Source organism: Trichogramma pretiosum, unplaced genomic scaffold (assembly GCF_000599845.2).
Source record: "Trichogramma pretiosum strain Unisexual culture from Peru unplaced genomic scaffold, Tpre_2.0 scaffold29, whole genome shotgun sequence".
NCBI classification, from domain to species: Eukaryota; Metazoa; Arthropoda; class Insecta; order Hymenoptera; family Trichogrammatidae; genus Trichogramma; species Trichogramma pretiosum.
In genome coordinates, this window is record NW_019641669.1 from 1458161 (window position 1) to 1516737 (window position 58577).

Genomic DNA, 58577 nt, shown 5'->3' on the forward strand with positions numbered 1-58577 from the left:
CTAACTTTGACGTCGACGACACTGACTAATGGCTTACTTAATCGCTGAGCTTTATCGAAGAGTTGCCCACTGCGTTGACTTTCTCTCTCACGAGTATACGTTTAGCCATCATAACGTATATAGCTCCGCAAGCTCTAACGAGCTTTTTTCAATGTTAGTTTGGGGTAGATATAACAAATAAAGGCTGGTAGTCGACTTTTGAATTTTCAAAAAAAATTTTTTTCTTTTTATTTGAAAATTGGTTCGGATGAAAAATGTGTCACTCCTGCACTCGAGATATTTTACGTTACGGCCTCAGCACAGCTATATAGCAACGCGTATATGAAAACTGTTGAAAAATTCAAGACGAAGATGATGATCTCGTATATAACGGCGGTGCTACGCGCGGAAAATATATAGTCGATAATATTCGCGATCCAAAATGCAGTTATTACAATAGCATGATGCGCCTGAGAGAACTCCTCCTCCCTGCTTGGGTGCCTGCCTGCCTGCCTCCCTCCCTTGCTGCTGCTGCGTGCATGCACCCTACATATTACACGGGCTTTCAACTTTGTTTTAAAAGTTTATTTCAAGTTTAAGCTTGGCATGCCTTACATACATACGTACAGGCGTGTATATACTGCAAGGCTACACACATATATACAGTATACACACATAGCAACAGTGCCTTCGAGCACGCCCTAACAGAAATTCAGAACAAAAAAGTTTAAATTAGTTCGTATAACGCTGTACGACGTTATTATATACGTATAGGTACCAACGTAGCACACGCGCGAGCGCATCTCGACGCGAAACGAGTACATCGCGCGCGAGCGGCAAGCAAAACGCCGCCGCTTCTGCTCCTTCTTTGTATCGCGTGGGGCATATTATAATAAGTGCATGCGTAAACTCGGTTACGACGGCATGCGAAACTTTTGTGTGTAGAGGTGTGTGCTCGCACGGGCATATAACAGTAATTTGAATAGAGAGAGAGAGAGAGAGAGAGAGAGAGCGCGAGAAGAAAAGCTTCGAGTGCCAAGCATGTGTGCGCGAGCAAAAGTGCAGAAATGACATTGGACCAGTTTTTTCCTTCTTTTTTCTTTTTCGACGATATAAATGTCGCAATCGCATATACGCGGAAAATCCAGCATTAATATCGTCGCACTAACACACCGGCACATATAATACATATTTCATTATAATATACACGCGATTCAGTCTCTAAAAAAAAGCTCGTCGTTGTTATCGTTATAAACACTCGGTTAAATTTCTTAAATATTTATACATTTTTTTTACAATTAAATCTCGGGGATAAATTTTTTATTTCAATTGACTTTGGTCGCCTCGTAGCCCAAGCAGTTGCCCCAGAATCGGTCCATCGTGTGATAGAGATGCCTGAGCAGGTGGCTGAGCGCGTGCGCCTCGTCCGGATAGCTGACCTGCTCGAACATGATGTCGTTCTCCTCGAGGCTGCGCGCCAGCGCCATCGACTGCTGATAGTGCACGTTGTCGTCGCCCGTGCCGTGCACCAGCAGGAACTTCTTGTTGCGCATTCGCTCGACGCGCTTCATCACCGAGCTATCCTCGTAGCCCTGCAGATTGTCCTCTTTCGTCGGTAGACCCATGAATCTCTCCGTGTAGATCGAATCTGCGAATTGCACAGTCCGTTATATTGTATACACATTCGATACCGAAAAATTGGAATTTCAATATCCGAGCTTAGCTAGATGGAAAAAGGTTCGTATATATGTACCGTAATAAATCCAATTGGTGACCGGCGCCACGGCAATTCCGCATTTGAAGACGTTGCCGGTGTCCTTTGTGAGTATGCTGGCGGTCGAGAAGCCGCCGTAGCTCCAACCCCAGATGGCCGTTCTCTTGCTGTCGATCCAGTCGAACTTTTGCTGCAACTTCCTGTAGAACGAGATTAAATTAGCTGTGCGGTTCAGCTTGACGTTCGGCGAACGAAAAAATGAGCGAAAAAAAGACGAAAGGCAGAGAGATTCTGTATCGATCATCCGACGTACCGTGTGACATTAATTTGATCCTCGAGCTCGGCGGAGCCAAGGCGACGGTAAACCGCGTAGAGCATCTCTGTGCCCTTGTTCGAGCTGCCTCTGCCGTCTATCCAGGCGTAAATGACGCGTCGACTGGTGGTCATGTACGTCTCGAAGCCGACGGAGAAGATATCATTGATCCTTTGGCTGTTGGGACCGGCGTACCTGTGAGAAAATGACCCAATATTGCTTCAACATGTTTCGGCAGAATAAAAATAGAAAATTATCGTATTTATGGAGAGATACCGACACATTGACCAACATGGGATACTTGTTGCTGGCGTCAAAATCAGGTGGTAGCAGCAGTCTGACTTTAGCGTTGAAACCGGCCGACTCGACGTACAAGTCCTTGACCCTGGGCGCGAGACGCTTGGAGATCATGTCGCGCACCAGCCGATTGGCCGACCACGTGTGCAGCTCCTTACGCTCGTAATCGAAGATTCTCGTGGTAGCCGGATCCGGACCCAAGCACGACAGAGCGTAGTGCGAAAAGTCCGTGGAAAAGGACACGGACACGTAGGTGCAATTGTTGCCCTCGGGAGTCTCGATGGTGCAGGATATGCAGAGCGGTGCCGGATCGGAGTCGCGTGGCTTCGACAGACTAACCTCGTACAGGTGCTTCTGCGACGGTTCGTTCGGGGGACTGGCCGTGAAGTAGACGACTCGCTTGAGATCGTTGACGCCGTGCACGGCCTGGACCCACATGTTACCGGGCGTCAGGTCCTCCTCACCATCCCAGACGCCGTCGAGCAGGCGGTAGCGCAGCAAGTGGCCGAACGAGCCAAGCCTGTCGCTCTCCGCGCCGGGCCGCGTGGCGAGCACGAGCAGATGGTCCTTGTCGAGGATCGGCGCCTGCTGAGCGAACAGCACCCAGCCGTGGGGCACCTTCTCGGCGTCCAGCGGTGACCACTGGCCGTTCAGCGAGTAAATGCCCAGATTCGAGACGTTCTGGACGCGATTGGTCCATCGCGCGATCAGCCGATTGTTGTCCAGCCATCTCACCGCGTTCAGGATTGCCTCCCTGTGCACAATGAAATAACTCGTAAAAATTTCGATTGAAAGATCGGAAAATTGATCAAATTCACCGTATACTGTGAAAACTTACGATCCGACAACTTTTACGGGCGTTGGCAGCGGCTTCAGCGTAGAGCCATGATCCGACAGATCGATCAGATTCAAAGTCACGTCAGGATTAGTGGCGCCTGCCTGTAATAATTGAATAATACAGTGCAAATTACATAATTAAAAATTATGTAATTCAAATTATCCCATAATTCGAAGTAAGAATATATTCGAAGTAATTAATATAGATTGTTATGAATATTTTCTAAAATGTAAGTAATTCTCTTCTTTATTAAACGGTACTTGAGTATAGCGGTTATAACCGCTAGATGGCGCGTGGCCGAATTCTCTAAAATCACAAGAGAAGAAGCAAAGCTCTAGTATACGTAAAGTCAATTCGTGATGAAAATTCATTCTCTAGTGCTATTCAATCTATCCATATTTATTATGAGAGAAAGAATAAAAAAGAAGCAAGCAGCAACTGTTTTATCTCTGTGCAAGTATAAGTACTATTATAACTGTAGACTTGGCATCGGTATGTATAGAAAAAAAAATTGCAGTAGCGCCTAGCGCGCGAGCAAACTTTTATGCTTCGTTAAAATTGCTGTAGAAAAGTATACTCGGGCGTCCACTCGCGGAAGATCGTTATGACGCTCGTCGTCGAGTTAAAAAGCTCTAAAAGAGCATTTAAAAGATATTGAGGGTACCGTTTTAAATTTCTTTTTTTTACTAATGCATGTAAGGATCACTTTAAATAAGAGGGGAGTGAAAGAAGTAAAAGAAAAACTTATAAAAATCAAGTAGAGCTCGACAATATCGTTAACGCTTTCTGATGCTTATTTTACCTTGGGATAGCGAAACTTATCCTCGGTGGGGTATTGATTTTTCAAATCGCCGGGATTGCCGTATCGCAAGATCACGGCTTCAGGCACTTGCGTATCGTTAAAGGTGGCGAAAGCGAGATACTCGCCGTTTGGCGCGAACCACAGTGTCTTGTCGCTGCCGAAAACTTCCTCTGTTGAAAAAAAAAAGAAATGTCAATCGATTTTGATCGATGATCATTTGTAATTTTATAATTACGTTAATGTGAAAAAACACTTTATTGCAATCCGCAGTACCTTCGTAAACCCAGTCGGGCACGCCATTGTAAATCTCCTGTAATTGACCGTCAAAAGTGACTCGGCGTGTTTCCCACTTGCTTATTCGTTGATAGTAGATATCGTTCTTGAGCACGTAGGCGAGCGAGCTGCCCACTGGCGCCCAAATGGCCGTCGACAGGAGCTGCCCATTGGCCAGTGGCTTCTTCGTTCTGCATTTAATCGATCGCGATTCACGATTACCAATCTCGTATCTTGTAATATATGTAAAACGAAGCGTATTATAAGGAAATCTGTGTAACTCACTTGTTATGAAGGTCGTAGACGTGGTAGATGCTTAAAGACGAATGCCTGTAAACCTACCGAAAGCAAATCGTTGATCAATTATTGAATATTGCAAGTTTTTTACATAAAATAAATGATTTTGCATGAAACACTTACACTTTCACTAATGTTGCGAATCAGCACATAATTTTTGTCAGGCGATAAAATGAACCTGAAATTTCCTACAGCGTCCTGCGAGGAAAAACGAAAATAAATCGGTTGAAAGCGGTATTTTTACAATAAATCGTTATAATAATTTTTATTCTAATTGATTCATCGCGTCGATGAAACGAGTAACCTGTGCGATTTTCGCAGTTTCCGAGATTGTTGTCCGAAGAAAATGTTTCTTTTTTCAGTAGAAACAAAATTAAATTAACGAGCTCTGTTAACAAGAAAATTTGAAGCTTTGGTACGAATTTTTATACTTTTTTGATAGTATAGCTCGAATTGAACTATCCAATCATTTAAAAAAATTTTTTTACCGACCAACATATACATTATGCGAAACATAATATTCAAACTTCATTTATGTATGGGCTAGACCACTTTTTACAGCTTCTGCTAATTTTGTAATTTGGTATGATGTATAAACTCATAGTAAAAATCGAATTCCCAAAATTTGAGTCTCTACCTCTCTGATTTTAGGGATATTTACTTATTAATATAATTGCCAAGAGTAAATAGTTAGTTTGAAAATTCATCTTTTGGCTCAACACGTTTGACGCGATAAGTCCCATATACACGTCGTATATTGTAGTATACCGAGCGAGGTAACGATATTCGGCCACGGACAAACTTTGGCGCACAAATCATCGAAACGAGCGCAGACAATGTTTCCGCCCTTACTCCCATTTTCTTCTCTTTTTTATACCTTCTCTCTCGTTCGCGAATGGAGAGATGAAGAGAGAAAGAGATGGAAAAAGGCCTGCGCGTACGCGTTTTGGCAGCAAAACTATCTTCGTGCCAAAGCGTAGATTTTTGCGAAATTGCGATTGCTCCATTTTTTTCCTGCGCGCGAGTTGTTTGGCTGCTGCTGCAGCGACTGCATAGCAATCGCAGCTGACATTACACATAGAAAACGAGCTCTCGTAGCCTCATGTGCGAAAGTGAAACGAGTTAGTTTTTTTTTGTAACTCATGCCTTTCGCGAATTTACGATCGTTTAAGTGCTTATACTGCAAAAATACGCAAATAACTCACGAAAATCTTGTCGGACGCGATCTCCTCCGTTGTCTTGCTCGCCACATCGTACTTGAGCAGTCTCTCGTCGACCCGATAGAATATCTCCGTCTCGGATATCCACGTGCCGTTGAAGCCCTCGCCACTGAAGGAAGTGGCGATCACTTCGTCGAGCGCGTACGGTCTTTTGCTGGGTTTCGGGGTTGTGCCATGATCGGTCGATCGACCGTACACTAGCGACAATGTCACTATTAGGCACAATAGGATGATCTGCAAATACATCATACGATTATTGCATACGAGTCAGATTAGTCGATTTATAGTGTACATTATATATGCGGACCAAGAGATCGTTTCTGACCGATCGTCCGCGCGCGCGTTGGCCTATCTTTTTTTTATTTTGCGCTCTCGAATTATATAAATATCATATATTATTTACGGTTTGAATGTACCACACTGATTGAAGCGAGAATCACTTGAAGCCTGTTTTTTTTTAACCACGGCCAATTTATTCGTAGGGTCATCTCGACGGGTATTATACGATTGATCCAAACACCGCAATTTTATCAATACGATTGTATTTTCAATTAAATATTCATAGTGAAATTGAACGTGACAATTAAACAAGATCTTTTTTATTTTCCGTTCACGTGCGAGAATGCAGTGATCGTTGCTAAAATAAATCCGAACTGTCACATATACGTATCTTATCTTTCGCTCTCAAACGAGCCTTATCAATTGGCAATATAAAGCCCGCGATGATAAACGTATTAATGAGAATTAGGTAACTTTTATTTATAATTATAAACATGTATTCATCGTAATTGCAAATAACATTTGATTGAGCCATAGTCCTTGTGCCTAATAAAAAAATTGCAATCACACTTTCTGCTCGATGCGTCGAATGAATGGTAAAAATTAAAAATCAAAAATAATAAAAAAAAATATTTCGAATAACGCAATCGATTAAAAGTTAATCGCCAATTTCAGAGCGACGTAATTATACGAGGCACTTGGAAAATTATTACGATGCACTCTGCGCGAGTCACGCAAAAGTACAGCTTTTTTATTGTACACATTTGGGTAATCAATCACATTGCGGCGCTCGGATTGCCTTAACGTTATTTTTTATTTGCGAGCATGAAAATACAATTTTCTTTTATCCGATCTAAAAGCACGTCGAATGGAAAAATATATTGAAAAAAAATGCGTAACGCAAGTAAATAAATATATACCTCTCGGGCAAGCATAGCTGCGTTGCGTGCGATGGTCTCGTCGCGGTGAATCTCGACGGGCAACTATGTGTACGCGCGCGGCTAGTCTATATCTAAAACAGGAGGAGAGACGGTTCGACTGCACTCGAAACGGCTCTCTGCACCGACTGGTTATTCCTTGCGTGTTTTTTTCTTTTCTTTCTTCTTTTTTTTCTTTTTCTGTTTTTTTTACCGATTTGTCGCGGGCACTCGGCTATATATACCCGAAAGATCGAATGGTCGAGCCGCGTGTATATACATACAGAAGTCGTCTTTCATGTATACATTACACACTGCGAAGTCATTACGAGGCAGTAGTCCGTATAAGTGTATTTAGCATCATCGGCGCTCGTGACCACTTTTTTATAACGTCTTATATACGCGCGGGCGATTGTCTATAACGTTTACGTAAGTACGGCGACGACGACCGATTCGAAACCCCCCTACCTCTCGTTCGCTTGCCCATATACGTCAAATAATCTGCTTTCCTTATTTTCTCTCGTCATTGACATCCCCCGAATGAAAATATTTTTCACGCTAATCACCCACCAAAATGTCTATTATCGATATAAACCAAGCCTTTGACACATGTCATTTTTACGATAACGAGCTATCTTCTCCACGGGTAGGATGGTCTTATACCGACTCTTTAGCAGTTTTGTTTTCAAAATCATGCCCGTCTGTATACAGATATGAGATCTTGTTATGAATTTCGGCGCTATCGTCGAGACAATGACTCTTTGCGATGAATTAATTCGCGCTGTAACGTCGAACGAACTCGAAGAAATGCGTGGTCGATAGCATCTCTCTCGAGCCGATTCGAGGAGCGCATTTAACTTTCTGTACGTGCGCTGCGCCAATAAACAACTGAGACTGTCGACCGGAGTGAAAGACCGTCCGCGTATATGGTGTACTAATACAGATAGAGAAGTCGCTACAGCGCAAATTTATGCACGAGCTGTGATTGTTACAAAACAATTACTGCGTGCACTCCGATCAACGGCCCATAAGCTCCCTGACTCGAATACAGTAGCTGTATATAGTGTATGCGCGTAATCGTGCGTGCAAATCGTTGCGTGCAGCTGCAACTCGACTCCCTCGCCAGCGCGCCGAGCTCATTTTTCAATCTTTATCAGCGCGCGGCTACATGAGAGCAGAGATAATAAATAAAGTGCGTATGCTAATCCGACTCACAATATTATATTTTATGAGTGCAAAGTCATTATTATTATATAAGTCGAGTTTGCTATACTTTGACCGGTTAAATCTGCCATACGAGTTTGCCAATTCAGACGCATCGTCGGTATTGTTTTGTTATTCTCGCAAGAAAGAGAAACATATCGGGCTGTTTGATTAAAATCGTGCTACAATCAAAGACGATTGTAACGAGATAATATAATATGTACAAAATATTACTCATTGCGAGCAGTTTGCTAACATTTCGAAATCGGCCCATCTTCGTTGCCTTATATGCACGCTCGCGACATCTACTGCTTCGAGTTCTAGTCATCTTTATTCAAGAATAAGAAGAAAGTGAGGCAGTTTTCTTCTTTATCGCTAACATAGTACGGTATATGTGTGGAGCTCTGGCAAAACACGCAATATTCTACAGTGATAACGTACGGACTCGCAACGTGACTTTGACAGTTCGGGCACGTGTAAACTTATAAGCGTAACTCTCATCAAACCGGCAGTATATATCCACACCGCATTCGATGACTAAAATTATCAAAAGTATTATGCATTAAATCCGATGAAAAAAATTATCAAAAAGGAACAATTATAAGCGAAGGATTTATTTTTCTCTTGAGAAAAAAAGACTCCGTTGGTGACTACTAGCGGTGATGGTTGAACTATCAAAGGAAGTATAGAGTCACTTCGATTTCCAACGACTACAAGCCATTATTATTTTTCTGATTATGAATGAGTTTCAATTATTGAATGTAAATTTTGATTTCTCAACACTCATCGTCAGCTTTCCGGAAATTCTATTAAAAATTCTTGACGTTTATATAAAAATTAGATCACAAACTACAACCACTGTTCAGCGTCAAAGTAAATTTCATACGAACGAACGCCTACTCTATAAAGGTTATCGTGCAAAATTACATACAATGTCGTTATGGTAATATTCGTGATTATGATCTTTACATTCATTCACAAATCTATTTTTTACTCTCGGCTCGAATTCACAGGTCTTGTAACGAGAATAGAGACATAGAAACGATTCAAATTATCATTATCATTGTACTTGGTAAACGCATTCATGCAGTGAAGACGCGTTGTAACTCAGTTGCAAGCTCGCAAGTTCATCAACATGGAGAGAGACAAAGTATGGCTTGTACGTGTGTGTATGTGCGTTGCGAAAAGCAAAGATATAAGCTTTCTCTCTCTATATCTTTCTGTACAGAACCGCGTGAAACTTCTATAAATAACGATACTCGGCACTCGCACGATATATATGACGCTGCGAGTATATAATTTCATGCGTCCGCGCTGTAGCGAACATTTTGATTAAGTACCTTTTCTGTTCACTCAACCACGTCGAGCTTAATCCTCCCTCAATCCCTCTCCTACTCCCTTTCACTCAAAAAAGAGAGAGAGAGACGGAGACTCCATTATGATTCGTATACAAGGGAAATTTTGAATGAATGCAAATTTATGTAAGCTCTCTTTCTCTCTCACTCTGTATGCTGAGTATGTGGCACGTACGTGTGCAACATATACATATATATACCGATGCTTGCACGTAGCTCGAGAAAGAAAACATTATCAACTCGGCTTGAACTTTATTCCGAATGCTTTCTCCTCTCTCGAGCTTGCGTCCCGCGAATCAAATGAAATTTTCAATTTGCGTGTACGCACCGGTACAGGTACACGGAGAAAAGCAATTTGGAGGCTTTTCAAGATTAATTTTTACATTATACTTGCAAGCGTGTATGAGAGTCGTGTATTTCCGCAATGAATTGAGCGTGTTGACTCTCTCAAACTTTGTCATTTATGAAATTGTTTAAATTCGTTAGAATGGTAAAGATAAAGTGAAAAAATACGTTAAAGGGCTATTTCCTGAACAGCGAAAAAAAAACACAAAAATTAAAAAAAAGAGAAAAATATAAAGAACTTGTAGGCCATGTATGCACTCGATGTGCATAAACGTGCGAGCTTGCGGATCGAACGTGTCGCGTGCCGGTTTCATCGAGCACTCACGCGTCCTGGCAAGCGCATACGTACGTTACCATGGGCACCGAACAAGCTGCGCCGCTGGCACGCGAGCCATCAACGACGACGACGACTACGTCGACGAAGCTCTACCGCCTCTGCCCTCCTGCGAGGTACTCCTTCTTCGAGGCGAGTGTGTGCGGCGGCTTATACACTACGTATCGTGCGCGTCTTGCGGATCGACCCTCACGCGCGTACGTATCACATCGTATTATACATAGTGCACCGAGCGCGTCGCTATCAAGCTCGCTAAACAATTATAAACTCCGGAGTCGAGTATTATAGTGCTTGCATACATATAGGCGCTAATTGAGTCTTGACTGCGCTCTCTGCAATTTTGTGCGCCAGTTATAATAGAACGCCTGTTGCCACCGCGCGAGGATGCGTCAATCAACGACCGATCGTACTCGATGAAGCACACGAGTTTATACGCATAGTGCGATGAAACAAAATTGCATCAGCGCGTTGTTATAAATGCGTGGCGTGAAAATAGAGAAGAATGTCGAGACGTTTGTACAGAAGTTCCGAGCTGTCGCGGCCACTGACGGCCGTCAGCTCAGCCCGTCAGAAGTGTCCGTCGCAAAAGACCGTGTGCTGGACTGACCAGGTGGAAGAGGCGATGAGATCGAAGAAGCTTCACGATTACGAGAGGTTTCGGAACGAGCCGGAGAACAACAAACTGTGCGATCGTCGCTCCTTGGCTCGGATTTCGTACTCGGGCCTACCCTACTACGGACCGGCTACTTACGGCAGCTCCTTTGACTTCTCGCCTTGTGGGTATAGCAGCATTATTGTACAGAAAAATATAAATATTTTGAATCACACTGCACGATTTATTGCTCGCTTTTCACACAACACAAGGAGCTTTTTTAATGAAAAACACTATAAAGTATGACATTGTTTCTAAATTAATGTTAACTTTAACTGTGCATTCGTATCACAGTAATCGTTCCTTTTGGCGACTCTTTTTTTCACATGAGGTCATTATCGTCATCATAATTGGTACATGTATCTATCTCATTATTCGCAATGCTTTTACACCAAGCGCACTCTAATTGGGTGAATTATATCAATTGATTAATCATATGCTTTAACAATTAGATGGCATGCGTCATTATTATACATTATATAAAAATGATTTTAATAATTACTTGAATATTTTCCCAAAAAATTTGGCAAAAGGGGGTAGACGAATCATTCCAAGACTTCGCAGCTATTATCGTGTTTGATTTTTTTTCTTGGTTTTTTTACTTGATTTTTTGTTTTGAATCTATATCTAAAATTCGCCACGAACGTTATGTTCTGTGAGCGAATCAGGTTCTCTGTACGCGGACAAAGTCCATTTGTAAGAAGATCACAGCCCTCGGTGGGGTAATCACAGGTTTAGCCTGATGTGTAGACGTCGTTCAATGACGAAATCGTTTCGATATTCGTCAATGTTCGTATCCGTCTTGATGTTAATTTTTCACACGACACGCGTTGTTAATAGCACACGAACACTGGTTAGTTTACACGATGTTAATTGATATAGAAAAATAAACACGCTTTTTTCTTCGTATAAACATATGAAAATATATATTTTGGATGGAATGTTTAGTTATAATAGCCCCGAAATGATGCAACGGTCCGCTACCCCGAAGTGTTGATGGAACGATTGTTTATATATACGAATCGAAGGACATTTTCCGGCGCTTGCGGGAAGTCAGCGTTCCGCTTATTTCTGGGAATGTAACGTGACTTTACTCTTTACGAATCGATCTGTGCATGGCACAAAACATTCTGCATCACCTATATTGAATATCATATACCCAGATAATCCATAAAAAATATAAGGACGTCTAAAAGTTGATTTTGACTAATCTCAAATTGAAAAGCCATCTAGACGCGTAATTGTATACTTTCGATAATTTCGATCACCATTTGTAAACGTATTTGTCAGACATACATTATCCATAATTGACCTAAACATTTTATTCTTTATTCTTGAGCGTAATCAAGTAAGATAAAAGATGGAAGATGAGCTAGAAGTCGAAACCTGCGTCTAAGCACGTTGCACGCATGAAGCTTCGACTAAATGCAGTTGAGTGATGTACGTTGTAGCTCTCGCGTGCCCTACAGAGTCTCGCTTGCCGCTCTGATTTTTTTTTTCATACAAAACACTATAAAATGACATAGATTCTAAATTAACGCCAACTCGACGAGCCGCGCGTTTGTAAGACGATATTCGTCCCCGAAAGCTCTCGAATGCAGACAGAACGCACACCTCTTTGTAATTGATAACAGCAGCTGAAAAGCGAGCCCACGCTCGCGGCGAAGCATCCGCGTATAGCAGCAAGCAGCGCGCTACCTGAATTATGGCAGAGCTGTCACTGCATGTACATCATCGCGCCAACATAGATTACGCCGGCTGTTCGTTGCACGCCCGTGTTATACAGCGAAAATATATTCCTATTTATACGCATATAGGATGAGTTACGGTAGCGATGCACTCTTATATATATGCATGCGCAAAAATCTGCAAAAATATAATATCATTTGTATACGCGTATATGACGCGTTTGACGTGCGGTTCTTTTCGTCTTGGTCCACGTGCCACCTCCCGCGTATTATATATTATAATAGTTTTGAGGCTCGCGTACGACGTGACTGTGGCACATATCATACTAGGCGGATCAAGTTGTCGAGAGAGGTGTAGAAGAAGAGATAGAACTATAAAGAGTCCAGCCGTTAACACTCGGATGCGTGCTTATAATTTTTGCTCGACTTTAGCGACGCGACTTACCTATATAATATGATATATCTATATCTAGCTTACAACAGCTGCGGCTGTGTAAGTTTATGTGTGTATGTGTGTGTATTTCAACGCGGCCGCCTTTACCGGCTGGGTACGATATATGCTGTGCGTGCAAAACTGAGACCTCGCAATATTATACCAGTTCAGTCTGTCCGTCTCCGATCTCGCATCTCGACACTCGGGAATCGTCTCGAGATCGTCGCTTATAAAAATGTGTCGTTCAAGTGTCTAGTGATTTTATTTTCATTAGTGAAATTATTGAAAAATTTTGTGTGTGAATAAATGAAAGGAAATTGTTTCACTAGGAATTGTGAAAATTGTATTGTAATTTGAATTTTTTAATGACCATTTTTTCGTCGCCGGAAGCTTTGCGAAAAAAATTCCTATTAAATAGATATCCCAAAAAACGTGTGCTCAAGTCGTATATTATTAAACTCAATAAGCGGAAACGAACGATTGGGCGAGAATCAAATTCAACGAATGAATTTATAATCTAGCGTATTTTCTTGTCACGACGGTTCAAACGCAGAAGAAGAACTCAAAAATCGAAATCGAATTTTAAGCTTTCCTGCACGTTATATTCATTTATACAAAGAAGAAGAAATATTGGCATCGACCCAAGGATATTCCTTACAGGATATATAATACCTATCGGCAGGTGTACTTGGGCACATGCAGCGTTTAAAGGTTTTCTCTCGACATGCTCTCGGTACGCCGTGCACATCTATCTTCGCCGATTATCAGATCGTTACAGTTTTAATGTAGCTTTCCAACAGTGCGTGTGCGTGTGTGTGTTTGTGCGCGCTTCACGTGTACATCGTATAGGAAAATTAATAGCGCGAAACAATAAGCAACGAGCCTTATTAACAAAGGCAACGAAGGAGCCAGAGAAAAGGATTAAAATCCAGCATGGTGTTCTTCAAGCAAAAAAAAGGAGATCGTCGCCTGTTGGCCAAAAGCAACGAAGTCCGTAAGGCCCAAATCAACAAGATCGCGCAATACGATAATGGTACATAGTCTTTATTAACATAGAAATATTCTGTAATCGTGCGGTCAATATACTCAGGAAACTGCGGGACGGCGGAGCTTAATAAAGTCGAAAAAATAAAATAAAAAAATAAAAAATGATCGCGATGAACTCTCGACCCGATGGAACTTTCAAGACGGGTGTAAGGAAGATGAGTCAAATGCTGATTCGGGCAAATTCGAAATATATCTCGCTCAGAATTCGAAGAAAACGAGCAAGTATAATATCATTAGAGATGCTGTCGCGCATTAAAAATCGAGAAGCGAAAACTTTGTAATATCGTGTGCAACGAGCAGACGAACTAAACCGCTCTAAACGTTAGTGCCCTGGTTAGTACCAATAGTCCGCTTCTAATCTCGACAAACGTCATTGTGAAAAAAGGGAAAGCCCGAGCATTTCGCGCCTCGGTGTAGTGGACAAAGATGGAGCAGACAAAAGGTCGCTTTCTCTCTCTCTCTCTCGCGCCTCTTTAAGAGACAAAACTTTTAGCTCGATTAGCAGGGCAAACTGTGCTAATGTCGCTAACGACGTGTATCTATTGCAAGAGCCTCGACGTAAAACACGCGCGTATATTTATGTTACGGGCAACCACAGACACATTAAGTGTTTATGTATTGCGCGCGGGGGAAGCTTACATACCCCGAGTAACTTTTCAAAAGTAGCGATGATAGTAATAACGTTGTTTATTCGACGGCTTACGGTGCGTCGATGATGAGTATCCCCAGAGCAGCTAGATCTGTAATATCAGTTTTGAATCGCGAAGAGCAGAGGCGATGATCGTAAAAGTGTGTATTAACGAGGGAAAAATATATGTGGGTGTACGCGCGCGCTCTATGTGTGCCGATCGGCTTTCGAGTACACAAAAAGCAAAAGATACTATTTTTGATATCGAGAAGCCTTTACAATTCTCGCCTCATCTCGACTTTGGACTATATAGCATTAATCTTGATACCCGAGCTTGCCTAGCGCGTATATAATATCCAATACTCGGACGTGGGAAAAATAATAAAATATCCCGAACGAGTAAGCTCTCATATTTGGGCTGTCAGTCAGAAAAGATTGTGTTTAAAAATTTTGATATATAATTAGGCGAGATACTGCGAATAAATGGTTCCCTCTCTCTTTTCTACATCCCGCGCATTAGGAGCTTTATAAAGCGTGACACTTGTTTGTAAAAAGAAAAAACACTTGGACGATGTTTTTTTTTCAAACTCGCGAGCCAAACAAACTTTGGCCTATGCCGTATCTCGCCGCGGAGCGCGATGAAAAACAGATTTCCTCGAATTTCGTTAAAATACACATGTGTACTACGTGTGAGCTTGCGCGCGTGCGGTTCACCACTAGGTATATGATAATAATGGCTTTACAACAGCACGTGTATATAGCCATGATCTACAATTCGCGATAGGATTAATAGTTTTACGGTACATCGTTGCGTTGCCTGCGATCGCGACCTATTTAAAACCGCGTAAAATCTGATATGTAATTTTTGATCCCTCCACCCAAGGCATAAGGGCGTACTACCTCCATGACAAGGGTAAAGAATTTACAGAATACCACCTGTAGCTACTCCGGTAATCGATGAACTGTCGATTTAGCTTGTAATATAGTGCCAGCTCATGATCGGCAGCGGCAAACGAAGCACGCTCCGATCATTACAACGTATTATCCACGATTATTTTCATACCATGCGTTGGCATTGAATTCAGTACACTGTAATGATAATAATTTATAACGCGCGTTACGCTTTTGTTTTTCAGCGGCTTACATACAGAGCAGGGACGCGCTGGCTAATGTCAACGTGAGTCAGGACAGCGATGCGCCGACAGCTAGCCCGGAGCCACCGCGTCACGGCGTCGACTTGATCTATCTCGACGCCTACTTGGGAGATGCGTGGCTCAAGTCAACCGTACGTCAGGTAAATTGTACACGCCAACGATTTTGATTTTGTGGGCATGTGCGGGGTGCGTGCATTGTACGCACGAGTGGATAGATTATCACGCCCGATGCATGCATTTATATAGCTGCGTAGCGGTGCGCTAAATTGCCGTAATGAATATGGAAATTCTACACGCGCGTGGGGGATTCACGTTTTAAATAAAAACTTCTGATGTATTTTAGTTGGAATTGTTTCGATGGGGGTTTTCATATTTTCAAATCATTCTACTTGCGGTCACGTTGATGGAAGGTAATGTGACCTACAGAAAACTATTTTATAAACTAGAGAGTATTGATTCAGTCAAGTTTCTATTGTTGTTTTGATTATAAAAGAATTAATTTTATTAGTATTTTTTAACATTTTTTATACATATTTTGAGTAATTCTTGATTGCTCGGCATTGTAAAGTAATGACTATAAAATTTTTTTCGTACAAGCTCTTCATCGACAGTCGACAAATTTACTCGCGAATTATTTTTTTCTTGTTCATCTGTGATACTTTAATAAAAATTAGACCGCAAACCAAGTTCCACTTTATCATTCCACGACAAAGTACATTTTTGAACAAACGCTTATTCATCGCGATCCACGCGCATAAACATACGATATATACTCGAGAATACACTCGCGTCTTTCACGAGTATAAAGTGCAACGCAAAGTAAGAAAAACTTCAAAAGCCAGCTTGTCATCGTCGTTGTTGTTGCGCATGCATATAGCTATACATTATTAATAGCTCAAGAGGGTACCCACATTCCACATGCAAACTGTGTACGATCTGTGTTTTCGCGATTCAAAATCGTCCTCATACTTGCGTATGCGTGTTATAACGAAATACTTTTTACATTACGCTATATATGCATGCATGCATGCGTGCGACGCTACGAGAAAGACATCGCTGAATGTCGGGTGGAGAATATTCCAGGCGCGCGGGAATACGTATGTACGGAATGTTTGAAATAATTAAAATCCGCCCATACTCTCGCTTATGTCAACTCTTGTTTATTTATAACGACGTCGTTTTTGACGTCGTTACTCATTATTAAAATATTAGACGGAATTAGACGCGACTTTAGGGATTTTGGAGAAAAAGTATCACATTTCGATGTATGATTAACGGGCTCTTCAATTTTTTCTGACCATGTTTTAGTTACGTTCCAAGCCGTATAAAAACATTGTAACAATAACAAACTTCAGTCCCGTCAATCAAGCTTGACATTATTCAACTTCGCACAGATTAATTATTATTTGAACGTCCATCGACGATGCGGCCAAAACACACACATAGGTCTTATACTCCAGTTCAAATGGAATATTTCGTCGCTTTGAGAAATAGAAAAAAACAAAAGAAAACTCGACCAAATTGACGCGGACGCGCAAAGAAAATAGTTTTCTGGCGGACATACCGATTATGCCTCCGGTTCGCGCGCTCAGTGAATCTATCTAGCACGCGAAAAATGCAGGAAAAAGATAATAATAGTCGGGGGTGGTATATATGCGTGCCTTAAGCGCAAGACGATTATAGAACAATTCAACGGTCAGTGTAGCGTGGCTCGTCCATCACTTAAAATGACGTAAATATCGCGCGCGAAATGTGTACGCTCGCACACTTGCGCGAAGCTTGCGATCTGTATACGTACGCCTGCACAAGCGTACTGTTTCGTGCTTGTTCGCCTATATACCTATACTAAGCGCGTCGCGATTAATCATCGTGCTCGATCGTCTTGTACAAAACGGTGCTTCGCGACTGTCGACGAAAGAAAAAAGAAGAGAGATGAAATTTGTTCCTTCGTCGCACTTAATATACACAACAGCCGAAGAGCGCGAACTCAAGCGAGGTGCGTAGGCGTGAAGAAGTTTTAATTTAGAATTTCTCGATCGAATCGAGCGGCGCAAGCTCTCGCTTGCTTTCTCTTTCTCGCTTGCTCTACCGGCTCTTCAACCCCCGCGCGCCGACGTCACACAGTTGATCCGACGCTATCGACGTGACCGTATGGACTATCTTGTTACATACCGTAGAGACGCTTATTATTTTAATACTATCGGTGACAGAAAAAAAGTAAATAAATAAAAACAATTTTCGCGCGACCAACATTTCTACGTTGTCGACATCATCATCATCATCATCATCATCATCATCATGACGGAGGTGATGGAGGTGATCAAGGGCATCGAAAAGCCGAGCTCCGACGACGAGGTATTGTAAAGTGTTTGTACAGTGTTGAGTGTTACATGCCAGATGAATAATAGACAGACGTACGGACGGGCAACTGGGACAGACGAGTGTTTAAGCCCGCTCGCGAGGCCGGCCAATATGCGATTCGCGCAAGCACGGGCATGTCCGGCGAACACAGCTGCTACTGCTGCTCGCGTTTGGCGCTCTGATCTCGATGACAGGTGACACATAAACGCCCTAGTTTTTTCCAATGTGCACATACACACCAAATATCACAAGCATTCGTTTGTTTTTTCTTTTCTCTCCGCTCTCTTAATATTACAACAGAGATACAACGCGTATTAGAATACGAGAACCTCAATTTTTCTTCGTTTCTAATTTTAGACCCTTCTTTTCTTGTGTTTCGTTATACCTTTTCTTTTTTCTTGACGAAGAGCGCACGTGTCGATGCGAAGGTTTGCTCGTTTTTCGTAGGATTATAATGATTGAAAACCGACTAATGCGCGACTTATTATTAATTAGATTATTAATTCGAGTTGCAGCGCGCTTGTTTAGCGAGCTTTTCTCGTTTTTTTCCGAGTGGGTTGCGACTGATAATCTGGCTATCCGGTATTTCGTTAAAATTTTTTAAATAGACTCGGCAGACACTATAGATTCTTCGCCGGCTATAGCTTCGTCTATAATTAAAATTTGTCCATCGAGAGACACGAGAGCGATCGGTTATTCAAGTTTTATGAATCGATTTTTAGAAATAGACACTCTGTAATTTGTAGCAGTTTATCGAAAAATTTTATGTTATAATTTGCCTAACTGATATAGAAAAGAACTTACACTAGCTCGATGCAACCGTGCCTTTTTGCGATTCTCTCTCCCTATCATTCCGATCCCATTATCATGGTCATAAACAACGAGTACATGCATCTATCTCGTTATTGAATTCGCAATACTTTTGCATAGCTTTGCTACAAGTGCACTCGAGTACGTAAATTACGTCAATTGATTAATCGCAAGCTTTCACAATTACATGTATATGAGCAATTCCGGAATTTAGTTTCGAATTTTTCGACTAAAAACGGAACAATTTTTTTTCGTTGGACGCATACTTTGAACATTGAGTATTGTTCTTGAAGGTCCTAGGAAGCTAAAAAAATGCGTGAACAATCGAAATTTTAATAGGTAATTTTTTTATAAGCATTTGTGTTCCGAGGAAAAATAATTAGTGCAGGCAAAACGCGCGCTCCATTATCCACCGATCAAAACTTTTCTAATTCGCTGGTAAAACTACTAGTGACCTTGAAAAAATAATCGAAACATGTATTTTGAAAGATTTTTACATGCTCTTTCCGACGGTGACCTTAGATTTTTCGAAAAATGCATTATATGGCCAAAAAAACGGCTCAAAAGTCAAGCGTATTTATACAAAAAAAACACTTTTTTGAGCTATAAGCATATATAGTAGGGTGATCCACTTTTTCAAAAATTTTTTGTATCTCGGGGGATCCATCGAAATCAGAAAATTTGAGGTTTAAAATGAATTTTCCCATAAACTAGAACTCAAAAAAATGATTTTAGATGGTGTCGATGGATTTTTGAAGTTTTAAAACGAGCTCCAAAAAAGAAGCAAAATCGGGCTATCATTCGATTTATTTCAAACTCTGTTTAGAGGGTAAAAATGATCTTGACAATACATTTTCTTATTTGTTTTTGTCAGCAGAATTGAATGCTGTAGTCAGTTTTGACCTAGGAGCACAATTTCATTCAAAAAAATACACATTTTCGATCGTTCTTTTTCGCAAATTCCGCAAAGTTCATTTTCGAGCGAGTTGCAAATGAACAGAAAAAATCTAGAAAATTTTTCGACACCACCAAAATTTAGGATTTTTCATGACAAATCAAATGGTATAAATTAGTATACACTTTGATATTATTTTAATGCAGAAAAATATAACTTTATCCCAAAAAACGACATTACGAAAAATTGAAAAATCGAAAAGTGTATTAGTTTCTTTCAGGAAATGGCTAAGTAGAATCAACTATGGAAAAAATTGCATGGAACTATCTGATAGGTTTTTTTTCTCACCTTTACAACGCCGGTTTCAGAAGTTAAAAATTCGCAAGATTCGCTGAGATACAGCTATTTTTGTACGATGCATTTTTTAGGCTTTGAATTCAATAATTCTGAGCTAGCTCTATTCATTAAAAAACCAGCGAAGCAGAATGTAAGCTAAGCTTACAAAAATAGCTGTATCTCAGCGAATCTTGCGAATTTTTAACTTCTGAAACCGGCGTTGTAAAGGTGAAAAAAAAACCTATCAGATAGTTCCATGCAATTTTTTCCATAGTTGATTCTACTTAGCCATTTCCTGAAAGAAACTAATACACTTTTCGATTTTTCAATTTTTCGTAATGTCGTTTTTTGGGATAAAGTTATATTTTTCTGCATTAAAATAATATCAAAGTGTATACTAATTTACACCATTTGTTTTTTCATGACAAATAAATCCTAAGTTTTGGTGGTGTCGAAAAATTTTCTAGATTTTTTCTGTTCATTTGCAACTCGCTCGAAAATGAACTTTGCGGAATTTGCGAAAAAGAACGATCGAAAAAGTGTATTTTTTTGAATGAAATTGTGCTCCTAGGTCAAAACTGACTACAGCATGCAATTCTGCTGACAAAAACAAATAAGAAAATGTATTGTCAAGATCATTTTTACCCTCTAAACAGAGTTTGAAATAAATCGAATGATAGCCCGATTTTGCTTCTTTTTTGGAGCTCGTTTTAAAACTTCAAAAATCCATCGACACCATCTAAAATCATTTTTTTGAGTTCTAGTTTATGGGAAAATTCATTTTAAACCTCAAATTTTCTGATTCTGATGGATCCCCCGAGATACAAAAAATTTTTGAAAAAGTGGATCACCCTACTATATATGCTTATAGCTCAAAAAAGTGTTTTTTTTGTATAAATACGCTTGACTTTTGAGCCGTTTTTTTGGCCATATAATGCGTTTTTCGAAAAATCTAAGGTCACCGTCGGAAAGAGCATGTAAAAATCTTTCAAAATACATGTGTCGATTATTTTTTCAAGGTCACTAGTAGTTTTACCAGCGAATTAGAAAAGTTTTGATCGGTGGATAATGGAGCGCGCGTTTTGCCTGCACTAATTATTTTTCCTCGGAACACAAATGCTTATAAAAAAATTACCTATTAAAATTTCGATTGTTCACGCATTTTTTTAGCTTCCTAGGACCTTCAAGAACAATACCCAATGTTCAAAGTATGCGTCCAACGAAAAAAAAGTGTTCCGTTTTTAGTCGAAAAATTCGAAACTAAATTCCGGAATTGCTCATATACGTCAATATTATATTCTTTAGTCTTTCGACCCTTGCCCATTGTATACTGCCGCATTTTTTTAAATTTTACAAAGATCATTTTTATCATTCATTTAAAATATTTTTAAAAATTTCACTTGCAAAAGCAGGATAGGCAGATCGTCCGAACCCTTCAGAGCTATTTTGTTTCCTTCACAACATGATTACTTAGTTTGGATTTACCATTTATTTTTTTTCCCGTCGAGAACTCTCACTTAAGGTCAGAGAACGCGGAACTAATTAAAGCTTTATCGTACAAAGTACTTTCTCACAAGTATAATCACAGTCACACCTATTGGTGTGACGACGAGTATCATGCTCTTGATGTTAGTTTTTGCACACAAACTCGCACATGATTATACCTATACTATGAACCGCTAAGTTTTTCAATGGAATGAATCGTTACAATAGCCCTGAATTGAAGGAACGACCCGCTATCCCGAAATGTTGATGGAACGATTGTTTATATAAACGAATGGAGATGAATTTTCCGGCGCTTGCGGGAAGTCAATGATCAACTTTTTTCTCAAAATGTTACCAGCCATTACTTTTTATAAATTGATCTGTAGATGGCACAAAACATTCTGCATCGCCTACATTGAATATCATATACCCAGATAATTCATAAAAAATATGAGAACGATTAGAAGTTGATTTTGACTAATCTCAAATTGAAAATCCATCTAGACGCGTAATTGTGTACTTTCGATAATTTCGATTACTATTTGTAAACGTATTTGTTCGATATACATTATTCATAATTGATCTAAACATTTTATTCGTTATTCTTGAGCGTAATCAAGCGAATACAAGATGGAAGAGGGATCAGAAGTTGAAATTCGCGTCAAAGCACGTTGCACGCATGAAGCTTCCACTAAATGCGGTTGAGTGTTGCGCGTCGTTGCCCTCCCTTCCCTCTAACAAAGAGAGAGAGAGAGAGAGAGAGAGAGAGAGAGAGAGAGAGAGGCTGTCGCTCTGCGTGTCCCTAGCAGAAACCGCACTTTGAACTCGGACGCAACCACCCCCTTTCCCTCGTTCTTCTCTGTGTGTGCATATTAATTCGGGTGCATCAACCGGTACAGCATTCACCTACATGTATTACATACATACATATACATATAGGTGGTGTGGCTCGGAATTTCGAATCGAAGTTGGACTGTATATACCACAAACCGAATGCCGCTGCAGTCGCCTAAAATCGCAGTGCACCGATTGCGCCCACGCTCCGTAGGATTTTTCACGTCGAGATCGAAATCACCGATGAATTAGTTCAAACACAGGGAGAGAGGATAACGAAGAGAAGAAAATTAGTGGCAGTTAGAAAACGATCCGAGGGTACACGCCTGCAAAGACTCAAAGTGCTGCAAATGGACAGCGATCACAATGACAATTATGCATTATATAGAACGTATACGAAAGCGACGCTAAGTCGCTGACCAAACTAATCACCAGTGCTTGTTTTAGGCACAAGAGTAGTTATATACGTTATATAAAGGATGCACCCACGTATAGAGCCGAATTCAGATTCGTGCATGGGCCGCTGCATTGAGTGGCCCTTTCGACCGGCTTGTGCCAAAGTACAAAAGCCGAATAAGTAAATTAGACTGGGTATATCTAATTTCGTGGGGGATCGATCGCAGGATTCTACTGTACATAATGCTGGGCATAGATAGATCGATGGCTCTTGAACATCACCGAGACTTGGTAAACAATGCTCGAATTTATGTGGTATAAATGCTTGCTGTCGGTACTACAAGCTCGCGCGAGAGAAAAGAAAACACGGCATTTTATCAATGAAGAAAGCGTAAAATATCGAGCCACGTGAATTTTTCAGAATTTATAGCTGCAACGCGTTGACCTCATCATCATCAATTACATCACACTTTCGCTTTGTTGTTTTTATTATTGCTTCGTACGGCACTTATGCAAGCTACACACTGCATCTGTACGATACTTTAGCTCCGCGTTCCGAAAGCATTAGCTGCTACACTGAGAGCCGCTGCGCTCATCTCTTTGGAAATTGTATTTTTACGCTTCCAAGTATACACGGAAGAGAGCCTCGAGTCCGCGTGTGCCGTTTATATGCACTTTGTTACTTTAAAATATATAAGAAGTACGGAAAATCATTGCACGTAAATCTTTTTATACTTTCTGCTTGTTTATAGCCGTGTGTTGTCTTTATTAATTTTCAACTTTGATCTCTTTTCGACTGCCGAGAGTGCGTGCGCGTGAGTCATTTTAAGAAGTTCAAAATCAAGCAAAACTTTCGACGTGGCCGGTCGAAATTTTATCAGAATGTATGTACAAGCTCGCATCTCACGCGCTCAATCATCTCTTGCAGTGGCGTAAATGAGAGTGTACAAGTTGGCACGTAGACTCCGTTATTTACAAAGTTTTATACCATAAATTGCAGTAAGCAAACGTTAAATCATTGTCGCGAGGCTGGTGGGTGGGGGGTGGCCTATGCGGATTCAAGTAATTAAGGTCGGGGGTCAACTCGATCTATAACAATTTCATTTCCGATTCTGAAGTCGCGTTTTGGGAACTTGGGAGCCGAGCTGCTGCTGCACGATGTAATACGACGCAAAAGTTCCCAGCAGTAGCAGTAACAATAACCCAAGCCGGTATTTCGTACGTATAAAGCTTATTAGAAAGCGCGCTCATGTACTTGTGAGTTAAATCGTTGAAATCCCTTTGCTCGATGTGCACGACTCGACTCGAGAAACAGACCGAGGGGATGTATGCATATACGGCAATTATATATGCGACTGCGGCAAATTCTGAAATTTCGAATCGCACCGATTTCAGTTCGCAACGACGTAACAACGATCGCACGGCACACGACACGCAGCGTTGCATGTTAAGCAGCCGAGCTTTAATGCAATGCATTATATCAAAGTTTCCCGCGTCTCTACATAGTACGCGAGAACAATACATGTATATTGTGCCGTATCACTATATGGTACTCAGCCTTTATTATATAGGTATATATAACGCAGAGAACGCAGTGCCGTGACTCGAGCGCGAAGTCACCCCGTGGCACACAATGAGCGGCGACTTTGCCGGCCCTGTTGCGCACCGTCATGCCGCGAACCGCGTCTACTATACTACTGTACTATATACACTCTTGTAACGCAAAGGTGTATGAGTGTGCGCGCGAATCGTGACTCTTTCTCTCCGTCTCTCTCGCACACTCCTTGATCGCGCAAAAAAGGTGGAGGAGGCGGTGAGGTGAAAAGGAGGGCCCCCACCTGTTCGTGCTGTATCAGCGCGCGTACGTGTGCTGTGCGCGCCTGTGTGTGGGTCTCTGTCTCGACGGTGGCATGCACAGCGGCGTCGTCGTCGTCGTCCAAAGGCCCGTTCGCCTGAAAAGACTATAGGCGCGGTTAGTCTGTACGATAGGCCGAGACAGAGAGTCGACGACGACGACGCGCGATCCTGCGGCCAGCCATAAGCCTACGCGACTTTTGGTAAAAGAGTCAAATAAAAATAATCCGGTTGATACGGCAAACAATTTTTCGGTGCGAGCACGCGTGTATGTACCGTATAAAATAACGTAGCGTGCGTGAGACACGGTGTACCGTCCACGCTACTACGCATACCGATCGATAATAGCGCTATATACGTTATAAAGCAGGCCTCTGTGAGTGTGTATATGACATCCGATTGTACGTGCATATAGTAGTAGTGGGTTGTGTAGCCACGCGAGTCAGCGAGTCCTGCGTTATATCCCAACGACTCCTTTATAACCGCGATACGCAGGTGAGACTTGTGCGAAAATTTAGAGCGAGGTGCGACAACCATTTGTTTTTTTTCCCTCGTAAGATTTTCGATCGATTCGGGCCTAAACTGTGCCGTCTGTTATAATTGTGATTCTGTGAGTGCATCGGCGGCTCTCGTGGTGTGTTGGTATACAGAGCGAGAGTGAGCGCGGAGATGCGGGTGCGGTCAGCAGCAGCGTTTCGCGCGCATATACCTAAAATATGCGTGCTACACATGTGTGTGGATGCATAATACGCATGACGCACACACATGTGTATGCTCACATATTATATACAGTTGCGCAGCAGCCTATCCTCGCCGTATGTGTGTCATGTGCACTGGGATACATGCGCGAAGGCAATTGTTTGTGAATCGACCATCGACGCCTCGATTATAGCTATTATAATACGAGAGCTCGAAAATACGGACTCCGATTTTTTGTGTAATTTGTGAGAATTATATGTAACTGACGTACGTATCCGTACGTGGACTTGCCAACCGTTGCGTATCACACGGAGATAGGTGTACAAACATTTTTTCACGTATTACGCGAACGCGAGAGAAAAATAACACATACACATTGGCACACACGTACACGGGATATCTTGAGTCTACATCTCCTTCTTCCTTTCGCTCGTGTCTCATCTCACACATACTCTCAGCGTCCACGGCGGCAAGAGTCAATTTTTTGCCAGCGAATATTATACACACACGAGCGCGACTCGAAAGAGCCTCACGTTTACGAAAGTGCAAAAGTGAGATCAGCGTAAACAGCGAGGTCTATATTTTGCGCTAGCACAGGCCATCGCACGCTCGATTATTATAGTTTCTGCTCGTTGAAACATATTTTCATCCAAACGCGTTATTTTCATTTTACATCGAGCGCATCGAGCGACAAAAATTTTGTTGACAAAAAATGTCACATAAATTTTACCTTTACGCTTATTTTTATAAATAAGTCATTGTTAAACGACTCTAGTGCCAATGAACTCGACGAAATTCACGGATTGTGATTTTATTTTTTTTCGTAAAAAAATTATCTACGCGACGAATTGACTCCGGATACCACTATGTACGCTTTCTCTTTTTGCGATCAAAAGTAGCAGGTGCTTGTTTTGGCGGTTACCCGTCAAAAAAAAGGTGCGCGTGCGAAATCGGGCGTGGAAATCGTACTTATTATGTACCTGTCGAATAATGCTTCATTGTGACGGATTTATTCTCACGTGCGTCTTTGCGATTTCTGAAATAGAAAAAAAATTAAAAGAAGAAGCATCATCCACTTTATAGAGCGAATTTCTATTTAACCACGCGCGTATTTATACACATACTGTAGAAGAAACTTGATCAATGACCTCGAAACGTAATTTCATAATTGTTCGGTATGTCTTTCCTCGTCAATTGACTGACTGCTTTAATGAGTGGGGATCCTCATTAGGCTTTCATGAGACGACTCGGCATATAAATGTAACGTTTGCACATAACAACTTACAACAGGAGAATCTCAATTATTCCACTAATTTCCACTTTGTTGGAAAAATTACGATGTTTTATTCAACATTCTCAATTTCTCTCGCGAAATTACAAAAAAATAATCGAAAAATTGAGCTACATCTGTAACGTCTCGGATATTCTTCCTATGTTTTCTTTAGCCGGAAGAACGAAAGGAAGAACCGCCTCGACACGCCGAGCCCGTCTGCTCGTCGATCGTCGAGACCGTGTGCGAGGTCAATCGGCAATTGGAGCCTGCCTGGAGCCCCGAATCTCGGGAGCTTCTGCTGCTTTTGCGCGGCCGACACCTGCGAGCTCTGCTCGACGTGCACGATCAAGTGGTGGCTAGCCGGGCGCTGCGCAAGCCCGTCGAGGCGGACGACGAGCGACCACTGCTGCTGGCCATGCCGAGCACCGAGGCAGCCCAGGCCGTCAGAGTCGTCGGGCTCAACAGGCATCCCGATCAGCCTTTGGTATGTATCGTACAATCTCGGACAAGCTCGATCAGAGGTACATTTTTATCGAAAAAGATATAATACCTCGACCGTGTGTAGGGCCTGACGATTCAAGTGGACGAGAATGGCAACATGATAATAGCCCGAATTTTGGGCGGCAGCACGGCCGCGCGACAGGGCCTGCTCAGACCTGGCGAGGTCATACTCGAGGTCAACGGCAAGCCTGTCCACGATCCGGACGAGCTGCAGCAGGCCATCGCCCAAGCCAAGGAGAATCTCTCGCTGAAACTCGCGCCTGGCATCGCGTCCGATGGCTCGTCGCCCATCAAATCTACCGTGAGTTTTATTTTTTAATCCTATGAGATGCAGAATTTTAATGATGCTTAAAACTGAAAAACTCTGTCGCTGAGAACGAGGATAATCGAGAATAGATTTGTATGCCACGTGTGTCTCGATATTCCGCGATTCTTATTAACTACAATTGTTATCTGACTGATCTTTATTGACTTTCTTGACTTGCTTACGATTCGCTACTGGGCCGGTTAAAGGAAACAGAATGCAAGGTACATTATTCGGCACAGTTCAAGAATTTCACATATATATTCTCTACTTTTTGTTTAATATTATTTGCTTTGCCAAATCATCTCACTGATGTAGATTTAAAATTATCATACCATTTCTTTTGTATGTTTTTTTATTATATAAAAATTAACACGTGTCACTAACAAAATACCCTTTATCTCTCTCTCTCTCGTCATCTAGTGCTACATGCGCGCACTCTTCGACTACGATCCAACGGAGGATACCTTGCTACCGTGTCGTGAAATTGGCTTGGCATTTTCCAAGGGCGACATCATACAGATCGTCGACCAGACCGATCCCAATTGGTGGCAGGCGCGGCGCATCGAGGGCGAGACCCTCGGCCCGCCCGGCCTGATACCGTCGCTCGAGCTCGAGGAGCGCCGCAAGGCCTTCGTGCCGCGCGAGGCCGACTTCGTGCACAAGATCGGCATCTGCGGCAAGCGCACCTCCATGAAGAAGAAGCGAAAGATGTACCAGTCGAAGAGCAACAACGAGTTCGACGACGCCGAGCTGCTGCTGTACGAGGAGGTCACGCGCATGCCACCGTTCAGGCGCAAGACCCTGGCGCTCGTAGGGCCGCGCAGCGTCGGCCGTAGGACCCTCAAGAACCGCCTCATCAACAGCGATCCCGAGAAATTCGGGACGATCGTGCCTTGTAAGATATTTGCTCTACGAGTGTACTCGTGATATTCAATATTGTTCATTACTTAACTATTTTCTCTCTTCGTCGACATTAGACACTTCGCGACCGCCACGCGTACTGGAGGAGAACGGCAAGGGTTACTGGTTCACCGATCGCGACTCCATGGAGCAGGACATACGCGAACATCGCTATCTCGAGTTCGGCGAGCACGGCGGAAATCTCTACGGCACGAAGCTCGACTCGGTGCGCGAGGTAATACGCGCCGGCAAGATGTGCGTGCTCGACTGCAGCCCCCCGGCCCTCAAGATTCTCCGAAACAGCACCGAGTTCATGCCCTACGTTATATTCATCGCCGCGCCCGGTATGCAGCAGCTCAAGTCGCTCTACGATCTTGGCAGGTCGACCGGGGCGAGCAATAGGAATTTGACGGTAACATTTTCTCTATGTCTCTTTTTTTCTCTTTAATATTTGTATTGAGATGCATCGTGCGTATAGTTGACCCTGTGATAAAATCATTTTTACGCATGATAAAAAATAATAATTTACTTTCCAATGGAATTTCGTTTAATTATAGTTGATACATATCCTTGTTGATATAAAAATAGTGATTATGTACTAACGTTCTGGCTCCAGAAGTTTGTATTCGAGAACTAGATCACGAAACATTAAAATGTTATCTAATTACTATTAGCTTACGAGTCATCAACCTAATTTAATAAAATAATACGCTGCCTGAAATAGAATGCTTCAAAATTAAAGCTGTGAAATAATATTTTAATGAAAAATCGGAATCTAGAGCCAAAACGTTGATATAATTTAGTTGACTTAGAAAATATTGAATCAGTTGAATGATAGATTACAACTTCATTGAAATTCTAAACGAATGTGACGTACTAAAGTGTAAAACAAGGTGATCAAAATAATTTCAAGTACTTCGAGCGTGTCGACGATGACGTTGTTACAGCCATTGTGCAATTGTCGCTGCTTCGGTCGTTGCTCTACATCTCACAGTGCAGTTGAAAGATAAAGTCAGTCGCGAGTCAATCGCTCTCGCGTTTAGTTCGCATGCACGACGAGACAATGTCGCAGAAAATCGAGTCGGATACGAGTGACTACTGCGCCAGAATCGCTGGCCCGGAAAGATTCACCGAAATAATAAGTTTATTGGAAAACCATTACATTCACGAGGACATCGTTGCCAGAAGTTATATGGCAAATGAAAATAATAAAATTAGCCAAGAAGACCTCGTACTCGCTATGTTGGATAAAAAGAAAATCATCGAAGATTTGCTGTCGAAAGACGTTTGTCTGATTATCGTCGAGAAGAAAAGTGAGAGAATAGCCGGGGCCGTCATGCTCGTAATTTACGAGAGAGATCAGGATGGACTAGCCGATCCTCGCGCGAAAGATAACAGCTTCTCATCAAAATTGGTCAACGATCTGGTGCATTACTCGGAGTTAATGAACAAAACCTCCAGAATATTCGAGCTGTTTCCGGACTGCAAGAGGATGGCGCGCATACGATTTCTCGCGGTGCACGCCGAGTACCGGCAACGAGGGCTTTGTAATTTGTTGATGAAAGAGAGCGTTGATTGGGCCCTTCGTAATGATTTCGATATCGTTCAGGGGACTTTTACAACGGTTGCCTCGAAACGGGCTGCTGAACGCTCGGGATTGACGTCCATACAGGATTATAATCTGCGAGAGTTCAGAGATCTTAACGGTTTTAATGTTTTTGCGGATGCGTCGCCGAATAATATTCTTTCTCTTATGGTCTTGAATTTACGATAAGATCCAAGTGTTGCTCGCCTTGTTTTACCTGTTGTTTATTTTGTAATTAACTGACTTGTAGTGACAATATTTGAATGAGAAATAATCATATCTGTTAATTTGATTTAAGTAATTTGAAATTTTGGTTAATTTATTTTAATTTTAATATTTCGCCTTGTGGTGTTTTTTCTTCTTTTTTCGTTTTCTTAGTTTGATCGCCAGAGCAGTATCAGGTATAGTTCAAGACGTGCAAGAACATTGGAATCATTGGCATCACTTTACGAGGTTCGTACCATGCATGATTGTTTCTAATACAGTGCACGTTTCTAATAAGAACATTTTCATGCCAACACTAATGAATAATTGTTTCGAAAGAAAACTGCGTATTGATCAATGAATCCAAATATTTACAGGAGGACGATTTACGATCAACGGTAGAAGAATCGGCGGCTTTACAACGTGCCTACGAAAAGCACATTGACCTTATCATTGTTAACGAGGACTTTGATGATACCTTCCGCCAAATTGTGGCAGCTCTCGACGCACTTGCCAGCGAGCATCAATGGGTACCGGTCAATTGGATTTATTAGACGCGACTCGAAAATGTTCACCGATTATCGATATTTATAATTTTAATATATATTACAAACAGAAATTTGCATGTTAGTCGTTGATAGTGCACTTTGAAAATTTTGAAGTACCTAACGTAAACGACGTAGCACTTTATCGAAAGCGATGTTTGCCGTAAAATTTTATTATATAAATCGAAGTTTGCACAATCGAAAGATAAAAGAAAAGACAACTAAATAACCACGCACAAGCAGTTGACAATTTTTTCGAAATAAGCTTTTTTTATTTCGATTGTCATTTTAGCTAATAAATCGAGAGGCAAACAAAAATTGTATTGATAAACAGAGTTTTATTTTATCTGTTTGTATCAGAGCGCCGTCCATTGATTGTAGGAATTAAGTTTGCCGATATTTATTATTATAATATTATTAGTATTGTAATTTTAGGATAGAGAAATGTAAAAGCTCAGGTGACATTTCACTCTTGCGAATGTATTAATACTGTATTGTTTTAGACAAAGCTTGTATAGGTAAAAGATTAACGATCTTGTTTGTACACTATTTATATAAATATCCAATTTGTACCAGCACAATTGAGCCTACCATCTAAAAGCCTATTAGATAAGAGTGGGTGTTATTTTTTGTCGTGAATTTTAATAGGAAATTGGAAATTTCACTTTGTCATTTATACTTAGTATAGAGATGACCAGGATTTGTAGTAGATCAATTCATTGAGTGTATAACACGAGAAAAATAAATGCACAGGCACGCATGTAAATATATATTTTTTAACAATTTTTCGCTCATCTTTGAAGATGAGAACATTTTTAAAAAGCACAAGGATTCATATGATAAAATTAGTACAGAATGTACACAAACTAATTTACACAACTACTTACATTATACAAAAAGTAACGAAACTAGATTGTATATTCAGGCAGTAAGATGAAAAAAAATAAAATTTATAATATCTTCGTTAATCGTTATTTTGATTTATTCAACTGTTCCCAATTATCTGTTCATTCATTTCAAACAATACTCGAGTAAATTAAGCGACGATTAGTCTTTATGAAAAAAAAAGCAAGTGATTGAAAATTTGAAATGAGCAATGGTTTTACATTACCTACTTGCCTGAACGTAATGTATACCCGACGTCAAAGTCAGAGACTCCCGAGTTATAAACGAACGAACATAATCAGTCACGACTGCATCGTGCCTCGAAAAGAGAAAAGAGTAGGAGGAGAAGCGATTCAAGTGATAAACAATCTGTCCGTCACATCCTCGTTGCGCTTGTAAGCCGCTCGTTAAAATCTGCAGTCCGCACGAACTTGCTGCTCTTTCGTATATTATGAACCGAGCGCCCCGCCAACAAGTCGACGTGTAAACATGCACACACACGCATTGCCGCACAGTAGCAGCTGCAACCTTTATCGGAGTCCCTATCCCGCCTCTCTTGTTGCTCTACTCGCGCAGGCCTTGCCTCAGATTGAGAGTTGAGACTCCTGTTGTTGTGTACTTTACATTGCACACATAATACAGCGGGCGTTCGTTTGCAGTCTGCTACGTAGTATGTGTATAGTTATATGACCCCGAGGAGCGCGATCAGCAATCAAGTTTCATCTACGTATAACGCATACATGCACTCGGTTGTTGTTCACACCTGCTTGCCACGCGTTATAAAAAAGAAGTCATCGTCCTGCGAAAGCTTGCCGGCAGAAGCTTTTCTATAGGTCGATTTTCTTTTTTATTAATTAGTTTATTTTTTTTCAACGACGAAGAGCACGCCGGCGAATGTGCGCCTTGTAGAGGAAGAAGATAGTCGCATACCGGCACCATGGCCAACATCCCGGAACGGCTGCGTCAATTTGACGCCTATCCCAAGACTCTCGAGGATTTTCGCATTAAAACCATCGGCGGTGCCATCGGTTGGTCATTCATTTTTATCTCATTCATTATTAGCTTGCTTGATTTGTCCTGCGGCTCGCCAGATCTGTCAGGATTAACCTTCATGCTTTTGTTTTCATACAGTAGTTCTGACAGGTAGACACTTGCATTACATATTGATGTTTGTGTTTTGATTTTACAGTGACAATACTCAGTGCAATCGTTATTACCTTACTTTTCATTTCTGAGGCAATTGATTATGTGACCCCGGAGCTGAAGGAAGAGTTGTTTGTTGACACGTCAAGAGGATCTAAACTTAGAATCAACCTGGACATTGTGGTTTCTAGTGTAGCATGTGATTGTATGTACTTGAGACTATTTTAGTTTTCATTGTTACATATGGAGCAAAGTTTTTCATTAATCAATTTTTGTACAGTGCTATCTTTAGATGCTATGGATACGACAGGGGAACAGCATTTACATATAGATCATAATATTTATAAAAGACGTTTGGATTTAAAAGGACAACCTATAGAAAATCCAAAAAAGACAGGTGATTAAAATACTCACATGTTAATTTAATATGAAAGACACTATTAACGCTAAATCAATATCTTTTAGATTTGGCAGAAATTAAGAAATCTACAGAAAAGGTACAAATGTTAATAATTACTAGATTTACAGTAAAATAATACAACTGGTTTTGTTACTTAGATTGATCCAGCAGATAACTCAACAACTCCAAAATGTGGTGATTGCTATGGTGCAGCTGGTGAAGAATTTGGCATAACGTACTTATGATAAAGTATTACTTAAATATGACAATGGATTATATAATTATTTTTGAAATGCTTTCTAGATGTTGCAATACATGTGCAGAAGTTAAAGAGGCTTATAGAATAAGAAAATGGGCCATACAAGATCCGTCCATGTTCGTACAGTGTAAAAATGATGCATCAATAGAGAGACTAAAGCATGCATTCAAGGAGAGCTGTCAAATTTATGGTTACATGGAAGTCAATCGCGTAGGAGGTAGTTTTCATATAGCTCCAGGACAAAGTTTTTCTATCAATCATGTTCATGGTAATTTGTGAATCATTAAAATATTAGTAAGTTTATCAAAAATTACTATTGTAGAAAATGATTATTATTTCAGTACATGATGTTCAACCATATTCTTCATCTGCTTTTAATTTGTCGTATAAAATCCGTCACTTGAGTTTTGGTACAAATATTCCAGGAGTTACAAATCCTATAGATAACACACAAGTCATTAGCTCGGGTAAGTTAAACAATTTTTTTTCTTACATGTAACTTTATTTTAAGAAATGCTGAACTTTACAATGAAGGCAGTCTAAGTGAGGTTTTTATGTACAATAAATCTTCTATTCATTAGCATCGAATTCCAGTTCCGATAGCCATAAAAGTTCCAAAAGTTCCTCCACCTTGCACCATGACTTTTCCTACATTGTTTACCAATTCTCGCCCCCTTAAGCCATGCCTGAAATAATAGAGCAGTTTTAATACTAGCTTTTAAAAAGTGTAATGTAAAAAAACAATCATTTTTCATTTGAATTGCCCACAAGGCCAAAGATAAGATAAAAATTTTAACTTCGAAATTCTTTATTACGATTACGAATTTTCTCTGAAAAAAAACCCAAAAACGCACCTTAGAGCTGTAAAACCTCCAAAAAGAGCCCCAGAGGCCATGCCAACGCAAAAACCAATCGTAAAGCCCAATTTCATGCGTTCAAAGCACGTAGGTCCCTGTTGATAAGCGCCACCGGGTACGACTGGCATGATTACCTAAACCATCAATACAACAACAATGAATTATTCATCTTTATAACCTAAAGTTTCGTGATTATTTCTCGAGTCGAGAAGTTTTGAAAAAAAACATTAAAATAATCGTTCACAACAGTTGCGATAATCTCACTTTTTCTATTTATTGCTTGTCAAAAGTTTCCTCGAAAGTTAAAATTTCAGAAGCCGTCTGCGGGGGGTAGCGCGAATAGTCTATTAATTCTCGCAACTCTGCACAATACAACGTCGCAGACAACGTGACTTTCCGCTCGATCTCGCTGTGTATTGCATGTAAACCTATAATACTGCTCTCCTGCTGTATGCTGATTACAAGAATTCCTTACGACGCCATGTCATGTATTTGCTTAGCCGAATGTCCAAAAGTCCACTGAAGTCGTCCGCTCGCGCGCAAACGCCGACGAAACAGCGGCAACTTTTGAAACTTCGGCGGTGGCACTCCGTTTTTAGAAGATTTCACATATATACCTCCCCTATATATATACGATAAATTCAATTCTTCATTTTTATTTCTAGGAGCGATGATGTTCCAACATTTTATCAAAATAGTTCCAACGACGTACGTGAAGCTGGATGGATCAGTGCTACACACGAATCAGTTCTCCATGACGAAGCTCGATCGCGACGTGTCGGGCGGAATCGGCGAGGGCGGCATGCCCGGCATATTCTTCTCCTACGAGATGAGCCCGTTGATGGTCAAGTACACTCAGACCTCGAAGCCGTTCGGCCACTTTTTGACCAATGCCTGCGCCATTATGGGGGGCATCTTCTCCGTGGCTAGCATTCTCGATGGTCTTGTCTACGCCTCGGTCAAGGCCATTCAGAAGAAAATCGAATTAGGCAAAATTAGCTAAAGACAATCTCAATTTTCTTTGATAACACATATAAAGCATTTATCAGTTTTCGTGTTTTTTTACGTTCACCATTGCGTGATAATATTTAATTTGTCAAGGCAGCTGATTGCTGCAACAATCGATTGTGCTTTCCTTTAAACGAGAATCTCTTGCGCTTATTTTTTCTGTTATATTAATTATTTGTTGTTGATATGTTGGTTGAACGACGATATTTAATTATCAGTCTTCCGAAAAGTTTTTGCTTTTAAACAAATTTGCACAAGTATTGTCAGAAACTTTTTAGACTGATGAACTAGAATTATTTATCAAAGAGACGTGTGTATGATTTGTATGAGTCAATTGTATAAAGTCGAAAATGAGAATTTTATAAAGAAAAAGTCATGTTTTTTCAAAAACTGTACAATAAAGTCTATTTATACACATAATAAAGATTATACAATATTCAACGTGTTTTTAAAAACAAATTATATGTGTCTATAGATACTTTTGCGACTTCAGAGCAAAACTCTGCATCTGAACCAACAGCAACTCTTCTTGGAGCAACGTACCCTTGCGATTTTGGATCGTACTGAGCTTTCTTTAACTCTACCAAAAATTCATGTCGATTTTGCAAACGAACTTTTCTTGTGATGAGTACATCTGATTGTGTTGCCATCATTGTGTGTGATAACTTCATAGTATTATGAAGATAATGAAATGAATCCATAATTTTTTTTCGAGCTGTGAACAGAAGAATTGATGTATTAATTTTTAAAATTTTGTAATTAATTAATCATGATATGCTTACATAGTGTCCATAATTGAGGCTTCACAAGTAAAAGAACTTTTTGTTCTGCTTTATTGAAACCCATTTGTTCTCTCACAGCGAATGTATTTTCATGAATATGTTTGAAATTAAAAGTAATTAATTTTGGTGCTTTTGTTGCCAAATATCTTACTTCTGCACTAGCTAGTTTGAATTCATTTTGAAAATGTCCCAGTCTTTCATCAATTTTTTTGGTCGCCCACAAAAGCCAACCTGGATTTTTGGTAATAATTCGTGCTATGCTGTCTTTGTTGAAATCATGAGCCACTAAATATCTAATCCTTACTTTCATATCATCTAAATCCTCAGTTAAGATTAAAGGAGCTTTTGTTATCACCTCTCCCAATTCATCAGCTGGTACACCACAATCGTGTAAAAACTGTATATACATTGGTAATTCTTTTTTGTAATCCACAGTAAGTAAAGCTCTCATGTGATCCTGATTTTTTTCCATTTTATGTAAATCAACACCCAAATGTACATACTGTTGTATCAACTCTGAATGATCTGCATACGCTGCAAAATTAAATGTTGGTGCTAGATTAAGGCCAACAGATGATAAATCTTCCTGGCACTCATCCAATGGTTTGGGTAATGACATTTTAAATTCTTTCAAAAATTCTCCTTTGTGAAATTCATCCACCCCTAAATCAAAACTGATTTTACCATCAACAGTTTCAAGTGTTTTAGATCTTTGAAATCCTGAATCTTCTGATTCTGTAACTTTAATGTCATTTTCAGAAGTTTCTTCTGTAGACAAACTATTTTTGCTTTGAGTTTGATTTCTTTGAGACTCAAGAATATTGTACAATCTTTCTTCTCTTTCACGACTAGCTTGGAAATGATTTTTTTCATTACCGGCTACACCATCGTAGCTTGTAATGGTGTTGAAAATAGAATCTCGCTGATACTTAGGATCATCGTCAATTCTAAAATTTTTCTTAGGCACGACATATTTCTTTCTCACTTGTCTTTCAACCTTTTCTACTTCTTCTTCGTAACCATCATCCAAATCCTCGGGTAAAAATTCATCGGGATTTGATTGAACTTTAACTTGTGGTGAATTCGACGTAAACAGAACTTTTTTAGAAAAAAATCTTAATCTATATGACTGTGTGACATTCGCATTTGGCACAGGACGTTGCGCGAATTTCAACAAACTGACACATCTCGAAAAATTCATTTTATTGCATTTGTATCGTTTTCGAACGTTTAATCAAAGCTAACCTCGAACCCAACTGTGATACTCATGTAGTCGCACAACAACAAATGGCATGCTGCCGCTACGGATTCGGTGAGGAGAAGGCGCAGTTGTCATCAGCTGCGCGGCGCGTATAGCTGACGACAAAAAGTCATATGGGAGCAGCGCCCATAATAATACGTTCCAAATCAAGCCATTGAGTATTGTTGGCATTGATACGTCAGTTTACTCCACGAATGATGGAAAAACAAGTTAAATTGAAACAATTTTGATTGGAAGAAGCGACCAAAAAGATAAATAATGAGTGCGCTCAAAGAATATAAGGGCTCGCGCTATATTGCAGAGAAACAAGTACTCGTTATCGATGTGGGACATGCATACACCAAGTACAGAGTCCATCATAATTAAGCATGCATAGTGTTGTAAAATGTGATCTTTAAATAAAATTTTGAATTCTGTCTCTCTGTAGGTTTGGATTCGTCTCCGAAGCTGCCCCACGGGGAATTGTGAGGTCTGAAATCAAATGCCCTAATACAGATACAATTCGAAATATTTTTAGCTATAAGGACCAAAATGATTTATACGAGTTGCTGGTGGAATTTTTACACAGCATATTCTTCAAGTAAAAATAATGCTATATTTATACTTGAATATTTTCGTACTATTTCAAACTGAAATTTATTTGTAGGAGAATAATGATCAGTGCAAAAGATATAAAAGTAGTTAATGTTGAATCTCCACTGGTCACCACAGAATTCAGGAATATTTTAACAAAAGTATTATTTAGGCATTTTGAAGTTGGTGCAATTATGTTTTTACCAACTCATCTGGTAACCACTTGTACTTTAGCATGCCAAACAGTATTGGTATTAGATGTTGGCTACGAAGAAGCAAGTGTCATTCCTATATACGAGGGTGTACCTATTTTGAAAGCATGGCAAGCTCTTCCTTTAGGGGCAAAAGCAGTCCACAAGTAAATAGATAGATCCGTAATATGGTTTCAACTTGTATTTATAATTTAAAAAATGTTAATCTTATCAATTACAGAACAATAATGAAAGCTATGCAAGAAATTTTAACAGAAGAAGAATGTACAGAAAAACTAATTGAAGACATCAAAGTGAGAACTTGTTTCGTAACTACAATGGAACGATCAGCTAAATTACTAACAGATAATCCTCCAACTCCTCCACCAAATGTAAAATATTTTACAAAAAGATCTCTTGAAATTCCTGGTACTGTAAGAGAATCAGCTTTTGAAAAGTTATGGGAAAGAGATCTTGATAATCTTAGCATACCTACCATGATTTTAGATTCCATAATAAAAGTAAATTTATTTTAATATCAATTTCAATTATATCAATATAATACTCAATAATCTAATCTCATATAATTTAAATTTTAGTGTCCAATTGATGCAAGAAAACCATTAGCTGAAAACATTTTATTAATTGGTGGAACAGTCATGACCACAGGCTTTATAACTAGATTAAAATCTGAATTGGAGAATATAGTTAATAGTGAACCATACTCGGAAAAATTAACTCTCAGAAAATTCAAATTTCATACTGCACCAAGTAAACCTAACTATACTGCTTGGCTTGGTGGTGCGATTTTTGGAATAGCTGCTGATTTACCCTCACGATGCCTTTCTAAAGAAGCTTATCTTGAGACCAATCATGTGCCTGACTGGGTTTGTTTGATAGATAATAGAAAAGATGATGGTGAAAACATTGAATATTAAATTTACTCAAAACTTTTTGTTATTTTATCTATTATAAGCAATTTATTTAATTAATGGCAATTATGGCTTGTAAATTTTTCTAACCAAACTGCCTTTTTTAATTAATATTTTTACCATACTTTTTGTGGTGTATACTATTTATAAAAATAATAAACATTATAGGTCTATAATCTAATAGAAATTTTTTAAAAATTTTTATTAAAAAGTTCCTATAAAGATCATCAAATTTTTTCATCAAATTGCTTCTTTACATTTACAAAGTTGTGAGCAACGTAAGTTTTTCATTAAGCTGAAGTTGTGTCTTAATGAGTTGAGAAAGTGCCACAACCATGAGCAAATCTTTGATGTTACTATTGAACATGCTGTCAAATTGTTCAGTAGTCATCTTGGGTACAGAGTTTACCATATCCAAGAGAGCTCTTCCAACCTAGAAAGTTAAATAAAATGTTTGTAAGTGAAAATTTCTAGATGAGGGATGAAAAAATAATTATTTAAAGTAAATTTAGTTTTTACCTGATTATCAGGTTGTTGTTTTCCAGATAAAACATCATCTACGTACTGCAGTACGCTATCAAGCATGGTAACTAACTTTGAGCTAGCTTCAGCAATCTGAGCCAAATCCATCATAGGTTCAACAACTCCAGCGCCTTGTTTGGAGCCTTGTACTTTGGCAAGAGTCTTGTTGCACAACTGCAGACCGACAACTTCTGGATCATAGCATTGAATCTAATGAACACATAAAAATAATTTAAATTAAAATTATCTTATTGAATAAATTTTAAGTAATCTGCATCATTTGTAAATGATAACTTACCTGTACTTTAGCTGGGGTAAACATGGATCCAGTTTTTCCACCAGGAACGCCTAGCTTGACATTAACGTAAGCTTTGATTCCCATTCTAGTTGTACCCTCTAGGGTTGTGTCAACAGTCAAATGAATAGGATTCGTGCATTCACGAGCATAATACTCATGAATAACAAAGGAATGATTTGTCACCTAATAAATAATAAGTATGAGCTGCCATAGTACCAATGTCAATCAATTAATAGAATAGATATTAATAATTTACCTCATTACCAGTTGCCCACCAACCAACAATGCTTTCTTGTGTATTGACTTTACGATTGAGCTCATAAAGATCCATAGCATAGTTAAGCTCAGCATCAACTTGGTCTTCATATTCTTTATGAGGTACACAGAAACAGTTGGTTACTTCCACGACTCCTTTTTCTACAGTACCTGCAATAGCAAATGATCCATCAATAAACAATAAATATCAACTAGTAATCAACTAGTAATAAAAGTAATAAATAACTATTAACTAGTCATACACCCAAACTAAGCTTTTAATATACTAGTGAACGTTTGATTCGGTTTGTTACTGCAGATTGTGTTTTTAATGCAGATAGCGGCTTGTGCGATTTTTGATGCTCCTAGTCAAGATATCGAGGGTTAGGTCCAAATCATTTGATAAGTCACAGAGAGGTAGTATAATAATGTGAAATTGACAAAACTGCGCTCAAAGACAAAAAATAATAATGAAATGAATCAAACGGCCACTAATGTACATAAGACCTCAACCTTAAAATGAAGTTTTCATATTTACCAAGAAGTGTGCCAATAACTCTGTTGGCTTCAGCACCACGACGCTCGTAAGAATCGACAATAATAAATAAAACCCCTGGGTGAACCTTCACTGAAAGATTAAGAGCCATTTTTGACAGTATTTATTAAACACAATTGTTTAAATTAACTATGTGTTTCAATACCACATGGACAACGGCTAGAATGCAGAAGCCTCAAGCCACACACGGCAAACACCAGATATTCTGACACGTCAGAGACGCCAAGCGGCGGTAAAGCCAAACGAAGTTGGCGACGGATTTTCAAACTTGGACTTATTCTGTGAGGTATATAAGATTTTGACTCACACGATTTTGTACTAAATAGTAAACATTTAAAAACGATAATTTATTTTTTAATGATTTTAATCCATAAAAACAGATCAAGGAGATTAAAAAGTTACTTTCACATTTTTTTCTGAACTTCACAAAAAGTACTTTTTAAAATTGAATTATAATGCAATATAATGGAGGCTGTTATTCAGATAAAGATAGGAGAAGAAAAAAACAAATAAATTTGGAAGTTAGTATTTTAATTATATTTATTTACAAAAAGTTTTCTTGTCTTAAAAACTAAGGAACCATTTATCTACAAGATATTTACAAGCGCACTTCTCTGAACTGTATCTAGTTCGTTTTTTGCTTTTTATTCGACGGTTCGTCATTGTCGTCCTCACCCTCTTCCTGGAATATCTGCTGGGGCTGATTTTTTTTGTACGCTGGCGTTATCCAGTAGGGATCTTCTTCGGCTATTTTAGCATATTTCAGAATGGCGTCACGGGGATTTTGATCATCTTCGACTCTCTTGCTCAAACCGAGATTACGTATGACGTATGAGCTGAGCGTAGCGCCCGAGGATGCGACTCTTCCACCCTGACCCGAGGTAATCGGTAGATCTGGCCTGTGCGATTTCAACGGATCCTGGCGATCCTTCTCCATTTGCTTGCGAACTGACTTGGGTCTGTCTTGCCTGAATAGTGGCAAAGCGTGTGGTGTGATGATTTGCTGAGTCAACATGATCTCCACATTCTTTTTCTTGTGCTTTTGCTTCACGGCGCACAATTTGGCTCCCCTCAAACTCTTTTTGATGTCATAATACGTCATTATAACACCATTGCCACAGCCAACGAAGATTTGGTTCAACTTTGGGTGCCACAGAGTTTTTATCACGTGCGAATCGGTGACTTCGATTTCGTGGACGCGATCGAACGTTTTCGTATCGTAAAATAATACTTTTCCGGCAGTTTGTCCTCTGGCTAATGACTCACCAGTGACTACCATGGAATCATCGGGACTAAACATACAGTCCGTAGACTCGTATCTAGAATATAGATTTGAGGCAGTGAATAATGGACTTTTGAACTGTCTTAGATCCCAAAGTTTCAATGTGTCATCGCAACTTCTAGATGAGAGCATTTGTCCCAGATAAGAAAAATGTAAACTTGATATTTCTTGATGTTCTCCATGTGCTGTTCTGTTGATCAATGATGGATTTACAAACGCTTTTCTATTGTCCCACATTTGAATAGAACCATCTGTACATCCAAGTGCAATAACTGTGCCTTCTCTACTGTAAGAGCAGCTTGTAGGAACGGTTTTTATACCTCTCTGATTTTTACACTTAATAAGTGCTTTATGACCTTTGGGTCTGTACATGATCCATACTCTACAAGTAGAATCTTGTGAAGTTGTTATATATTCTTCTTTTGTAAATGGATGCCACATTCCAGAATTTAAATAAGCTGTGTGGCCCTTAGTTCTAGATTGATCATTAATATATTGATCTCCCTTTACCGTCTCATACTTTTCAAATCCATCTCTATCCAAAACTTTGGCTTGGGCAGATCCTGAAATCACTAAAATTACGTCACCTGTATTTGAGTATTGTAGGCACTTGATTGGATGATTTTCACAAGGTTGTAAAGTTCTGAAACTCCTCATAGAAGCGTCCATTCCACCAAAATCCCAAAATGAAAGCTCATAATCTACAGAACCAGAAGCCAATCGAGCACCAGAAGGATCAGCAGCTATCGCTGTTACAGCTTTAGTACCATGTTTCATTGAAACTTGATGAGTACATGGTATCCTCTTAATAAGATCTTCATCTTCCTTGTCGTCTTCATTTGAATCATCATCATCGTCATCATCACTACTTTTATTTCCAGATTTTTTTGTTGTGTTATTTGAACTGCTTGGAGCTTTGTTTTTATCATCATTTTGTGTCACTTCTGTAGAAGATAAAGAAGAAGGAATTGGAGGCCCAATAAAATCATCATCGCTATCATCTTCTTTTTCCTCTGATGGACCAGCTGCTGCTTCTTCTATTGGTTTGGTAATTGTTACATTTTTCTTTATAGTTTCTACCATTTCCAAGACATCAAAAGTTCTTGCTTTTCGATTAGCAGTCGATTTCATTTTCTAAAAAACAAATAAATAAAATGTATTAGATAATTATTCATTTTATAAAAAGAAACTGGCATCTACTCTTACAGTATCTACTATTTATAATAGTCATTTGTACAATATAATATGTTAACACGCTGTTTGTGCAAAACTCTTGATTTTTACAGCTATCTCAGATTTTGTTGAAAGCCTATTTGCATATATTACACACAGTATTTTATAAAACAAAAAAGCCTAGAGGTGCTATTTTTTAGGTGCAGTAAAGTTGGTTATAAAAAATTTAATAGGTGTTAAGGGGCAAGCATACACACTTAATCTGTATTCAGTACTAAATTATTTTGTCCTCATTTTTCTCAATGAATAATGAATCAATCCACTTCAAAATTTGTAATTAACTTTAGGAGACCCTTAAGATTATTCATTTTTATTTTATAATATTATGCATAATGCTCAAAACTAAGGACTTGTTTACTCTTACACGCATGGACATTATTCAAATGCTTACCTCATGGATGTGATCTTCATTTGGTTTGGGGGCATCTTTTTTCCCGAATGATGACAATCCCATTACTTCCTGCAGTTGTAGAGTTTCAGCTTCGTCTTCAGGGTTAATTTCTTGGATAGCTTGAGCATTTTTCTCTTTTGGTGCTTTACCAAATGTACCAAATCCTTGAACTGGCTCTTCTTCAGACGGCTTAGATTCCGGCTTGTCCTTGGTATTCAATTTAAAACTGATTTTACCGAAGCCAATGCCGCTTTTTTTACTCATTGTTCGATAATGATATCGAAAAAATTCTAGATCATAAAAAAATTAAACAATTCCAAAAAACAGAATTGTCAAAACACAGTTTGTTTACAGACCGCAAATCGTTTTATACAGGTTATGTGTATTGCTGCATACACCAACAAACTCTTTGAAAGTTGTAAACACGACTGGCTCGACTTGTGTCGAATTTTGGACGACACTGCTCACTGCTGCTGCCTGCTGCTGGCGTGGCGAGTGGCGACAAGTGAGCCGATTAGCCGACTCAGTCTAGCGGCTAACGCCATCTACAATTATATTTCTCGCAGCCCGGCGAGCGAGAGTCGAGATCGACCAGACGGGACCACGTGTGTTGTCAGTCGCATTGTTTTGTTGACTTTGAAGAAAATTTTTTTGCTCGTTCCATTTTTTTCTGCACATTGTTGTGTCAACAGTCAACATGCCGAAAGTTTTAAGGGAAAAAAGTATTCACCAGCAACGGGCAGTAAAGGAGCAGCAAGTTTTCCGTCAAGGTACGTTCATAATCATCATTCAAGTTACTATCTCAAATCTCGTCCACAAAAAGTTATCTTACTTGATTCTATTTTTTTCTTTTTCTTTTGTAGGTGTACATTTCAACAAGGATTTTGGTCAACATATCTTGAAAAATCCTCTTATTATCCAGGGTATCATAGAAAAAGCTGCTGTCAGACCAACGGATGTTATTTTGGAGGTTGGCCCTGGTACTGGAAATATGACTGTAAAAATGTTGGAAAAAGCTAAAAGAGTTATCGCCTGTGAAATTGATCCAAGAATGGTGGCTGAATTACAAAAGCGTGTGATGGGTACCCCTATGCAACAAAAATTAGAAATTTTAATTGGCGATGTTATCAAATCAGAATTCCCCTTCTTTGATTTGTGTATTGCCAATGTACCATACCAAATTTCTTCTCCTTTAGTGTTCAAACTCTTATTGCACAGGCCAATATTTAGGTAAGTTGTTTTATAATTTTTCAAATATTTTTGACTCAAAAATTTTTTAATTCTTTTTTAATTTTTTTTATTAATGTTTTTTAGGTGTGCAGTTCTTATGTTTCAAAAAGAATTTGCTGACAGGTTGGTCGCCAAGCCAGGAGATAAAGATTACAGTAGACTTAGTGTGAACACACAATTGTTAGCTAGAGTCGATATGTTAATGAAAGTTGGAAAAAATAATTTTAGACCTCCACCAAAGGTTGATTCTTGTGTTGTGAGAATAGAACCAAGAAATCCGCAACCAAACATTAATTATCAAGAATGGGATGGAATGACAAGAATACTTTTTGTTAGAAAAAACAAAAGCTTGTCTGCTGCTTTTAAACAAACAGCAGTATTGATGACAATAAAAAAAAATTATTTAGCTCATTGTAGTATTAATAAAATTGTGAGTATAGTTTATTCAACTTTTGCTATAAAAAATTTTAAATTAAAAAGTCTAATAATCAACTCTTACCTGTACAGCCTTTACCAGATAATTTTAACATAAAAGAAAAGGTAGATGATATCTTAGAGAAATATGATATAGCTGAAATGCGTGCCCGAACGATGGATGTTGATGACTTTATTAAGTAAATATTTTTTATAATCTAAATTCTGACTTGACTAAATTTATATAAGAAACTTATGATACATTTTTTCTGTTTCAGAGTTTTAGCGGCATTTAATAGTGAAGGAATTCATTTTATCTAATAACATTGAATGTTTATTATAATATATTATTTATATAGTATAGTTTTATTTTGCAATAAATAATTGTTTTTATTATTATTCATTTGGGTTTTACTAAGTGAAGTGAGAAAGTCAACCTTTTATTTATTTTACACTTACAGCAATGAGAACAGATATGTATCCAGCAGTCGATTTTATAATCTGCAAAATGTCAGTAATCTTTTGAATTAATCTTGAAACAATTTAGCGTACTAGTCAGTTTTATATAATACGTTACACTGCAGTAGGTGGCTAAGGACATATTGATAATTTTTCCTGTTTTAATTTGCCTCGGCGTCTTAGACACTAGCATCATGGGTACGAGGCAGCGCATGCTTTTGTACGGCAACTCGTACCAACGGCTATTGCAAATTCTGTAAAATATTTCGGTGCTCTGAGAAAGAAAAGAGGAAAGTAACATTTTCATTATATACTACTATAATATAAGCTGAAAATCCGATTTAAAAAAAAAAAAGAAAAAAAAGCGATCTCGATCACGTACTTGAGACGCTAATGCCTCGCTGGCAAGGCAGTCGATCAGTGTATGCAGCATCATGGTAAAAAGCGTACCTATCAGTGTGACCATTTGAAGCGGTGTAGGTTTGTCGCTCATGTTATTCAGCACCTGTGCGACGTACATCAGACAAACATAAACTCGTTACACGCAATTACAAGTTGTAATTATTATCGAGGTCGCAATACTCACGCTGAGTATTTGGAAACCAAGACAACAGACCATTACCGACATACAGAATATCTGTCCCGCGAGCACCAAGCTGAACGATTTCTCGATGGCCAGTACCATTCTGTGCGAGGTAAAAAAAGCTAGGATACATGAAGGAATAATTGCGTTAGCAAAAGAAATATGACTCACGAGTACAGATGCACGTGTCGATCGACGAGCCGTCCCAGTCGCCGATTGATCGTGCTCGAATCGCTGCGATCGGCGACCGCAGCGGGTCCCCTGCAGTCACGCGTCGTCGTTACCTCGTCGATGAGTCCATCGATCCGAGCGGCGAGAACGTTGAACTGGGCGCTCGCGTGAAGTATCAACGCGCCGAAATAATCGTCGGGAATTGACACGGCCATACCGACGAAAAAACTGCCCACGAGCTGCAGGAAGTAGGCCAGCTCGAAAGTCGGACTGGCTGAGTAATCGAAGGGATAGTAGGACTGGACGAGGAGCTTGCGACCACCGGGCGGATAATCGGTGATGTTGTTGCTGGTGCGCAGATCGAAACCCAGCAGGGGAGCGACGACGAAGCCGGCGTAGCAGCTGGCCATGACGCTGTAATCCAGAGTGGTGATGAGGCGCGCCCGCGAGGCTGCTTTCAGCATCGTTTTGCGGGTCCGCTGGTCCTTGCAGCCTCGCAGCCAGTCTTTCCTCATTGACTCGATTACCAGATCCAGGACTTGAACAGTCGTTGCCGTACGCAGGCACTTATATAAGCTATATTTTCTGCGTTCGAATGTTATATATGGATTTACCTTGTCTGTTTTGCCAAAAAAATAGAAGCTTGAAGCAGGAGGTCAGCGCGGCACAGCTCGTAAGAAGATTGTCGATCACGAGCGGTAAATGCTCCATGACCAGTGCCAAGGCGTACATTTGCGGCAAGAAGAGGCAGAAAAAGATTATGCCGATCATGAAGGGCACTCGTAGATATTGTTGCTTTTCCCCAGGCCAGATACCCATCAGTCGCAAGCTCCAACGATTCAGGCCCACGGCCCAGTTGTAATCTATTAAATTGAGACAAGTATTATTGAGTTTTTTTTTTTTTAATAAAGTTTTAATCAAAACATAATATAGCCCAGAATTTAATATATACCTTTGAGACCGGTTGATTCGACGTTGATCATTGATTCGTCAAACTTCATTTTTATCTTTCCTTATTACCAAATCTGTAAGAAACATTTTCGCCCTTTGTTCCTCGTGAAGCAGCTAATTTTTCAATAAATTCATAGGAAGGTACCCTTATAATACCGACTGATGCGCAAAGTGAATTTTCGATGTCATAATCCAATTAAAGTCTTTGATGTGCTTGTAATAGATCTATAGACTGCAGAGTCGTACATTTTTTACACCTTTGTTACTTACTCACTGTTTGTCAATCTCGAACTTACTAAAATTGGAAGAACATTAAGTTCTCGATGTCCGTTGATAACGATGTGAAATTTTGTGTTATAGGGAAAACTAGAAATTAAGGTAAAATTAAAAAAAAATATTTTTTAAAATTTTTTAGCATTGTTTTAACATTATTGAAAATGAATCACAAAGAATAACAATGCAACTACTGCCAGAAATGAAATTCCTAATACTTTTTTTTACAAAATTTTGTTGCATCAATTCTATGGAAAAAGTAGAAAATTTTTTTTTCATGTGATCTTGAAGTTGAAATTTTATCGTACAATTTTGAACAAGTTGTTTGAGATCCATAAAAAAAGATTGTTTGCCGAAATGAGGAATATTCATTTTTTGATTCCACAGAGCAATAATTTCACTTTGATAATGCTTCATTAATAATTACTTTATTACATAAAATATTGCGAACCATACTAAAAATTGTGCCATTAAAAAAGTTATGTCTAAATTCTCGTATCAACGTCTATCTTTGATTGACAGCGATCAACATCGATATGTAGCCTGCGATAGATTTCAAAATCTACCATTGGGAAATACATGTTTAAGTTACATAAAATCAATCAAACTATGCTTTTTTAATGTAAAAAAACTCACGCTGCAATAACTAGCCAAGTTTAAATTAAACATTTTGCCCGCAGTGAGTTTACGAGGTTTCTTTGACGTCATTAACATCGGAATGATATCTTTGATTTTTCGTCGAGTGATGTTCGAGCCCAAACCACTTGATATATGATGGAATACTCCAGAACTCTGTGGAAGAGGGGAAAAATACATTCATTTTCGGTGTGTCGTAATTGTATACGGTAAACATTTTTACATTGGAGGCTAGTAATTCGCAGGCAATGCAATCGACCAGAGTATGCGACATCATCATGATTAAAGTTCCAACTAGCGTGAGTATTTGCAATGCCGACGGCTTGTATTCTCCGCCGGAAAAAATCTGTACATCAGAACCATAAGTGAATTGCAAGTTAATCGAACCTTATACATTTGAACTTACGCTCAACTCGAATCCTAAGCAACAGACCATGCAGGACATGCACAATATTTGGCCTAAATTTATAAATGTGAAAGACTGTTCGATCGCAGAAACCATTCTGCAATCCGAAGAAAAATGAATCAATTCCAAAAGAGACTGTGTCTAATATTCCGATGATTTACGATAAAACTCACGTCATCAGATGGACGTGCCTGTCAACCAGCCGTGGCCAATTTTCGCTGAAAAAGTGACTCTCAGCGTCGAGAGAGCAGTCGTCGCGAATCAGTTGTTCGACCCGTGCGCCGAGAATCTCGAACTGGGCGCTGTAATGGAACACCAGCGCGGCGAAGTAATTGTCGGGCACGGACACCGACATGCCGATGAAGATGCCGGCCACCAATTGGCTGCCGAAGGTCAGCTCGAAAATCGGACTCTTGGAGTAGTCGTACGGATAGTAGGACTGGACGAGCATGTGGCGATCGCCGTAATCGGTGATGTTGCTAATCATGCGTATGTTGAAGCCGAGAAACGGGGAGACGGCGAAGCCGCAGTAGCAGCCGACTATGATGAGGTAGCCGCTCATCGCGAAGATACGGCCTTTGACGGCTGCGCTCCGCATGATTTTCGAGCTCCAGTCCTGCCTCGTTTGCAGCCAGTCTTGCCTCATGGACTCCACTACCGGATTCATGACTTCGCGCGCGCGAAGGGTTGGATAAATTCATGAAACACGGAAAAATCGGTCACGAGAAAAGGCGAGAGTGAAAATTTTGTACCATTTTTGGCCTTCCACAAGAAGAAGAGCTTGAAGCACGAGGCGAGTGCCGCGGAGCTCGTCATCAGATTGTCGATCACCAGCGGCAACTCGTTCAACACCAAAGCCAACGCGTACATTTGAGGCAGAAAAATATTGAAAAACATGACCGATATCATGATCGGGACTCTGAAGCGACTCAGAGTCGCGTCATTGCCGTCGGTGTCCGCGGGCCAGACGCCCATCAATCTGAGACTCAGCCGATTGAGACCCAAGGCCCAAACGTAATCTGTTGACATTTTGCCAGTGCGGAGGGAGTATATTTTATTTTAGACCTTAATTATTGAACCGTCAAGTACATACCCTGCATATTGCTATGCATGCTCGACTTTTTCATTCTCGTTCTTCCGATATATCAAATCGAATCCGAAATCAACACCCAAATCTGGTTCGACATTTAATCAACTTGAAAATTTTGTAGGACTGATGAATATTCAGCAGGCGCTAAACGAGTGTATAACTATTATCGTTTGCTGCGCAATAAAAGGTGAGCAAAAAGTACTGAGCAAGTATCGACGCGACACTTGATGCAGGCGAGAAGGGGTTGAGAATTCGATTAGCAAAGCGAAGGCGTCGCGCAAACTTTTCGTTCGTGCATTATTGATTTCGACGACATGCTACCAAGTCTTTCGTTAAATTCTATTTATTTCTTTCGTACATTATACATTTTTTTCTCGTTGACATGTTTCACTCCACAAGATAGTATATTTCTCTTTACGTAACAATTCTTAAGAATTACATGGCGGTGCAACGCAGAGATATATCGAAAATATTTCACGTACAATTTTCAGTGGTTGAATTTTTCACAAAAAGGCTAGTGCAATTAAGGTTAATTACACTAGTTAATTAGTGTAGTTAATTTTTGGTGCTAGTACAATTAAGTAGGTCATCGACGAGAAGCGTGTACATTAAGAATCGATTCAGTTGTAGACTGCCAGCAACACGGACATGTAACCGAAGCTGGTTTTTATTATCTGCGGAGCAAAAGCGAGCGCCGATCGTCACGATCGTTGTACAACAAATAAACTGATATTGTACTTTTTACCTTTATGTAAGTATTCAGTGACAGATATATGAATTTGCCAATGGACAGCTTGAAGAGAACCTTGGATCGGAGCAGCATCATTATCATCACCATGTCGCGTGACAGGTAGCTTGGCAACGAGTGCCAATTGGATTGAAACGTAGCCGTCGCTAGCTCGGAGTTCTGCAGAAAATGTTCATCGAGGTAAGTCGATGTACGTTTTTACGTATCGTATAATGATAGTTATTCCATTCAGTAATTACGCATTGAATGAGCAGTTCACTAGGAAAGCAGTAGAGAAACATGATGAACATGGTTGTCAAGCACAATGCAATCAGAGCCATCAATTGCGCAGCACTGGGTTGACCTTCGTTTTTGATAAAAGTCTAGATGAGGAATTCCAAAATTAAATAACTTCGATGCGTCGAGGGGTAAAAAAAGGTGTTATTAAAAGTCATTTTACAGCCAATACTCCAAAGCTCGAGCAGCAAATTGTAAGTATCAGAGTCAGCACTTGTGCCAAAATTATCATGTTGAAATTGCTCTCTATATCGGCGACGAATCTAGAAAAAAAAAACAAATTAGATCCGATGCGTTATACAAATCGACTATCGAAACGCGCAACTACCTAATGAGCCGCACGTGATCTTTGACGAAGTCCCGGAGACGCCGTTGAAAACAGTCCCGTTCGAGCGCGATCTCGCTGACATTCAAAGCGAGAATCTCGCACTGGGCGCTCGCGTGAAAAACGACGACGCCGAAAAAGTTGTTGGACGTGCAGAAGTACGAGGAGGCGGCCAGTGAGGCGAGCGTGTGCAGCGTCCACGTAAGCTGATAGTACGGCGTCTCGTAGGCCTTGTCCGGGTACAGGCTCTGCACTGGGAACAGGTGGCTCGGGTGCGGATCCGTGACGTTGTTGATCTGGCGAAAGGACAGGCCGAAGACGGGCATGACCACGACGACCGACAGTACGCTCGAGAACAGCATCGCGTAACTGATCATGGTGAAGAGGCGGCCTTTGCGCGCCTGCCTGAGCATGATGTCGCGCTCGCGGTCCGATCTGCCTCGCTGCCAGTCGGACTTGGCCACCCTCAAAAGTCTGCCGTGCACTGCCGATCGCGATGTAATAATTATAAAAGAGACGAAAAAACAGAGTGTGTATTGGAACGAAAAAACAGAGTGCGATTGGATTTCATTTATGTATGTTGGATGATTCAGTATTTGATCAGTCGAGGCCAAATATGGAAAAAAAATCGTTGACTGGCCTATTTGCAAGTCCATTGGTGCTAAATTCGTGGTAGCCATTGAAAATAACATATAATAAACAAACAAAACAACTTTTTTTTTAAATTTATTTCAAATCAGAATAGTTTAGAAAATCGATTACATTTAACAGCATCGGACATGAAAAAAGTAGGACAAATACGCTTATCACGTATGCAAGCTTTGGTCTACAGCTGCAAAGCAAATATGATATAAATCTGCGTTTTTTAGCTGATCGATAATTATTTTACAACAGAGAATCGGCAGCTGGTAGCCCGTCAGCTCGAAGAAAAGATGCAGTGCCCATCTCCGGAAAAATCTTCTCGACATCATTTCGATGAGATGCATAAAACTAGTGTCAATTAGCCAATAGCCACGGCTTGAATCTGGATCGCTTTTGAACTTGATGTAGTCCTTAGATATGAGTATTTTTTCTGCCTCTTCGGGTCGTAACTGGATCAGATCGTAGAACGAAGGACCCGCAGCCACCCTGTGCTTTTTCGCTTCACTCATAAAGAATTCGTCTTCATACCAAGAAGATTTATCAAGACCCGTCGACGTCTCAAACAATCCGTAACGAGCGAACAATGCCATGAACATGAAGACGTTGTTTCGATCCAGTTCGTATCCTCTCCTCTCGAGACTATTAACGATGGCCAGAACACTAGACGCTACTCGCCATTTAAACTCAAGCGTTTCTTCCCAATTCTGCTCTCTTACTTTTTCGGCGAAATAACTCCAAGTGGGAAAAACGAAACTGGATAGATCGGCACCATTATCCAAGAGTGCATCTACTTCGTGCGGCAATATATTTGCCACAGCTAACTGAAGCGGAGTCCGATCGTTTCTGTCTCGGGCGTCGACCTGTACCAGCTGATTGACTTCTTTGTTGACTTTGAAAAATATCTCCACCACAGACTCGCACCAGCTTCGCTTGCAAATCACGTGCAGAGCTGTTGATCCTGCTGCATTGGTTAAATTCGGATCTGAGCCATTCCTCAGCAATGATTCGACTGTGTGCTTCTTGCCTGATGCCGCAGCCAAGTGCAACGGTGTGTTGCCTAACTTATCCTGGGCATTAACCTGCACCGTCTTCTGGATACCATCGACCTCGAAAAATAGCTCCGCCAAGTCATCATTGGCGATCGCGTCCTCGCAAAGAATGTGCAATGGCGTTGAGCCTTCTGCGTTGGTTAAATTTTTATCTGCGCCGTTTCTCAGTAGCAGAACGATTGCTTCTTTTGCCCAATAGACTATAGCCATGTGTAAAGGCGAATCACCCATTATGTATCCGGGGCAATCGGGATCTTGCCCGAGTTCGAGAAATTTCTCGACAACGTAATGACAATTGTGCGCGCAGGCTACATGAAAATGAGTAAATCCAACTTCGTCGGTGTAGTTCACGTCAAATCTATCATAAATTTCGAATAGACATTCGACAACACCGACGAACCTGCATCTAGCCGCTCTATGCACCGGTGTCGTTCGACGCAACAATGGCTTGCCATCTTTACCAATGTCAGGCTCGTTCTTGTAGCCGGTGCGAGCCACAAACTTGATGAATCGATGTCCTGGGGTATCACGATATCGATTAATGTCTTTTGTAGATTCGGAGAGAAGATCATCAATTTCTTCTGGCCAAAAAATGTCTCGGAGATTAGGAAGTTGGCCTTTCCAATCGCTTATAAGAACGTGAATTTGAGAAAGAAGTTCAACTCGCTCTTTTTTGATGTCCCAATTGATCTTTTCACGCATTCTTTTCAGTTTTAAAAAATCTTCTTGTCCGTCGTTATCCATATCTTTGAAATCGTTCACAAATCAAGATGTAATATTGCACTTTTTTCACAAAAACCACTTGCTCCGTCTCGTACACTTTGTAACGTATCGTGTTGTGTTGTTTGACCGATCAACCCGCACGAACAGGCTACAGCGAGCGAGAGCGACGGTTACAAAGTCATAAGCGACGAGTAGACTATAGTCGCGCGTGCAATGCTCAGAAGCGAATGAGTGCACAGTATTGGGGAGCGCCAACCAATCGCCGCGAGCGAAAGGCTCTGTCTTTGAGAAGTCTATACATTTCCTATAATTCGCGCTTGCTCGCTTATTTTTTACGAGTGAACGAACATCTCCTACTCAACGCGCCTAAAAAAGTTCCACTTGAAAAAGAGAGAGAAAATAAAATTAATTCAGATTAATATAAATCAATCAGTCTTAGCTATATTGTGAATCACACATCTATCAATTACACGTCACCAATTGAACAATTTACTTTTTACATTATTACATTACCTTCTCGATTGTTTCGCAAAATCAGCAGCTGAACGAGGGCTGCCAAACTCGGCGCGCTGATGCAGATGTTGTCGATGATCAGGGTGAAATTGTCCAGCACCTTGTAGAGCGCGAAGAGCTCTGGCCCGACGAATCCGGTCAGCACCATCAGAGCCGTGCAAATGATCTGCCAATCCTTGCCTGGATCGATCCTGTCGTCTTTGTTCAGCCACAGACCGATGAGACAGAAGCTCCAGCGATTCAGGCCGAAGGCCCAGTCGAAATCGCTCGTACTACTCATCGAAGCAGATTTTACGCGATCAATTTTTGCATTCGACATGATGCAACTCGATATCTTGGGTACTTTACTCGCGTTACTCATCTCTGCAGTTTACTATATTGGCCAGTGAAAATTTCTAAGATTCGGATTATTGCTTCGAATAAAACGATGTACAACGCGCGACAAACGAGGTAGCTAGAATCTCGGTATAAATAAAACAAGGCGAGTACGGAGAACGACTCGCGCACCTACTTGAGTTGTTGTCTGCAGCAATTTCGACTACATTCTTTATGATCTTAATAAGCGCCTCTTCGCCTTTTTTTTTATTTTTGTTGCAAAACGCAATTCACTTCATATTCTCAAGTTGACTTCTATTTTTAAATATTCTAGATTTCGATATTGTGAAAATTCCAGAAAAAAAGAGTAACCTGAAATAAGCGTGTGACATTTCTATTTAATCGTCTAAAATAGTCAATTAAAATTCAACAAGTATATAAAGCTCGTTGAAAGGTGTATCGATCTTGTTCTCTTTCATTTGTATTGCTTCAAGTGCTACTGACTGCCAACAGTACAGAAATATATCCTGCAGTATTTTTCAGTATCTAAAAAGAATAAGAAAAAATAATGTTATGTGGAATATTTTGAAGGTACGTAAAAAACAAAGAATATCGGAATGTTTTATTTATGGGGTGAGAAGAATCAAAATGAACGCATTAACTAAGTTTTGGGTATTTTAAAAATAACGATCAATAAATCGACGGGGCTTATACGAAGACTATCTCTTTTTTAAATGCAGACAAATTTCTGTAGCGCAGAAATTCTCTTTTTTTCAAAATGCGGAGAGAAAAATCACTCCTTCGATTCGAACTTTTTTAAAAACTTGTAATGACTTGATCTAAAAAAGCGGGGTAATTCTAACATCAGAAACTATCATGCTGCAGCTTTAAAAAAGAGATTTTTTTCGTAAGCACTGTGGAAATAAGAATTAGCCTCTCACGAACTGCTTTTCTCTACACTGAAAAAATTTTGCACTGAATTCGTGTTCACCTGTGGTCTTTTATTGATATCACACTATGGTGTCTTAACTTTATATTTCCTCACCCAAATTAGATATAAATCCTTCACCCAAAGTAGAAACCTCTTCTTTATTATTTGTTACTTACTTTCATGTAAGCGTGAAGTGACAAGTCGAAAAATTTGCCGGCTGTCAATTTCAGATGGTGCCTCGTTCTCATCGACACGATTAGTAAGGGTCGCGAGTGTTTCGCCCTCAAACAAAACCAGTTGAAGTTATAAACCGTGTGAAAAAAGCTCATACTCTGTTAGAGATTGAAAATTAACGTAATGAAGTTCTTCAGCATGAGAAATAAGCATCATTGAGAGATATTGTGACTTACATGTTGCGCCAGCAATTCGCAAGCGACGCAATACACGAAGGTGTGAATCATGAGATTCAACAAAGTCGCTACCAGCGTGACGACCTGAACGATGGCCAGACCATTGACGTCGTCGCTACGAATCGACTGTTCAGGGATCGAAGGTTCGAATTCAGATTTATTCAAACATTTCTGATTCGCAAGTTCATAGAGATATAATTGTCAAAAAGGCGCCGTAACGTACTTGTATCACACCGAAAGCTAGAAAACAAGCGACGACCGAGAGGCATAACACTTGAACTAGAACGAGAACGTTGAACGATTGTTCTATCGAGTCGACGAATCTGTTTTGGATGGACAAGTATATTTTTATTGGTTACATTTATTGGTGTTTTTCATAAATGATTGATAACATAAACATGTACTATTAAAGCTGAAATGTTTATGATTTCAGCAATCCTGTCAATGAAATTGAATCAAAGAGCATCAATTTACCCGATGATCTGTACGTGTCTCCGAACGAAATCTCTCAAATGCCGATGAAATCTTTCTCCCTCCTTCTCGACGAGATCCAAGGTGCAGTAATCGGCGATTTGCTCGACCTCGCGTAGTAGCGCGTTGAGAATCTCGCACTGGGCGCAGGCGTGAAAGACGAGGGCGCCGAAAAAGTTGTCCGGCACCGAGAAGGCGATGCCGACGAAGCTGGCCGCGAGAAGCTGCGACGCGTACGTCAGCTCGTACAGCGGAAAGGACGCGATGTCGTAGGGGTAATAGGTCTGCAGCGGGAAGAAACGTCCGTCCAGAGGATCGGTGATGTTGTTGACGACGCGTATGCCGATGCCGAAGAGAGGCGTGAACACGAAGCCGGCGAAGCAGCCGAACATGATGACGTAGCCGCTCACGGTGAAGATTCGGGCTCGATTGGCCTGTCGCGTCATTGATTCCAACTCGAAGCGGTTGCGGGCCGTCGTCTCGTTGTTGCCGTTGACGCTCGACCAGTCGTCTTCGGTCGCCCTGATGGCTGGTTCCAGCACTGCAAGTATAACCCGTATAGACATAGCGCGGCTGGCCGAGAAAAATCACCGCACGCAGCATACGAGTCGCGAGGCTCACCGTAACGATTCTTCCAGAGCAAGAAGAGCTTGATGACGGAGGTGAGGGCGGCGCTGTTGGTAATGAGATTGTCGACGACGAGGTCGAGGTGACGATAGACCTGCGCCAGGGCGTACGTCTGCGGCAACACGATCGCCAGCACGAGCCAGAGCATCATGAACGGGACGCGCATCGATCTGAGCCGCGATACCTCGTGGCGCTGATCGCGATTCGCCTCCGGCCAAACGCCGATCATTCGCAGACTCAGACGATTCAGACCCAAGGCCCACTGGAAATCTGCGCAACGACCGTCTCCGTATCATATTTTATCGAGATGAGGACACATTTTCTCGTTACTTCAATAGCCTGAACGGTCGGTGCATTACCTGCCATCGATTCCGCGTTGCGCATCTAAATACGCCGACAAAAAACTTTATTAAATGTCAATGGTACAACAAGAGATCAACTATATCGCCCAACGACGTTTGCAGTGGCAGCTATGTAACAGCTACATGATATTTTCAATACGTCGTTTCCGTTTTCTTTTATGACACAAGGGGTTGAAAGTGTTCTTGGATAGTATATTCGATTCGCAGTTGGCGCGTTCCGCGAAAAATCGTAGTATAGACTAGTAATAAGTGTGACGCATCGAGCGACAACTTCGACTCCTTATTATTCATTTACAACGTTTATGAGGTACGTCGCGCACTTCGGAAACGACCACGATAGGCCCAACCCTTTTAATGATCAATTCGATTTATTGACGAGTTTTAACGAGACTCAGACAAAAGTAGATTTTAATTTGTAACCGATTTACAGAAAAAGTATATGATCGCAAACTTTTTTTCAATCAACTGTCACTAAATGACAAGGCAACAAACACCTTTTTTAACATTAAAAAGAGTTACGTTTTGTTGTATCAAATTAGTATTGTAGTGACAGCTAAATAGCTCCGTACGCGACGAAACAAATAATTTTTCGCGTTCAATTTATATAATTAAATTGCTGCTCGGTCATTTTTTCGGAATTTTTCGGTCTAACTCGAATTTTATCGGGTTTATCCGCGTTTTGGTAGCTACTAGCTTACTTCTAATAAAGACTGACGGATAATAAAGAGCGCCGCGCTAAAGTGAACAATTGTCCAGTTCGTCAATAAATTAAAGTACAGGTAAGTTGAAAGTGATTCACGAACAAATATTGATTCGCTTCAATGCTTAAGAACGATTCCAATGGTTAATCTAAAATTGTAAATCATCAACTACTTAGCTATGATATTAATGAAAATAAATATAATTCGACGAGTATTCAGGAAAAAGAACAATTTCATATAAATACATTACAAATAATTAAATTATTGTTTACATAATTGATAACATGGTAGCTAATATAAAATATATTGAAATACTTATTGATTAAAGTGGAATGATACATAAGCTCATGTGATCATAAGTTAGCAGCTTAACCGTGACTCTCGAAAAAAAAGAAAAGGCGTAGAAAAGGCGGGATAGATGTATCACGCACTATGCTAGTTTCCTTATGAGTCAATAATTTGAAAATCTAAATTTCGATAATTCCGAAAATGGTTCTTCAAGAAAGTCCTTTTCATATTGAAAGGAATAAATGGAAAAAAATTTATAAGTGTGAATTGAAAGATTCTCTAGGTCAAGAAGCTACTCCTGACATATTAGAAAAAATAGTAAAAAATAGTATATTTTTTAATCTTGATGATAATCAGCTTGAATGCTATCTGTGTCAATGTACGTTACCATGCTATTCTAAC

At 40.1% G+C, this 58577-nt stretch overlaps 13 protein-coding genes across 21 annotated transcripts; 5 read left to right on the top strand and 8 right to left on the bottom strand.

Moving 5' to 3' along the window:
• Positions 1 to 215: 215 nt before the first annotated feature.
• On the bottom strand, positions 216 to 7244 carry LOC106660081 (venom dipeptidyl peptidase 4). 2 transcript variants are annotated; one of them, XM_014382916.2, is made up of 11 exons: positions 6933 to 7244; positions 5719 to 5967; positions 4637 to 4711; positions 4502 to 4554; positions 4217 to 4407; positions 3944 to 4113; positions 3142 to 3242; positions 2287 to 3057; positions 2007 to 2201; positions 1733 to 1893; positions 216 to 1627 (listed from the first exon to the last, which is right to left on the bottom strand). In XM_014382916.2, exons 1-11 carry the CDS (start codon positions 6945 to 6947, stop codon positions 1305 to 1307), a joined length of 2304 nt encoding a protein of 767 aa, XP_014238402.1. In that variant the 5' UTR covers positions 6948 to 7244; the 3' UTR covers positions 216 to 1304. The 2 variants fall into 2 exon arrangements, with proteins under 2 accessions (XP_014238402.1, XP_014238401.1); XM_014382915.2 differs by lacking the exon at positions 6933 to 7244 and adding an exon at positions 6150 to 6341.
• Positions 7245 to 13132: 5888 nt separating this feature from the next.
• Positions 13133 to 31715, top strand: LOC106660044 (MAGUK p55 subfamily member 2). Of its 4 annotated transcripts, XM_014382860.2 has the most exons (9): positions 13133 to 13972; positions 15751 to 15908; positions 26884 to 27195; positions 27277 to 27513; positions 27726 to 27740; positions 27940 to 28414; positions 28497 to 28831; positions 30383 to 30457; positions 30586 to 31715. In XM_014382860.2, exons 1-9 carry the CDS (start codon positions 13873 to 13875, stop codon positions 30760 to 30762), a joined length of 1884 nt encoding a protein of 627 aa, XP_014238346.1. In that variant the 5' UTR covers positions 13133 to 13872; the 3' UTR covers positions 30763 to 31715. The 4 variants fall into 4 exon arrangements, with proteins under 4 accessions (XP_014238346.1, XP_014238347.1, XP_014238349.1 ...); XM_014382861.2 differs by lacking the exon at positions 27726 to 27740; XM_014382863.2 differs by lacking the exons at positions 13133 to 13972; positions 15751 to 15908 and adding an exon at positions 24867 to 24942.
• Positions 28843 to 30364, top strand: LOC106660045. The gene has a single exon (XM_014382866.2). It carries the CDS (start codon positions 29468 to 29470, stop codon positions 30191 to 30193), a length of 726 nt encoding a protein of 241 aa, XP_014238352.1. The 5' UTR covers positions 28843 to 29467; the 3' UTR covers positions 30194 to 30364.
• A 401-nt stretch (positions 31716 to 32116) lies between the features above and the next one.
• On the top strand, positions 32117 to 35575 carry LOC106660230 (endoplasmic reticulum-Golgi intermediate compartment protein 3). 2 transcript variants are annotated; one of them, XM_023460397.1, is made up of 9 exons: positions 32117 to 32387; positions 32520 to 32666; positions 32828 to 32986; positions 33062 to 33178; positions 33247 to 33278; positions 33340 to 33416; positions 33485 to 33708; positions 33782 to 33907; positions 34963 to 35575. In XM_023460397.1, exons 2-9 carry the CDS (start codon positions 32576 to 32578, stop codon positions 35298 to 35300), a joined length of 1164 nt encoding a protein of 387 aa, XP_023316165.1. In that variant the 5' UTR covers positions 32117 to 32387; positions 32520 to 32575; the 3' UTR covers positions 35301 to 35575. The 2 variants fall into 2 exon arrangements, with proteins under 2 accessions (XP_023316165.1, XP_023316166.1); XM_023460398.1 differs by having other exon boundaries at positions 32117 to 32308.
• Positions 33791 to 34814, bottom strand: LOC106660232 (reactive oxygen species modulator 1). 4 transcript variants are annotated; one of them, XM_014383162.1, is made up of 3 exons: positions 34295 to 34425; positions 33968 to 34126; positions 33791 to 33877 (listed from the first exon to the last, which is right to left on the bottom strand). In XM_014383162.1, the coding sequence occupies exons 1-2, from the start codon at positions 34423 to 34425 to the stop codon at positions 34018 to 34020; spliced, it is 240 nt and encodes a 79-aa protein (XP_014238648.1). In that variant the 3' UTR covers positions 33791 to 33877; positions 33968 to 34017. The 4 variants fall into 4 exon arrangements, with proteins under 4 accessions (XP_014238648.1, XP_023316167.1, XP_014238649.1 ...); XM_023460399.1 differs by having other exon boundaries at positions 33963 to 34126; XM_014383163.1 differs by having other exon boundaries at positions 33934 to 34126.
• Positions 35576 to 35668: 93 nt separating the features above from the next.
• On the bottom strand, positions 35669 to 37376 carry LOC106660229 (transcription termination factor 3, mitochondrial). The gene is made up of 2 exons (XM_014383157.2): positions 36088 to 37376; positions 35669 to 36020 (listed from the first exon to the last, which is right to left on the bottom strand). Exons 1-2 carry the CDS (start codon positions 37286 to 37288, stop codon positions 35743 to 35745), a joined length of 1479 nt encoding a protein of 492 aa, XP_014238643.1. The 5' UTR covers positions 37289 to 37376; the 3' UTR covers positions 35669 to 35742.
• An 86-nt stretch (positions 37377 to 37462) lies between these two features.
• LOC106660231 (actin-related protein 10) lies at positions 37463 to 39096 on the top strand. Its single transcript, XM_014383160.2, has 5 exons — positions 37463 to 37692; positions 37776 to 37928; positions 37995 to 38279; positions 38354 to 38633; positions 38712 to 39096. Exons 1-5 carry the CDS (start codon positions 37607 to 37609, stop codon positions 39048 to 39050), a joined length of 1143 nt encoding a protein of 380 aa, XP_014238646.1. The 5' UTR covers positions 37463 to 37606; the 3' UTR covers positions 39051 to 39096.
• A 124-nt stretch (positions 39097 to 39220) lies between these two features.
• Positions 39221 to 40858, bottom strand: LOC106660126 (eukaryotic translation initiation factor 3 subunit F). Its single transcript, XM_014382972.2, has 5 exons — positions 40658 to 40858; positions 40121 to 40290; positions 39865 to 40047; positions 39564 to 39776; positions 39221 to 39477 (listed from the first exon to the last, which is right to left on the bottom strand). Exons 1-5 carry the CDS (start codon positions 40764 to 40766, stop codon positions 39304 to 39306), a joined length of 849 nt encoding a protein of 282 aa, XP_014238458.1. The 5' UTR covers positions 40767 to 40858; the 3' UTR covers positions 39221 to 39303.
• A 402-nt stretch (positions 40859 to 41260) lies between these two features.
• Positions 41261 to 43998, bottom strand: LOC106660104 (gastrulation defective protein 1 homolog). Its single transcript, XM_014382948.2, has 2 exons — positions 43582 to 43998; positions 41261 to 43091 (listed from the first exon to the last, which is right to left on the bottom strand). The coding sequence occupies exons 1-2, from the start codon at positions 43843 to 43845 to the stop codon at positions 41301 to 41303; spliced, it is 2055 nt and encodes a 684-aa protein (XP_014238434.1). The 5' UTR covers positions 43846 to 43998; the 3' UTR covers positions 41261 to 41300.
• A 164-nt stretch (positions 43999 to 44162) lies between these two features.
• LOC106660124 (probable dimethyladenosine transferase) lies at positions 44163 to 45589 on the top strand. Its single transcript, XM_014382969.2, has 5 exons — positions 44163 to 44351; positions 44445 to 44811; positions 44896 to 45241; positions 45319 to 45425; positions 45504 to 45589. Exons 1-5 carry the CDS (start codon positions 44279 to 44281, stop codon positions 45544 to 45546), a joined length of 936 nt encoding a protein of 311 aa, XP_014238455.1. The 5' UTR covers positions 44163 to 44278; the 3' UTR covers positions 45547 to 45589.
• Positions 45590 to 45669: 80 nt separating this feature from the next.
• Positions 45670 to 47451, bottom strand: LOC106660033 (odorant receptor 13a-like). The gene is made up of 7 exons (XM_014382843.1): positions 47391 to 47451; positions 47053 to 47301; positions 46439 to 46976; positions 46271 to 46370; positions 46067 to 46189; positions 45803 to 45958; positions 45670 to 45726 (listed from the first exon to the last, which is right to left on the bottom strand). The coding sequence occupies exons 1-7, from the start codon at positions 47437 to 47439 to the stop codon at positions 45670 to 45672; spliced, it is 1272 nt and encodes a 423-aa protein (XP_014238329.1). The 5' UTR covers positions 47440 to 47451.
• Positions 47452 to 48133: 682 nt separating this feature from the next.
• Positions 48134 to 49888, bottom strand: LOC106660145 (odorant receptor 13a-like). Its single transcript, XM_023460418.1, is given in 6 exon segments — positions 48134 to 48224; positions 48299 to 48454; positions 48522 to 48801; positions 48878 to 49373; positions 49457 to 49723; positions 49798 to 49888. Coding segments are annotated over 6 exon segments (1290 nt in total). The 5' UTR covers positions 49832 to 49888; the 3' UTR covers positions 48134 to 48167.
• A 4899-nt stretch (positions 49889 to 54787) lies between these two features.
• LOC106660031 (odorant receptor 22c-like) lies at positions 54788 to 57190 on the bottom strand. Its single transcript, XM_014382842.2, has 7 exons — positions 57184 to 57190; positions 56819 to 57094; positions 56201 to 56738; positions 55950 to 56049; positions 55727 to 55852; positions 55493 to 55648; positions 54788 to 54931 (listed from the first exon to the last, which is right to left on the bottom strand). Exons 1-7 carry the CDS (start codon positions 57188 to 57190, stop codon positions 54875 to 54877), a joined length of 1260 nt encoding a protein of 419 aa, XP_014238328.2. The 3' UTR covers positions 54788 to 54874.
• Positions 57191 to 58577: the final 1387 nt, after the last annotated feature.

Coding starts and splice junctions, on each gene's coding strand:
- LOC106660081 (XM_014382915.2), bottom strand. CDS start 6,221: ATGACCCTACGAATAAATTGGCCGTGGTTAAAAAAAAACAGGCTTCAA. Junction 4,114..4,216: donor GCCCGACTGGGTTTACGAAG/GTACTGCGGATT, acceptor TTTTTTCAACAG/AGGAAGTTTTCGGCAGCGAC. Junction 3,058..3,141: donor CCCGTAAAAGTTGTCGGATC/GTAAGTTTTCAC, acceptor CATTGTGCACAG/GGAGGCAATCCTGAACGCGG.
- LOC106660044 (XM_014382860.2), top strand. CDS start 13,873: ATGGTGTTCTTCAAGCAAAAAAAAGGAGATCGTCGCCTGTTGGCCAAA. Junction 15,909..26,883: donor TCAAGTCAACCGTACGTCAG/GTAAATTGTACA, acceptor TGTTTTCTTTAG/CCGGAAGAACGAAAGGAAGA. Junction 30,458..30,585: donor CATTGGCATCACTTTACGAG/GTTCGTACCATG, acceptor AAATATTTACAG/GAGGACGATTTACGATCAAC.
- LOC106660045 (XM_014382866.2), top strand. CDS start 29,468: ATGCACGACGAGACAATGTCGCAGAAAATCGAGTCGGATACGAGTGAC.
- LOC106660230 (XM_023460397.1), top strand. CDS start 32,576: ATGGCCAACATCCCGGAACGGCTGCGTCAATTTGACGCCTATCCCAAG. Junction 32,667..32,827: donor AACCATCGGCGGTGCCATCG/GTTGGTCATTCA, acceptor TTGATTTTACAG/TGACAATACTCAGTGCAATC. Junction 33,279..33,339: donor TTAAGAAATCTACAGAAAAG/GTACAAATGTTA, acceptor TTTGTTACTTAG/ATTGATCCAGCAGATAACTC.
- LOC106660232 (XM_014383162.1), bottom strand. CDS start 34,425: ATGCCAGTCGTACCCGGTGGCGCTTATCAACAGGGACCTACGTGCTTT. Junction 34,127..34,294: donor GGAGGTTTTACAGCTCTAAG/GTGCGTTTTTGG, acceptor CTATTATTTCAG/GCATGGCTTAAGGGGGCGAG.
- LOC106660229 (XM_014383157.2), bottom strand. CDS start 37,288: ATGAATTTTTCGAGATGTGTCAGTTTGTTGAAATTCGCGCAACGTCCT. Junction 36,021..36,087: donor GCCTCAATTATGGACACTAT/GTAAGCATATCA, acceptor TTCTGTTCACAG/CTCGAAAAAAAATTATGGAT.
- LOC106660231 (XM_014383160.2), top strand. CDS start 37,607: ATGAGTGCGCTCAAAGAATATAAGGGCTCGCGCTATATTGCAGAGAAA. Junction 37,693..37,775: donor GTGGGACATGCATACACCAA/GTACAGAGTCCA, acceptor GTCTCTCTGTAG/GTTTGGATTCGTCTCCGAAG. Junction 37,929..37,994: donor TTACACAGCATATTCTTCAA/GTAAAAATAATG, acceptor ATTTATTTGTAG/GAGAATAATGATCAGTGCAA.
- LOC106660126 (XM_014382972.2), bottom strand. CDS start 40,766: ATGGCTCTTAATCTTTCAGTGAAGGTTCACCCAGGGGTTTTATTTATT. Junction 40,291..40,657: donor AGTTATTGGCACACTTCTTG/GTAAATATGAAA, acceptor TTGCTATTGCAG/GTACTGTAGAAAAAGGAGTC. Junction 39,777..39,864: donor TTACCCCAGCTAAAGTACAG/GTAAGTTATCAT, acceptor TGTGTTCATTAG/ATTCAATGCTATGATCCAGA.
- LOC106660104 (XM_014382948.2), bottom strand. CDS start 43,845: ATGAGTAAAAAAAGCGGCATTGGCTTCGGTAAAATCAGTTTTAAATTG. Junction 43,092..43,581: donor ATGAAGATCACATCCATGAG/GTAAGCATTTGA, acceptor TTTGTTTTTTAG/AAAATGAAATCGACTGCTAA.
- LOC106660124 (XM_014382969.2), top strand. CDS start 44,279: ATGCCGAAAGTTTTAAGGGAAAAAAGTATTCACCAGCAACGGGCAGTA. Junction 44,352..44,444: donor GCAGCAAGTTTTCCGTCAAG/GTACGTTCATAA, acceptor TTTCTTTTGTAG/GTGTACATTTCAACAAGGAT. Junction 45,426..45,503: donor GATGTTGATGACTTTATTAA/GTAAATATTTTT, acceptor TTTCTGTTTCAG/AGTTTTAGCGGCATTTAATA.
- LOC106660033 (XM_014382843.1), bottom strand. CDS start 47,439: ATGAAGTTTGACGAATCAATGATCAACGTCGAATCAACCGGTCTCAAA. Junction 46,371..46,438: donor CGACACGTGCATCTGTACTC/GTGAGTCATATT, acceptor TACCTCGCACAG/AATGGTACTGGCCATCGAGA. Junction 45,727..45,802: donor CCTTAGCCACCTACTGCAGT/GTAACGTATTAT, acceptor GACATTTTGCAG/ATTATAAAATCGACTGCTGG.
- LOC106660031 (XM_014382842.2), bottom strand. Junction 56,050..56,200: donor AGACACGTACAGATCATCGG/GTAAATTGATGC, acceptor CATCCAAAACAG/ATTCGTCGACTCGATAGAAC. Junction 54,932..55,492: donor CACTTCACGCTTACATGAAA/GTAAGTAACAAA, acceptor TATTCTTTTTAG/ATACTGAAAAATACTGCAGG.